We start from the raw sequence: 69,329 nt of genomic DNA on the forward strand, positions 1-69,329 counted from the left end.
AGGGATCAGGGAGGGGGGAATGAGGGACCGGGGGGGAATGAGGGACGGGGGGGAATGAGGGACGGGGGAATGAGGGACGGGGGAATGAGGGACGGGGGGAATGAGGGACGGGGGAGGGGGGGAATGAGGGATGGGGAGGGGGGAATGAGGGACGGATGAATGAGGGACGGGGGAATGAGGGACGGGGGAATGAGGGACGGGGGGAATGAGGGACGGGGGAGGGGGTGAATGAGGGATGGGGAGGGGGAAGGGTAATGAGGAACGGGGGAGGGGGAAATGAGGGATCGGGAGGGGGGAATGAGGGACGGGGGAATGAGGGATCAGGGAGGGGGAATGAGGGACGGGGGGAATGAGGGACGGGGGGAATGAGGGACGGGGGAATGAGGGACGGGGGGAATGAGGGACGGGGGGAATGAGGGACGGGGGAGGGGGGGATGAGGGATGGGGAGGGGGGGAATGAGGGACGGATGAATGAGGGACGGGGGAATGAGGGACAGGGGAATGAGGGACGGGGGAATGAGGGACGGGGAGGGGGAAGGGTAATGAGGAACGGGGGAGGGGGAAATGAGGGATCGGGGAGGGGGGAAGGAGGGACGGGGGAAGGAGGGACGGGGGAATGAATGAGGGGGGAATGAGGGATCAGGGAGGGGGGAATGAGGGATGGGGAGGGGGGAAGGAGGGACGGATGAATGAGGGACGGGGAATGAATGAGGGGGAATGAGGGATGGTAAAATGAGGGACGGGGGAATGAGGGACGGGGGAATGAGGGACGGGGGGAATGAGGGACGGGGGGAATGAGGGACGGGGGGAATGAGGGACGGGGGGAATGAGGGACGGGGGGAATGAGGGACGGGGGAGGGGGAATGAGGGATGGGGAGGGGGGGAATGAGGGACGGGGGAATGAGGGACGGGGGGAATGAGGGGACGGGGGGGAATGAGGGACGGGGAATGAGGGACGGGGGGAATGAGGGACGGGGGGAATGAGGGACGGGGGAATGAGGGACGGGGGAATGAGGGACGGGGGGAATGAGGGACGGGGGGAATGAGGGACGGGGGGAATGAGGACGGGGGAATGAGGGACGGGGGAATGAGGGACGGGGGAATGAGGGACGGGGGAATGAGGGACGGGGGAATGAGGGACGGGGGGAATGAGGGACGGGGGGAATGAGGGACGGGGGAGGGGGGAATGAGGGACGGGGAGGGGGGGAATGAGGGACGGATGAATGAGGGACGGGGGAATGAGGGACGGGGGGAATGAGGGACGGGGGGAAATGAGGGACGGGGGGAATGAGGGACGGGGGAATGAGGGACGGGGGGAATGAGGGACGGGGGGAATGAGGGACGGGGGAATGAGGGACGGGGGGAATGAGGGACGGGGGGAATGAGGGACGGGGGGAATGAGGGACGGGGGAATGAGGGATGGACGGGGAATGAGGGACGGGGGGATGAGGGATGGACGGGGAATGAGGGACGGGGAATGAGGGACGGGGGAATGAGGGACGGGGGAATGAGGGATCAGGGAGGGGGAAGGAGGGACGGGGGAATGAGGGACGGGGGGAATGAGGGACGGGGGGAATGAGGGACGGGGGGAATGAGGGACGGGGGAATGAGGGACGGGGGAATGAGGGACGGGGGGAATGAGGGACTGGGGGAATGAGGGACGGGGAGGGGGGAATGAGGGATCAGGGAGGGGGGAATGAGGGGACGGATGAATGAGGGACGGGGGGAATGAGGGACGGGGAATGAGGGACGGGGGAATGAGGGACGGGGGGAATGAGGGACGGGGGGAATGAGGGACGGGGGAAATGAGGGACGGGGGGAATGAGGGATCAGGGAGGGGGGAATGAGGGATCAGGGAGGGGGGAATGAGGGATGGGGAGGGGGGAATGAGGGACGGATGAATGAGGAGGGGAAGGGAATGAAGGAGGGGGAATGAAGGAGGGGGATGTAGAATTGGCCCCTCCCCCTCACTTCCTGTTTCTTGGGTAATCTCCCCAATGGGGACACGGACAGGGAACCAATCGGCTCCTCCTCAAATGGAAGGGGGCGGGCTCTGGATCTATTGACAGAAGCTCCTCCCATTGACACTCCTCGCATCTCCTTCTGAGGTATAGGAGGGGGAGGAGTCTTGGGAGTGGCGGAGTTTCTAAATCATCACCGTCCATGATTGGATATGTGGGCGGAGACACGGAACTCACCTCCTCCCCGCTCAACTAATCACACTTTTGGAAAAGAGCGGGACGCACGGCTGACCCCGCCCTCACCTGACGCCATCTTCTGACCGCGAAGAGAAAATGGCGGCCGGCGGACATCTTCCTCCACCCGGAGAGCGCGGGGCGGGCGCACCTCACTGACGTCATCAGCCGCCGCCGGTCTGTGATCTGCGAGGAGGAGATGATAGAAGAGGTGAGGACGGCGGGGAGCCCGGAGCTCTTCTTATAACAGGTAATACCCCGCCCCCTCCTTATTCCAAGAAATACCCCGCCCCCCTCCTTACTACAGACCCTCCCTCTTCTTATTACAAGTAATACCCCGCCCCCTCCTCACTACAGACCCTCCCTCTCCTTATTACAAGTAATACCCCGCCCCCTCCTCACTACAGACCCGCCCTCTCCTCACTACAGACCCGCCCCCTCCTTATTACAAGTAATACCCCGCCCCCTCCTCACTACAGACCCGCCCCCTCCTCATCACAGGTAATACCCCACCCCCTCCTCAATACAGACCCGCCCCCTCCTCATCACAGGTAATACCCCGCCCCCTCCTCACTACAGACCCGCCCCCTCCTCACTACAGCCCGCCCCCTCCTCATCACAGGTAAAACCCCGCCCCCTCCTTACTACAGGTAATTCTCTGCCCCTCCTCACTACAGACCCGCCCCCTCCTTATCACAGGTAATACCCGTCCCCTCCTCACTACAGACCCGCCCCCTCCTCACTACAGACCCGCCCCCCTCCTTATCACAGGTAATATCCCGCCCCCTCCTCACTACAGACCCCCCCTCCTCACTACAGACCCGCCCCCTCCTCATCACAGGTAATATCCCGCCCCCCTCCTCACTACAGACCCTCCCCTCCTCACTACAGACCCGCCCCTCCTTATCACAGGTAATACCCGCCCCCTCCTCACTACAGACCCGCCCCCTCCTCACTACAGACCCGCCCCCTCCTTATCACAGGTAATACCCGCCCCCTCCTCACTACAAACCCGCCCCCTCCTCATCACAGGTAATATCCCGCCCCCTCCTCACTACAGACCCGCCCCCTCCTCATCACAGGTAATACCCCCGCCCCCTCACTACAGACCCCCCTCCTCACTACAGACCCGCCCCCTCCTTATCACAGGTAATACCCCGCCCCCTCCTCACTACAGACCCCCCTCCTCACTACAGACCCTCCCCTCCTTATCACAGGTAATATCCCGCCCCCTCCTCACTACAGACCCGCCCTCTCCTCACTACAGACCCTCCCCTCCTCATCACAGGTAATATCCCGCCCCCTTCTCACTACAGACCCCCCCTCCTCACTACAGACCCTCCCCTCCTCATCACAGGTAATATCCCGCCCCCTTCTCACTACAGACCCCCCCTCCTCACTACAGACCCTCCCCTCCTCACTACAGACCCGCCCCCTCCTTATCACAGGTAATACCCGCCCCCTTCTCACTACAGACCCCCCCTCCTCACTACAGACCCGCCCCCTCCTTATTACAGGTAATACCCGCCCCCTTCTCACTACAGACCCCCCCTCCTCACTACAGACCCGCCCCTCCTTATCACAGGTAATACCCGCCCCCTTCTCACTACAGACCCCCCCTCCTCACTACAGACCCTCCCCTCCTCATCACAGGTAATATCCCGCCCCCTTCTCACTACAGACCCTCCCCCTCCTTATCACAGGTAATATCCCGCCCCCTTCTCACTACAGACCCCCCCTCCTCACTACAGACCCGCCCCCTCCTCATCACAGGTAATACCCCGCCCCCTCCTCACTACAGACCCTCCCCTCCTCATCACAGGTAATACCCCGCCCCCTCCTCACTACAGACCCTCCCCTCCTTATCACAGGTAATATCCCGCCCCCTTCTCACTACAGACCCCCCCTCCTCATCACAGGTAATATCCCGCCCCCTCCTCACTACAGACCCGCCCCCTCCTCATCACAGGTAATACCCCGCCCCCTCACTACAGACCCCCCCTCCTCACTACAGACCCGCCCCCTCCTTATCACAGGTAATACCCGCCCCTCCTCACTACAGACCCCCCCCTCCTCACTACAGACCCTCCCCTCCTTATCACAGGTAATATCCCGCCCCCTTCTCACTACAGACCCTCCCCTCCTCATCACAGGTAATATCCCGCCCCCTCCTCACTACAGACCCCGCCCCCTCCTCATCACAGGTAATACCCCGCCCCCTCACTACAGACCCCCCTCCTCACTACAGACCCGCCCCCTCCTTATCACAGGTAATACCCGCCCCCTCCTCACTACAGACCCCCCCTCCTCACTACAGACCCGCCCCCTCCTTATCACAGGTAATATCCCGCCCCCTTCTCACTACAGACCCTCCCCTCCTTATCACAGGTAATATCCCGCCCCCCTTCTCACTACAGACCCTCCCCTCCTTATCACAGGTAATATCCCGCCCCCTTCTCACTACAGACCCCCCCCTCCTCACTACAGACCCTCCCCTCCTCATCACAGGTAATATCCCGCCCCCTCCTCACTACAGACCCGCCCCTCCTTATCACAGGTAATATCCCGCCCCCTCCTCACTACAGACCCCCCCTCCTCACTACAGACCCGCCCCCTCCTTATCACAGGTAATATCCCGCCCCCTTCTCACTACAGACCCCCCCCTCCTCACTACAGACCCGCCCCCTCCTTATCACAGGTAATATCCCGCCCCCTCCTCACTACAGACCCTCCCCTCCTCATCACAGGTAATATCCCGCCCCCTCCTCACTACAGACCCCCCCTCCTCACTACAGACCCGCCCCCTCCTTATCACAGGTAATATCCCGCCCCCTCCTCACTACAGACCCCCCTCCTCACTACAGACCCTCCCCTCCTTATCACAGGTAATATCCCGCCCCCTCCTCACTACAGACCCCCCCTCCTCACTACAGACCCGCCCCCTCCTCATCACAGGTAATACCCGCCCCCTCCTCACTACAGACCCTCCCCTCCTCACTACAGACCCGCCCCCTCCTCACTACAGACCCCCCCTCCTCACTACAGACCCGCCCCCTCCTTATCACAGGTAATATCCCGCCCCCTCCTCACTACAGACCCCCCCTCCTCACTACAGACCCGCCCCCTCCTTATCACAGGTAATATCCCGCCCCCTCCTCACTACAGACCCCCCCTCCTCACTACAGACCCGCCCCCTCCTCATCACAGGTAATATCCCGCCCCCTCCTCACTACAGACCCTCCCCTCCTCACTACAGACCCGCCCCCTCCTTATCACAGGTAATACCCGCCCCCTCCTCACTACAGACCCGCCCCCTCCTCACTACAGACCCGCCCCCTCCTTATCACAGGTAATACCCGCCCCCCTCCTCACTACAAACCCGCCCCCTCCTCATCACAGGTAATATCCCGCCCCCTCCTCACTACAGACCGCCCCCTCCTCATCACAGGTAATACCCCGCCCCCTCACTACAGACCCCCCTCCTCACTACAGACCCGCCCCCTCCTTATCACAGGTAATACCCGCCCCCTCCTCACTACAGACCCCCCTCCTCACTACAGACCCTCCCCTCCTTATCACAGGTAATATCCCGCCCCCTCCTCACTACAGACCCCCCCTCCTCACTACAGACCCTCCCCTCCTCATCACAGGTAATATCCCGCCCCCTTCTCACTACAGACCCCCCCTCCTCACTACAGACCCGCCCCTCCTTATCACAGGTAATATCCCGCCCCCTCCTCACTACAGACCCCCCCCTCCTCACTACAGACCCGCCCCCTCCTTATCACAGGTAATATCCCGCCCCCTTCTCCACTACAGACCCCCCCTCCTCACTACAGACCCTCCCCTCCTCATCACAGGTAATATCCCGCCCCCTTCTCACTACAGACCCCCCCCTCCTCACTACAGACCCGCCCCTCCTTATCACAGGTAATATCCCGCCCCCTCCTCACTACAGACCCCCCTCCTCACTACAGACCCGCCCCCTCCTTATCACAGGTAATATCCCGCCCCCTTCTCACTACAGACCCCCCCTCCTCACTACAGACCCGCCCCCTCCTTATCACAGGTAATATCCCGCCCCCTCCTCACTACAGACCCCCCCTCCTCACTACAGACCCGCCCCCTCCTTATCACAGGTAATATCCCGCCCCCTCCTCACTACAGACCCTCCCCTCCTCATCACAGGTAATATCCCGCCCCCTCCTCACTACAGACCCCCCCTCCTCACTACAGACCCTCCCCTCCTTATCACAGGTAATATCCCGCCCCCTCCTCACTACAGACCCCCCCTCCTCACTACAGACCCGCCCCCTCCTCATCACAGGTAATACCCGCCCCCTCCTCACTACAGACCCTCCCCTCCTCACTACAGACCCCGCCCCCTCCTCATCACAGGTAATATCCCGCCCCCTTCCTCACTACAGACCCTCCCCTCCTCATCACAGGTAATATCCCGCCCCCTCCTCACTACAGACCCCCCCTCCTCACTACAGACCCTCCCCCTCCTCACTACAGACCCGCCCCCTCCTTATCACAGGTAATACCCGCCCCCTCCTCACTACAGACCCTCCCCTCCTCACTACAGACCCGCCCCCTCCTCATCACAGGTAATATCCCGCCCCCTCCTCACTACAGACCCCCCCTCCTCACTACAGACCCTCCCCTCCTCACTACAGACCCGCCCCCTCCTTATCACAGGTAATACCCGCCCCCTCCTCACTACAGACCCTCCCCTCCTCACTACAGACCCTCCCCTCCTCACTACAGACCCGCCCCCTCCTTATCACAGGTAATACCCGCCCCCTCCTCACTACAGACCCCCCCTCCTCACTACAGACCCGCCCCTCCTTATCACAGGTAATATCCCGCCCCCTCCTCACTACAGACCCCCCCTCCTCACTACAGACCCGCCCCCTCCTCATCACAGGTAATATCCCGCCCCCTCCTCACTACAGACCCTCCCCTCCTCACTACAGACCCTCCCCTCCTCACTACAGACCCGCCCCCTCCTTATCACAGGTAATACCCGCCCCCTCCTCACTACAGACCCTCCCCTCCTCACTACAGACCCGCCCCCTCCTTATCACAGGTAATACCCGCCCCCTCCTCACTACAGACCCGCCCCCTCCTTATCACAGGTAATACCCGCCCCTCCTCACTACAGACCCGCCCCCTCCTCATCACAGGTAATACCCCGCCCCCTCCTCTCTACAGACCCGTCCCCTCCTCACTACAGACCCTCCCCTCCTCACTACAGACCCTCCCCTCCTCACTACAGACCCGCCCCCTCCTTATCACAGGTAATACCCGCCCCCTCCTCACTACAGACCCTCCCCTCCTTACTACAGACCCGCCCCCTCCTTATCACAGGTAATACCCGCCCCTCCTCACTACAGACCCGTACCCTCCTCACTACAGACCCGCCCCCTCCTTATCACAGGTAATACCCGCCCCCTCCTCACTACAGACCCGCCCCCCTCCTTATCACAGGTAATATCCCCGCCCCCTCCTCACTACAGACCCCCCTCCTCACTACAGACCGCCCCCTCCTTATCACAGGTAATACCCGCCCCCTCCTCACTACAGACCCTCCCCTCCTCACTACAGACCCGCCCCCTCCTTATCACAGGTAATACCCGCCCCCTCCTCACTACAGACCCTCCCCTCCCTCACTACAGACCCGCCCCCTCCTTATCACAGGTAATACCCGCCCCCTCCTCACTACAGACCCTCCCCTCCTCACTACAGACCCGCCCCCTCCTTATCATAGGTAATATCCCGCCCCCTTCTCACTACACACCCCCCCTCCTCACTACAGACCCGCCCCCTCCTTATTACAGGTAATACCCCGCCCTCCTCACTACAGACCCGCCCCCTCCTCACTACAGACCCGCCCCCTCCTTATTACAGGTAATGCCCTGCCCCCTCCTTATTACAGGAAATACCCCGCCCACCTCCTTATTACAAGTAATACCCCGCCCCCCTCCTCACTACATACCCGCCCCCCTCCTCACTACATACCCGCCCCTCCGCACTACATACCCGCCCCCTCCTCACTACATACCCGCCCCCTCCGCACTACAGACCCGCCCCCTCCCTCATCACAGGTAATACCCCACCCCCTCCTCATCACATACCCGCCCCTCCTTATTACAGACCCGCCCCCTCCTCACTACAGACCCTGACCTGTCTGGTGTGTTCCTTGGCCTTCATGATGCTGTTTGTTCACTAAAGTTCTCTAACAAACCTCTAAGGGCTTCACAGAACAGTTGTATTTATACTGAGAATACATGACACACAGGGGGACTCTATTTACTAATTAGGTGACTTCTGAAGGCAATTGGTTGCTCTAGATTGTAGTTGGGGGCATCGGAGTAAAGGGGGCGCCATACAAATGCCCCTCCCCCCCACACTTTTCACATATTTATTTGTATCATTTTCCTTTCCTCTTCACAATTATGTGACACTTTGTGTTGGTCCATCACATAAAATCCCAATAAGATACATGTGGGAATATCGGGGGGTATGAATACTTTATCAAGGCTCTATATACCGCATTATACCGAGCCTTTTTCCTGTATCTGGGCGGAGACTATATTCCCACCTATACCGCACGCAGGTTACCCGGGACTGTCATTAAAGGGGAACTCCGCTCTGTCCCCGGGAGCTCTGGGCAATCGTTGGTATTCGATAGGAAGGAGATCAGATTCTCACTTCCTTCCTGGTTTCCCTTCATCCCAGGAGTCTTCAATAGGAGGAGGAGGAGGAGGGGGTTTTCTACAAGCATGCCTGAGCTAAGCGCAGGTGGATTCCAGGAAGCAAATGCTACATGAATCATCTGCCCTTACTCAAGATGGCTACAGCCAGAAATGCTAGGGAGGGAGGGGGGGGGAGGGGTGATTCAAAGTGACTTCTCAATAAAATAAAAGCCTGGAATTGGGCGTGGGGGGGGGGAGGGGGGTGGATGGATGGGGGAGTTTGCGCTGAATAGTAAAAATTAGTTAAATGTCTTTTTTTTTTTTTGGGTTTGTGGTGCTCAGGTGCCGATCCGCCTTAAGTGCGCTGACTTTCCTTAGGGGCCCCAATGATAGCCGGCAGAAGAACATCTCAAAGGACTGCCCACTCCCGTAATAATTGCCCCTGCCCCCTCTGCTACCACCCCCCTTTTCTAGTGCAGTCAGTCTAGGACCAGCATGGCCGCCATCAGTGTCCCTACTGGTAATCCCCATGTATGCCGGCTTCACCCTCATGGTTATCACTCCTTGCCTGCCCACCTACCTACCAACCAGCCAGGGTGACCCTACATGACCCTCCTGTACCCCCTGCTTCTGCCATCTACGGATTATGACTTCCTGTGATATTGTATGTCCCTACACTGAGGACCATCCTAACCAGCGCCCCCTATGGGAGAGGAGCTGCATTACAACTTATGGACCTACCAGAGGACCAGACTGGACTGTCCAATCAATATATATATAGATATATATGTATATGTGTATATGTATGTGTGTGTGTGTGTATATGTATATGTATATATATATATATATATATATATATATATATATATACATATACATATACATATATATATATATAATATATATATATATATATATATATGTATATGTGTGTGTGTGTGTGTGTGTGATGTAGCGATGATTGTACAATCAGATTGTAAGATTTATATTGACATTTCTCATCTCATCCAATCAGAGCAGAGTGTTTTGTTTGTAATAAAGATGCAGAGGATGCCACACTTCCCCCCCCCCTCCCCCACTAAACCCCACCTACCCCTCTCTCCCCAGACTCCGCCTTCCTCAGCGGCCGAAAACTGCTCCACAGCCTGATTGTATCCTCAGTACAGAGGTCAGTGTACCAGACCGACCAATCAGGAATGAGGGGGGACGGGTTGGTTGTTCTAGGAAATGATGAGGGATGGGTGGGATGTTGTAAAGGAGGATGAGGGATGGGTGGGGTGTTGCTGGGGAGGATGAGGGATGGACGGGGTGTTGCTGGGGAGGATGAGGGATGGGCGGGGTGTTGCAGGGGAGGATGAGGGATGGGTGGGGTGTTGCAGGGGAGGATGAGGGATGGGCGGGGTGTTGCAGGGAGGATGAGGGATGGGCGGGTGTTGCAGGGGAGGATGAGGGATGGGCGGGGTGTTGCAGGGGAGGATGAGGGATGGGTGGGGTGTTGCAGGGAGGATGAGGGATGGGTGGGGTGTTGCAGGGGAGGATGAGGGATGGGCGGGGTGTTGCAGGGGAGGATGAGGGATGGGCGGGGTGTTGCTGGGGAGGATGAGGGATGGGCGGGGTGTTGCTGGGGAGGATGAGGGATGGGCGGGGTGTTGCAGGGGAGGATGAGGGATGGGCGGGGTGTTGCAGGGGAGGATGAGGGATGGGCGGGGTGTTGCAGGGGAGGATGAGGGATGGGCGGGGTGTTGCAGGGGAGGATGAGGGATGGGCGGGGTGTTGCAGGGGAGGATGAGGGATGGGTGGGGTGTTGCAGGGGAGGATGAGGGATGGGCGGGTGTTGCTGGGGAGGATGAGGGATGGGCGGGGTGTTGCTGGGGAGGATGAGGGATGGGCGGGGTGTTGCAGGGGAGGATGAGGGATGGGCGGGGTGTTGCAGGGGAGGATGAGGGATGGGCGGGGTGTTGCAGGGGAGGATGAGGGATGGGCGGGGTGTTGCAGGGGAGGATGAGGGATGGGCGGGGTGTTGCAGGGGGAGGATGAGGGATGGGCGGGTGTTGCAGGGGAGGATGAGGGATGGGTGGGGTGTTGCAGGGGAGGATGAGGGATGGGCCGGTGTTGCAGGGGAGGATGAGGGATGGGCGGGGTGTTGCTGGGGAGGATGAGGGATGGGCGGGTGTTGCTGGGGAGTGATGAGGGATGGGCGGGGTGTTGCAGGGGAGGATGAGGGATGGGCGGGGTGTTGCAGGGGAGGATGAGGGATGGGCGGGGTGTTGCAGGGGAGGATGAGGGATGGGCGGGTGTTGCAGGGGAGGATGAGGGATGGGCGGGGTGTTGCAGGGGAGGATGAGGGATGGGCGGGGTGTTGCAGGGGAGGATGAGGGATGGGCGGGTGTTGCAGGGGAGGATGAGGGATGGGCGGGGTGTTGCAGGGGGAGGATGAGGGGATGGGCGGGGTGTTGCAGGGGAGGATGAGGGATGGGCGGGGTGTTGCAGGGGAGGATGAGGGATGGGCGGGGGTGTTGCAGGGGAGGATGAGGGATGGGCGGGGTGTTGCAGAGGAGGATGAGGGATGGGCGGGTGTTGCTGGGGAGGATGAGGGATGGGCGGGTGTTGCAGGGGAGGATGAGGGATGGGCGGGGTGTTGCAGAGGAGGATGAGGGATGGGCGGGGTGTTGCAGGGGAGGATGAGGGATGGGCGGATGTTGCAGGGGAGGATGAGGGATGGGCGGGGTGTTGCAGGGGAGGATGAGGGATGGGCGGGATGTTGCAGGGGAGGATGAGGGATGGGCGGGGTGTTGCTGGGGAGGATGAGGGATGGGCGGGGTGTTGCAGGGGAGGATGAGGGATGGGCGGGGTGTTGCAGGGGAGGATGAGGGATGGGCGGGGTGTTGCAGGGGAGGATGAGGGATGGGCGGGGTGTTGCAGGGAGGATGAGGGATGGGCGGGGTGTTGCAGGGGAGGATGAGGGATGGGCGGGGTGTTGCAGGGGGAGGATGAGGGATGGGCGGGGTGTTGCTGGGGAGGATGAGGGATGGGCGGGGTGTTGCTGGGGAGGATGAGGGATGGGCGGGGTGCTGCTGGGGAGGATGAGGGATGGGCGGGGTGTTGCAGGGGAGGATGGGTGGGGTGTTGTAGAGGAGGATGACAGATTATTGGGGTAGGTGAGTGATCAGTCATTGTGGGTCTCTCTTCCAGAGGAGAAAACGTTCATATCTTCAGCTTTGAGTTTCCTGCAGAGGAATTTCTGGTCGGAGTTCCGGAGGGCGTTGTATCCAGGTGAGTGGAGTATATGAAGTACACTGTGTAGATCCCGGAGAGTCGGGGAACATCCTGGGAAACCTTGGGAGAGATCTGATGGATATTCAGACGTTGTGTAGATCCCGGAGAGTCGGGAGAAATCTGATGGATATTCAGACGTTGTGTAGATTCCGGAGAGTTGGGGGACGTCCTGGGAATCTTTGGGGGAGCTCTGATGGATATTTAGACGTGTAAATCCCGGGGAGTTGGGGGAACATTCTGGGAATCCTTGGGGGAGATCTGATGGATATTCAGACGTTGTGTAGATCTCAGACAGTTGGGGAACGTCCTGGGAAACCTTGGGAGAGATCGGATGGATATTTAGACGTTGTGTAGATCCCGGAAAGTTGGGGGACGTCCTGTGAATTCTCGGGGAGATATGATGGATATTCAGCCGTTGTGTAGATTCTGCAGAGTTGGGGACGTCCTGGGAAACCTTGGGAGAGATCGGATGGATATTTAGACGTTGTGTAGATCCCGGAAAGTTGGGGGATGTCCTGTGAATTCTCGGGGAGATATGATGGATAGTCAGATGTTGTGTAGATCCCGGAGAGTTGGGGAACATCCTGGGAAACCTTGGGAGAGAACGGATGGATATTTAGACGTTGTGTAGATCCCGGAGAGTTGGGGGACGTCATGTCAATTCTCGGGGAGATATGATGGATATTCAGACATTGTGCACATCCCGGAAAGTTGGGGGACGTCCTGTGAATTCTCGGGGAGATATGATGGATATTTAGACGTTGTGTAGATCCCGGAAAGTTGGGGGACGTCCTGTAAATTCTCGGAGAGATATGATGGATATTCAGACGTGTAGATCCCGGAGAGTTGGGGATGTCCTGGGAAACCTTGGGAGAGAACGGATGGATATTTAGACGTTGTGTAGATCCCGGAGAGTTGGGGGACGTCATGTCAATTCTCGGGGAGATATGATGAATAGTCAGACGTTGTGTAGATCCGGAAAGTTGGGGGACGTCCTGTGAATTCTCGGGGAGATATGATGGATATTCAGCCGTTGTGTAGATCCCGGAGAGTTGGGGGACGTCATGTCAATTCTCGGGGAGATATGATGGATATTCAGACTTGTGCACATCCCGGAAAGTTGGGGGACGTCCTGTGAACTCTCGGGGAGATATGATGGATATTTAGACGTTGTGTAGATCCCGGAAAGTTGGGGGACGTCCTGTAAATTCTCGGGGAGATATGATGGATATTCAGACGTGTAGATCCCGGAGAGTTGGGGAACATCCTGGGAAACCTTGGGAGAGATCGGATGGATAGTCAGACGTTGTGTAGATCCCGGAGAGTCGGGGGAGATCTGTAGAAGTGTGGGATTGTAGATGTAGTTTGTGTGGTATTAGAGATACAATATTTCCAGTGATCAGTCCATAGACATGTTCCTCTAATAAGCATGGGAAAGGACGGAGCCAGCTTCTAGGCCGGGAGTGACACCAAGATATGAATAAAGTTCCTCCATCCATGTAGACCTAGATTGTCACCTTCCTGAACCTCCGAGAAAGTCCGAGTCATTCCATCTACAAGAACCAGCAGGGGGCAGAGAGGAGTCCCGGAATGTCTCCCAGCTTGGATTGATATCCCCACATCCGAGGAATGGAGTTTTATCTCTCATTAAAGGTAAAATCTGACTTCCAGAGAGACTGAAATAATTCCTTTCTTGTGGGACACGTTGGGCGAGGAAATCCGTATTTGGAATCCCGGAAAAAAGCACAACAATGTTCTGTGGCGCCTGATTGCAGCAGCTGAACAGTGATTGGTTTGTCCGCAGACCAAACTTTTGGGTGGTGGCAGGGTAGCTATCGTTGTGTGTGGACAGTGGGAAGAGCGATCGCATCGGGGGGTTCTAGCTTGTAGGTTAGCTGGAGGGACCCCAGAAGCGACTGCTCCCCAACCTTTACAGAGCACCAGATTGTATGTAGGATTCGTATCTGCCTGTGTGTGGGCAGCCAGCTGGATTGGAGTGGACTACGACATCCCACCCATCCCCCATCCTCCTCTACAACTCCCTCTAGTGGTGGCTAGAGGTAGTGCAGGCTGAGGAATTGTGTTACGGCCAGTCTTACTTGCTCAGATTAGGCTTCCCTCATACCCAAGTCACGGGACCACATCCTGGCTAGTTAGCTGCGGTAGGCGTGCATTGCCGTGACAGATTTCCCACTGCTTCCACCAGTCTCTCAAGAAACGTCAGGGCCAGTCAGATCTAGAGCAAAGCTATTGGAATTGCCTCCGCTCTGCTCGCCGTCACAGCCCCGCTTCCTCCTGACCCAGTGCCTGTGATAGACAGAATGCGGGTCCAATGCTGGGATGTGTGCTGCCTATCACAGGCACGGGGTCAGGAGGAGGCGGGGCTGTGTGTCACGGCGAGCAGAGCAGAGGCAAGTTCATGTAAGATGTAACGGCATGCTATTCCCGCTCTGTGATCCCTGGCTCTCCTCTTCCTGCAGTCATGATCCGGCCGCCCTCTCTCTTCCTCCGCCCTGTTGGGCACAGTGAGTCTGCAGGGGGGGGGGGCACAGTGAGTCTGCAGGGGGGGGGGGCACAGTGAGTCTGCAGAGGGGGGGCACAGTGAGTCTGCAGGGGGGGGGGGCACGGTGAGTCTGCAAGGGGGGGGGCACGGTGAGTCTGCAAGGGGGGGGCACGGTGAGTCTGCAAGGGGGGGGGACGGTGAGTCTGCAGGGGGGGGGGCACGGTGAGCCTGCAATGCTGGGCACGGTGAGTCTGCAATGTTGGGCACAGTGAGTCTGCAAGGAGGGGGCACGGTGAGTCTGCAGGGGGGGGCATGATGAGTCTGCAATGTTGGGCATTGTGAGTCTGCAGGGGGGGGGGCACGGTGAGTCTGCAATGTTGGGCACGGTGAGTCTGCAGGGGGGGCACGGTGAGTCTGCAGGGGGGCACGGTGAGTCTGCAGGGGGGGGCACGATGAGTCTGCAATGTTGGGCACGGTGAGTCTGCAGGGGGGGGGCACGGTGAGTCTGCAGGGGGGCACGGTGAGTCTGCAGGGGGGGGCACGATGAGTCTGCAATGTTGGGCACGGTGAGTCTGCAGGGGGGGGGCACGGTGAGTCTGCAAAGTTGGGCACGGTGAGTCTGCAGGGGGGGGGCACGGTGAGTCTGCAATGTTGGGCACGGTGAGTCTGCAGGGGGGGCACGGTGAGTCTGCAGGGGGGGCACGGTGAGTCTGCAGGGGGGGCACGGTGAGTCTGCAGGGGGGGCACGGTGAGTCTGCAATGTTGGGCACGGTGAGTCTGCAATGTTGGGCACGGTGAGTCTGCAATGTTGGGCTCGGTGGGTCTGCAATGTTGGGCACGGTGAGGAATTATTCTTTAATTCTTGAGAGTAGGTGCAAAAATTGGGACAGGCTTGTAGGAGCCCCAGCACATTACTTTGCCCAGGGGCCCGTGATGCTGGCTCTTGTATGTAGACAGAATGAGGAGGGCGTTTCTTTTGCTGTTGAGGAAGGTGACAGATCTGTCTACAAGCATGAGATCATTTTATTGGCATCTCGGTGTCACTCCCGGCCTAGAGGCTTGCTCTGCCCTAGAAGAACATGTGACTGATTACGGGAATATTGTATCTTTGATACCACAGAAGATTCATCTACAGTCACATCACTTCTCCGATATCCGCACAACTATCTGAGGCCTACATTTATGTCACAGTCCTTGTAGTAGACTGTTAGACCGTCTACAATAGATCCTCACATGGGTTCTTGAGGCTGATTGATGGCCTAAAGGACCAATCATAAGGGGTTGGGTTGGTGGAAGCGCCCAGCTGGCTGATCAAATATAGGCAGAGATGGTGAAGCCTCCTGTGGTGCAGCTTCAGCCATTTGCAGAGGCCTCTGGAGGTCCTTGTGACATGTTTGGAGGCGTCTCTGGGACTCTCCCACTCGTATATATTTGGACTCCGGCAGGAAAACATCCATAATCCACAGTTCCCAGTGTAAAGGGTTAGCTCTTGGGGTTAGAGGCAGCCACATCTTCATTAAATGATGCCAATGTGTGATGTGGAAGGTCCACTGTGACATGACCAGGGAGGAGGGTAGAAGCTGGGAGAAGGTTCTGGGTTCCTGGAGACATTGACAGTTCAGGGCTGTAGGTGATGGAGCACACCCAGGAATAGTTCTGCTCCTCCGATCTCCAGAGGCGGTCCTTCTGCTCCTCCGATCCCCAGAGGCGGTCCTTTTGCTCCTCCGATCCCCAGAGGCGGTCCTTTTGCTCCTCCGATCCCCAGAGGCGGTCCTTTTGCTCCTCCGATCCCCAGAGGCGGTCCTTTTGCTCCTCCGATCCCCAGAGGCGGTCCTTTTGCTCCTCCGATCCCCAGAGGCGGTCCTTTTGCTCCTCCGATCCCCAGAGGCGGTCCTTTTGCTCCTCCGATCCCCAGAGGCGGTCCTTTTGCTCCTCCGATCCCCAGAGGCGGTCCTTTTGCTCCTCCGATCCCCAGAGGCGGTCCTTCTGCTCCTCCGATCCCCAGAGGCGGCCCTTCTGCTCCTCCGATCCCCAGAGGCGGCCCTTCTGCTCCTCCGATCCCCAGAGGCGGCCCTTCTGCTCCTCCGATCCCCAGAGGCGGTCCTTTTGCTCCTCCGATCCCCCAGAGGCGGTCCTTTTGCTCCTCCGATCCCCCAGAGGCGGTCCTTCTGCTCCTCCGATCCCCAGAGGCGGCCCTTCTGCTCCTCCGATCCCCAGAGGCGGCCCTTCTGCTCCTCCGATCCCCAGAGGTGGCCCTTCTGCTCCTCCGATCCCCAGAGGCGGCCCTTCTGCTCCTCCGATCCCCCAGAGGCGGTCCTTTTGCTCCTCCGATCCCCCAGAGGCGGTCCTTTTGCTCCTCCGATCCCCCAGAGGCGGCCCTTCTGCTCCTCCGATCCCCAGAGGCGGCCCTTCTGCTCCTCCGCTCTCCAGCGACGGTCCTCCTGCTCCTCCGCTCTCCAGCGACGGTCCTCCTGCTCCTCCGCTCTCCAGCGACGGTCCTCCTGCTCCTCCGCTCTCCAGCGACGGTCCTCCTGCTCCTCCGCTCTCCAGCGACGGTCCTCCTGCTCCTCCGCTCTCCAGCGACGGTCCTCCTGCTCCTCCGCTCTCCAGCGACGGTCCTCCTGCTCCTCCGCTCTCCAGCGACGGTCCTCCTGCTCCTCCGCTCTCCAGCGACGGTCCTCCTGCTCCTCCGCTCTCCAGCGACGGTCCTCCTGCTCCTCCGCTCTCCAGCGACGGTCCTCCTCCTCCGCTCTCCAGCGACGGTCCTCCTCCTCCGCTCTCCAGCGACGGTCCTTCTGCTCCTCCGCTCTCCAGCGACGGTCCTCCTGCTCCTCCGCTCTCCAGCGACGGCCCTCCTGCTCCTCTGCTCTCCAGCGACGGTCCTCCTGCTCCTCCGCTCTCCAGCGACGGTCCTCCTGCTCCTCCGCTCTCCAGCGACGGTCCTCCTGCTCCTCCGCTCTCCAGCGACGGTCCTCCTGCTCCTCCGCTCTCCAGCGACGGTCCTCCTGCTCCTCCGCTCTCCAGCGACGGTCCTCCTGCTCCTCCGCTCTCCAGCGACGGTCCTCCTGCTCCTCCGCTCTGCAGCGACGGTCCTCCTGCTCCTCCGCCCTCCTGCTCCTCCGCTCTCCAGCGACGGTCCTCCTGCTCCTCCGCTCTCCAGCGACGGTCCTCCTGCTCCTCCGCTCTCCAGCGACGGTCCTCCTGCTCCTCCGCTCTCCAGCGACGGTCCTCCTGCTCCTCCGATCTCCAGCGACGGTCCTCCTGCTCCTCCGCTCTCCAGCGACGGTCCTCCTGCTCCTCCGCTCTCCAGCGACGGTCCTCCTGCTCCTCCGCTCTCCAGCGACGGTCCTCCTGCTCCTCCGCTCTCCAGCGACGGTCCTCCTGCCCCTCCGCTCTCCAGCGACGGTCCTCCTGCTCCTCCGCTCTCCAGCGACGGTCCTCCTGCTCCTCCGCTCTCCAGCGACGGTCCTCCTGCTCCTCCGCTCTCCAGCGACGGTCCTCCTGCTCCTCCGCTCTCCAGCGACGGTCCTCCTGCTCCTCCGCTCTCCAGCGACGGTCCTCCTGCTCCTCCGCTCTCCAGCGACGGTCCTCCTGCTCCTCCGCTCTCCAGCGACGGTCCTCCTGCTCCTCCGCTCTCCAGCGACGGTCCTCCTGCTCCTCCGCTCTCCAGCGACGGTCCTCCTGCTCCTCCGCTCTCCAGCGACGCTCCTTCTGCTCCTCCGCTCTCCAGCGACGCTCCTTCTGCTCCTCCGCTCTCCAGCGACGCTCCTTCTGCTCCTCCGCTCTCCAGCGACGCTCCTTCTGCTCCTCCGCTCTCCAGCGACGGTCCTCCTGCTCCTCCGCTCTCCAGCGACGGTCCTTCTGCTCCTCCGCTCTCCAGCGACGGTCCTTCTGCTCCTCCGCTCTCCAGCGACGGTCCTTCTGCTCCTCCGCTCTCCAGCGACGGTCCTCCTGCTCCTCCGCTCTCCAGCGACGGTCCTCCTGCTCCTCCGCTCTCCAGCGACGCTCCTTCTGCTCCTCCGCTCTCCAGCGACGGTCCTTCTGCTAGGACCTCTGATTCCCAGTAAATGTCTTGGCACAGGAGATGTGCTCATGGATTCCGGTACCAGGGAGGAGGATAGAAGCTCAGAGAAGGTTCTGGGTTTCTGGAGATGGAGACAGAACCAGTCTCGGGGGGGGGGGCTCCAGTTGAAGTTGGGGGTTATAATGCAGGACTGTACATGAGGGGCCTCAATGGCAGAGCTCACCCAAAATCCCGTGCAGGAGTATAAAGGCCACTCGCCCTCTACTGTCTCCCCTATATAATGTGTCATAGGGGTGTGGCTCTCCGAATAGAGGAGGACTACAAGTCCCAGCAGGTTAACCAGTAACCCATAACCCTCTGTATATTTTTCACTCTGTCTATGTTGTCATCTTCTATCAGGATCACCCTCCATGATGGTTTCTCGGACCCCCTGCACTGGAGCAGCGGATCGCAGTCTCTGACGCCACGTGACTTCAATGCCAAGACCATCAGAGAGCGGGTCAGCCAGACCCCCTCCCCCGTCACTATCGTCCTGGATTCCCTCAGCTGGATCCTGTCCCGATGTCCTCTCCCGTCCGTCTGTCACACCCTCCGAGAGTTATCCCGCCCACTCATCAATGGAGGTGAGGAAATATCCGACTGCCCCTCCTCCTCCATTCATAATATAACAAGTCGTCTATGAATTCCTGATTTATGGGTGGGGCTAAGCTGTTCAGTGTGTGGAAGCAGAGGTCTGACACGCCCCCCTTGAGCTCATGCTGTCTGCTGATTGGAGAGCTCTGGTAGTGATGTGTTGGAGCTCTGCAGAGAGGCTACTGCTTCCACACACGTGAGTCATGTGATCAGATGTACAGTTCATGCCTCTCTGCCGTTTCCCCCCTCAGGGTCACATGACCTGCGAATCCTGACATTGCTGCACGCCGATGTACATGATCCGGGGGCGGTGCGATCGCTGTGTGCCCTCTGCGACTCCGTCCTCCATGTGACGGGGGGAGGGGAACAGATCGGGGTCACCGTCACCCAGCGCAAGAGATCCGGGAAGGTTGTCACCAGCGTGAGTATCCACCATATATCCTACAGCTCCTCATGAAGGGGGCAGGGCGACCTCGGGTTGGGGATCATGGAGGGGGCAAGGTGACCCTAGGTTTGGGATCACGGAGGGGACGGGATGACCTCCGGTTGGGGATCACGGAGGGGGCAGGGTGACCTCGGGTTGGGGGATCACGGAGGGGGCAGGGTGACCTCGGGTTGGGGATCACGGAGGGGGCAGGGGTGACCTCGGCTTGGGGATCACAGAGGGGGCAGGGTGACCTCGGGTTGGGGATCACGGAGGGGGCAACAGAGGGGGCAGGGTGACCTCGGGTTGGGGATCACGGAGGGGGCAGGGTGACCTCGGGTTGGGGATCACGGAGGGGGCAGGGTGACCTCGGGTTGGGGATCACGGAGGGGGCAGGGTGATCTTGGGTTGGGGATCACGGAGGGGGCAGGGTGACCTCGGGTTGGGGATCACGGAGGGGGCAGGGTGACCTCGGGTTGGGGATCACGGAGGGGGCAGGGTGACCTCGGGTTGGGGATCACGGAGGGGGCAGGGTGACCTCGGGTTGGGGATCACGGAGGGGGCAGGGTGACCTCGGGTTGGGGATCACGGAGGGGGCAGGGTGACCTCGGGTTGGGGATCACGGAGGGGGCAAGGTGACCCTAGGTTTGGGATCACGGAGGGGACAGGGTGACCTCGGGGTTGGGGATCACGGAGGGGACGGGGTGACCTCGGGTTGGGGATCATGGTGAGGGCAGGGGTACCCTAGGGCTGGGGGTCATGGTGAGGGCAAGTGACCCTAGGGCTGGGGGTCATGGTGAGGGCAGGGTGACCTTGGGTTGGGGGGTCATGGTGAGGGCAGGGTAACCTTGGGTTGGGGGGTCATGGTGAGGGTAGGTGACCCTAGGGCTGGGGGTCAGGGCAGGGTGACCTTGGGTTGGAGGGGTCATGGTGAGGGCAGGGTGACCCTAGGGCTGGGGGTCAGGGCAGGGTGACCTTGGGTTGGGGATCATGGTCAGGGCAGGGTGACCTTGGGTTGGGGATCATGGTGAGGGCAGGATGACCCTAGGGGTGGGAGTCGTGGGTGGGGTCATATTCTGGGGCTGATCTGTCAGGAATCGAAGAGGAGATGAGACGTTCCTCCTCCAATACCAGAAATGACAGCGACCAAGTCCTGCCCAGATCTTCACAATTCAAGGCCTGTCCTGCAGCACCACCTGCTGGAGACACGAGGTATTACCGCACCTCCAACTGCTGGAGACTAGGGATGGGCGAAACGGTTTGCGGCAAATTTGAAAGCTGGCGGAACATGAAAAACCAAAAGTGCTTATATACAAGTTATTGTTATAAAGGGTTCGGGGACCCGGCTCCTGCCCCGGGGGAGTGTTTGGGGACCCGGCTCCTGCCCCGGGGGAGTGTTTGGGGACCCGGCTCCTGCCCCGGGGGACATACATCAATGCAAAAATTTTTGCTTAAAGTGAAACAAAAGTGTAATATTCCTTTAAATTTCCTACCTGGGGGGTGTCTATAGGAAGCCTGTGAAGGGCGCATGTTTCCCGTGCTTAGAACTGTCCGAGAGCAAAATGACATTTCTAAAGGAAAAAAAGTCATTAAAAACTGCTGGCGGCTATTAATGAATTGTCTGTCCAGCAATGAAGGATCCCCTCACAGTCCATTACCGGGCCCTTGGGGTCTGGTATGAAAACCTTCAAGGGGCGAGGGAATTTAACCCGGGATAGTTGGCAAATATTGGGCAGTTGCTTTTCGCCCCCCAACAATGACAGGACCCAGGGGGCAGCTGCCCCTTTTGCCCTACCTTAAAGACGGCCCTGATACTGTCTCCCCGATCTCTGTGTTACAGAAGGAAATCTTCCGAGTCCTGGAGGACTTCTCCATAGAGGTCAATACAGACCCCGAATCCCAACCCCCGATCAGAACCGAGGTCAGTGTACCACCTACACCCCAATCTATTCACCACCCCATCCCCCCTCTAAAATACCCCACCCCTTCTCCGTCCTCCCTCTATAATACCCCACCCATTCTCCATCCCCCTCTATAACACCCCGCCCCTTCTCCATCCCCCCTCTAATACCCCACTCCTTCTCCATCCCCCTCTATAATACCCCACCCCTTCTCCATCCTCCTCTATAATACCCCACCCCTTCTCCGTCCTCCCTCTATAATACCCCACCCATTCTCCATCCCCCTCTAAAACACCCCCCCTTCTCCATCCTCCCCCTCTAATACCCCACTCCTTCTCCATCCTCCCTCTATAATACCCCACCCCTTCTCCATCCTCCCTCTATAATACCCCACCCCTTCTCCGTCTCCCTCTATAATACCCCACCCCTTCTCCATCCTCCCTCTATAATACCCCACCCCTTCTCCATCCTCCCTCTATAATACCCCACCCCTTCTCCATCCTCCCTCTATATACCCACCCCTTCTCCATCCTCCCTCTATAATACCCCACCCCTTCTCCATCCTCCCTCTATAATACCCCACCCCTTCTCCATCCTCCCTCTATAATACCCCACCCCTTCTCCATCCTCCCTCTATAATACCCCACCCTTCTCCATCCTCCCTCTATAATACCCCACCCCTTCTCCATCCTCCCTCTATAATACCCCACCCCTTCCTCATCCTCCCTCTATAATACCCCACCCTTCTCCATCCTCCCTCTATAATACCCCGCCCCTTCTCCATCCCCCCTCTAATACCCCACTCCCTTCTCCATCCTCCCTCTATAATACCCCACCCCTTCTCCATCCTCCCTCTATAATACCCCACCCCTTCTCCATCCTCCCTCTATAATACCCCACCCCTTCTCCATCCTCCCTCTATAATACCCCACCCCTTCTCCGTCCTCCCTCTATAATACCCCACCCCTTCTCCGTCCTCCCTCTATAATACCCCAACCCCCCCTTCTCCGTCCTCCCTCTATAATACCCCACCCCTTCTCCATCCTCCCTCTATAATACCCCACCCCCTTCTCCCGTCCTCCCTCTATAATACCCCACCCCTTCTCCATCCTCCCTCTATAATACCCTTCTCCGTCCTCCCTCTATAATACCCCACCCCTTCTCCGTCCTCCCTCTATAATACCCCACCCCTTCTCCATCCTCCCTCTATAATACCCCACCCCTTCTCCATCCTCCCTCTATAATACCCCACCCCTTCTCCGTCCTCCCTCTATAATACCCCACCCCTTCCTCATCCTCCCTCTATAATGCACCACCCCTTCCCCAGTCTCCCCTATAATACCCTGTTGGTCCCTCCCTCTGGTTGGGTCGTACTATCTCTCGGGCGGGGAGGAGATTTTCTCTTGCTAATCATTTGGTCTCTTCCAGATGGATCCAGCGGTGAATCTGACGTTTAATCTTCACCTTTCTGAGAGTGATAGAGAAAGGAGAGAATCTGCGACTCTCCCATATACCTTCAGCGACACCAAGTAAGTCATTATCGGGGTGCTCTGGGGTCACTGGGTGATGCTGGATTCTCGGGGTGCTCTGGGGTCACTGGGTGATGCTGGATTCTCGGGGTGCTCTGGGGTCACTGGGTGACGCTGGATTCTCGGGGTGCTCTGGGGTCACTGGGTGATGCTGGATTCTCGGGGTGCTCTGGGGTCACTAAGTGACGCTGGATTCTCGGGGTGCTCTGGGGTCACTGGGTGACGCTGGATTCTCGGGGTGCTCTGGGGTCACTGGGTGATGCTGGATTCTCGGGGTGCTCTGGGGTCACTGGGTGATGCTGGATTCTCAGGGTGCTCTGGGGTCACTGGGTGACGCTGGATTCTCAGGGTGCTCTGGGGTCACTGGGTGATGCTGGATTCTCGGGGTGCTCTGGGGTCACTGAGTGATGCTGGATTCTCGGGGGGGGGGGTGCTCTGGGGTCACTGGGTGATGCTGGATTCTCGGGGTGCTCTGGGGTCACTGAGTGATGCTGGATTCTCGGGGGGGGGGGTGCTCTGGGGTCACTGGGTGATGCTGGATTCTCGGGGTGCTCTGGGGTCACTGGGTGATGCTGGATTCTCAGGGTGCTCTGGGGTCACTGGGTGACGCTGGATTCTCAGGGTGCTCTGGGGTCACTGGGTGATGCTGGATTCTCGGGGTGCTCTGGGGTCACTGAGTGATGCTGGATTCTCGGGGGGGGGTGCTCTGGGGTCACTGGGTGATGCTGGATTCTCGGGGTGCTCTGGGGTCACTGAGTGATGCTGGATTCTCGGGGGGGGGTGCTCTGGGGTCACTGGGTGATGCTGGATTCTCGGGGTGCTCTGGGGTCACTGGGTGATGCTGGATTCTCGGGGTTCTCTGGATGACGCTGGATTCTTGGGGTGCTCTGGGATCACTGGGTGACGCTGGATTCTCGGGGTGCTCTGGGGTCACTGGGTGATGCTGGATTCTCGGGGTGCTCTGGGGTCACTGGGTGATGCTGGATTCTCAGGGTGCTCTGGGGTCACTGGGTGACGCTGGATTCTCAGGGTGCTCTGGGGTCACTGGGTGATGCTGGATTCTCGGGGTGCTCTGGGGTCACTGAGTGATGCTGGATTCTCGGGGGGGGGTGCTCTGGGGTCACTGGGTGATGCTGGATTCTCGGGGTGCTCTGGGGTCACTGAGTGATGCTGGATTCTCGGGGGGGGGGGGGTGCTCTGGGGTCACTGGGTGATGCTGGATTCTCGGGGTGCTCTGGGGTCACTGGGTGATGCTGGATTCTCGGGGTTCTCTGGATGACGCTGGATTCTTGGGGTGCTCTGGGATCACTGGGTGACACTGGATTCTTGGGGTGCTCTGGGTGATGCTGGATTTTTGGCGTGCCCTGGGTGTCAGTGGATTCATGGGGTGCTCTGCGGTCACTGGGTGACTTTGGATTCTCGGGGTCACTGGGTGACGCTGGATTCTTGGGGTGCTCTGGATGATGCTAGATTTTTTTTTGGGGTGCCCTTGGGTCACTGGTTGACGCTGGATTCTTGGGGGGGGGGGTCACTGGGTGTCACTGGATTCTTGGGGGTGCTCTGGGGTCACTGGATTCTCGGGGGGGCTCAGGGGTCTCTGGGTGATGCTGGATTCTTGGGGTGCCCTGGGGTCACTGGGTGACGCTGGATTCTCGGGGTGCTCTGGGGTCACTGGATTCTGGGGGTGCTCTGGGGTCACTCAGTGACGCTGGATTCTTGGGGGTTCTCTGGGGTCACTGGGTGACGCTGGATTCTTGGGGTCACTGGGTGACACTGGATTCTTGGGGGTTCTCTGGGGTCACTGGGTGACACTTGGATTCTTGGGGGTTCTCTGGGGTCACTGGGTGACGCTGGATTCTGGGGGGTCACTGGGTGACGCTGGATTCTTGGGGGGTCACTTGGTGACGCTGGATTCTTGGGGGGTCACTGGGTGACGCTGGATTCTTGGGGGTTCTCTGGGGTCACTGGGTGATGCTGGATTCTTGGGGGGTCACTGGGTGACGCTGGATTCTTGGGGGGTCACTTGGTGACGCTGGATTCTTGGGGGGTCACTGGGTGACGCTGGATTCTTGGGGGTTCTCTGGGGTCAATGGGTGACGCTGGATTCTTGGGGTCACTGGGTGACGCTGGATTCTTGGGGGTTCTCTGGGGTCACTGAGTGACGCTGGATTCTTGGGGGGTCACTGGGTGACGCTGGATTCTTGGGGTCACTGGGTGACGCTGGATTCTTGGGGGTTCTCTGGGGTCACTGAGTGACGCTGGATTCTTGGGGGGTCACTCAGTGACGCTGGATTCTTGGGGGTTCTCTGGGGTCACTGGGTGACACTTGGATTCTTGGGGGTTCTCTGGGGTCACTGGGTGACGCTGGATTCTGGGGGGTTCTCTGGGGTCACTGGGTGACGCTGGATTCTTGGGGGGTCACTTGGTGACGCTGGATTCTTGGGGGGTCACTTGGTGACGCTGGATTCTTGGGGGGTCACTGGGTGATGCTGGATTCTTGGGTCACTGGGTGACGCTGGATTCTTGGGGGTTCTCTGGATGACGCTGGATTCTCGGGGTGCTCTGGGGTCACTGAGTGATGCTGGATTCTCGGGGGGGGGGGGTGCTCTGGGGTCACTGGGTGACGCTGGATTCTTGGGGTGCTCTGGGGTCACTGGGTGATGCTGGATTCTCGGGTGCTCTGGGGTCACTGAGTGATGCTGGTTTTTCGGGGGGGGGTGCTCTGGGGTCACTGGGTGATGCTGGATTCTCGGGGTGCTCTGGGGTCACTGGGTGATGCTGGATTCTCGGGGGTTCTCTGGATGACGCTGGATTCTTGGGGTGCTCTGGGTGATGCTGGATTTTTGGCGTGCCCTGGGTGTCACTGGATTCATGGGGTGCTCTGCGGTCACTGGGTGACTTTGGATTCTCGGGGTGCTCTGGGGTCACTGGGTGACGCTGGATTCTTGGGGTGCTCTGGATGATGCTAGATTTTTTTTGGGGTGCCCTTGGGTCACTGGTTGACGCTGGATTCTTGGGGGGGGGGGGGGTCACTGGGTGTCACTGGATTCTTGGGGTGCTCTGGGGTCACTGGATTCTCGGGGGGGCTCAGGGGTCTCTGGGTGATGCTGGATTCTTGGGGTGCCCTGGGGTCACTGGGTGACGCTGGATTCTCGGGGTGCTCTGGGGTCACTGGATTCTGGGGGTGCTCTGGGGTCACTCAGTGACGCTGGATTCTTGGGGGTTCTCTGGGGTCACTGGGTGACGCTGGATTCTTGGGGTCACTGGGTGACACTGGATTCTTGGGGGTTCTCTGGGGTCACTGGGTGACACTTGGATTCTTGGGGGTTCTCTGGGGTCACTGGGTGACGCTGGATTCTTGGGGGGTCACTGGGTGACGCTGGATTCTTGGGGGGTCACTGGGTGACGCTGGATTCTTGGGGGTTCTCTGGGGTCAATGGGTGACGCTGGATTCTTGGGGTCACTGGGTGACGCTGGATTCTTGGGGGTTCTCTGGGGTCACTGAGTGACGCTGGATTCTTGGGGGGTCACTGAGTGACGCTGGATTCTTGGGGTGCTCTGGGGTCACTGGATTCTGTGGGTGTTCTGGGGTCACTCAGTGACGCTGGATTCTGGGGGTCACTGGGTGACACTGGATTCTTGGGGGTTCTCTGGGGTCACTGGGTGACACTTGGATTCTTGGGGGGTCACTGGGTGACACTGGATTCTTGGGGGTTCTCTGGGGTCACTGGGTGACACTTGGATTCTTGGGGGTTCTCTGGGGTCACTGGGTGACGCTGGATTCTTGGGGGGTCACTGGGTGACGCTGGATTCTTGGGGGGTCACTGGGTGACGCTGGATTCTTGGGGGGTCACTGGGTGACGCTGGATTCTTGGGGGGTTCTCTGGGGTCAATGGGTGACGCTGGATTCTTGGGGTCACTGGGTGACGCTGGATTCTTGGGGTCACTGGGTGACGCTGGATTCTTGGGGTCACTGGGTGACGCTGGATTCTTGGGGGTTCTCTGGGGTCACTGAGTGACGCTGGATTCTTGGGGGGTCACTGAGTGACGCTGGATTCTTGGGGTGCTCTGGGGTCACTGGATTCTGGGGGTGTTCTGGGGTCACTCAGTGACGCTGGATTCTTGGGGGTTCTCTGGGGTCACTGGGTGACGCTGGATTCTTGGGGTCACTGGGTGACGCTGGATTCTTGGGGTCACTGGGTGACGCTGGATTCTTGGGGGTTCTCTGGGGTCACTGAGTGACGCTGGATTCTTGGGGGGTCACTGAGTGACGCTGGATTCTTGGGGTGCTCTGGGGTCACTGGATTCTGGGGGTATTCTGGGGTCACTCAGTGACGCTGGATTCTTGGGGGTTCTCTGGGGTCACTGGGTGACACTTGGATTCTTGGGGGTTCTCTGGGGTCACTGGGTGATGCTGGATTCTTGGGGGGTCACTGGGTGACGCTGGATTCTTGGGGGGTCACTTGGTGACGCTGGATTCTTGGGGGGTCACTGGGTGATGCTGGATTCTTGGGGGTTCTCTGGGGTCACTGGGTGACGCTGGATTCTTGGGGTCACTGGGTGACACTGGATTCTTGGGGGGTTCTCTGGGGTCACTGGGTGACACTTTGATTCTTGGGGGTTCTCTGGGGTCACTGGGTGACGCTGGATTCTTGGGGGGTCACTGGGTGACGCTGGATTCTTGGGGGGTCACTTGGTGACGCTGGATTCTTGGGGGGTCACTGGGTGACGCTGGATTCTTGGGGGTTCTCTGGGGTCAATGGGTGACGCTGGATTCTTGGGGTCACTGGGTGACGCTGGATTCTTGGGGGTTCTCTGGGGTCACTGAGTGACGCTGGATTCTTGGGGGGTCACTGGGTGACGCTGGATTCTTGGGGTCACTGGGTGACGCTGGATTCTTGGGGGTTCTCTGGGGTCACTGAGTGACGCTGGATTCTTGGGGGGTCACTCAGTGACGCTGGATTCTTGGGGGTTCTCTGGGGTCACTGGGTGACACTTGGATTCTTGGGGGTTCTCTGGGGTCACTGGGTGACGCTGGATTCTGGGGGGTTCTCTGGGGTCACTGGGTGACGCTGGATTCTTGGGGGGTCACTTGGTGACGCTGGATTCTTGGGGGGTCACTTGGTGACGCTGGATTCTTGGGGGGTCACTGGGTGATGCTGGATTCTTGGGTCACTGGGTGACGCTGGATTCTTGGGGGTTCTCTGGATGACGCTGGATTCTCGGGGTGCTCTGGGGTCACTGAGTGATGCTGGATTCTCGGGGGGGGGGGGGGGGTGCTCTGGGGTCACTGGGTGACGCTGGATTCTTGGGGTGCTCTGGGGTCACTGGGTGATGCTGGATTCTCGGGGTGCTCTGGGGTCACTGAGTGATGCTGGTTTTTCGGGGGGGGGGGGTGCTCTGGGGTCACTGGGTGATGCTGGATTCTCGGGGTGCTCTGGGGTCACTGGGTGATGCTGGATTCTCGGGGTTCTCTGGATGACGCTGGATTCTTGGGGTGCTCTGGGTGATGCTGGATTTTTGGCGTGCCCTGGGTGTCACTGGATTCATGGGGTGCTCTGCGGTCACTGGGTGACTTTGGATTTTTGGGGTGCTCTGGGGTCACTGGGTGACGCTGGATTCTTGGGGTGCTCTGGATGATGCTAGATTTTTTTTTGGGGTGCCCTTGGGTCACTGGTTGACGCTGGATTCTTGGGGGGGGGGGTCACTGGGTGTCACTGGATTCTTGGGGTGCTCTGGGGTCACTGGATTCTCGGGGGGGCTCAGGGGTCTCTGGGTGATGCTGGATTCTTGGGGTGCTCTGGGGTCACTGGATTCTGGGGGTGCTCTGGGGTCACTCAGTGACGCTGGATTCTTGGGGGTTCTCTGGGGTCACTGGGTGACGCTGGATTCTTGGGGTCACTGGGTGACACTGGATTCTTGGGGGTTCTCTGGGGTCACTGGGTGACACTTGGATTCTTGGGGGTTCTCTGGGGTCACTGGGTGACGCTGGATTCTGGGGGGTCACTGGGTGACGCTGGATTCTTGGGGGGTCACTGGGTGACGCTGGATTCTTGGGGGTTCTCTGGGGTCAATGGGTGACGCTGGATTCTTGGGGTCACTGGGTGACGCTGGATTCTTGGGGGTTCTCTGGGGTCACTGAGTGACGCTGGATTCTTGGGGGGTCACTGAGTGACGCTGGATTCTTGGGGTGCTCTGGGGTCACTGGATTCTGGGGGTGTTCTGGGGTCACTCAGTGACGCTGGATTCTGGGGGTCACTGGGTGACACTGGATTCTTGGGGGTTCTCTGGGGTCACTGGGTGACACTTGGATTCTTGGGGGGTCACTGGGTGACACTGGATTCTTGGGGGTTCTCTGGGGTCACTGGGTGACACTTGGATTCTTGGGGGTTCTCTGGGGTCACTGGGTGACGCTGGATTCTTGGGGGGTCACTGGGTGACGCTGGATTCTTGGGGGGTCACTGGGTGACGCTGGATTCTTGGGGGGTCACTGGGTGACGCTGGATTCTTGGGGGTTCTCTGGGGTCAATGGGTGACGCTGGATTCTTGGGGTCACTGGGTGACGCTGGATTCTTGGGGTCACTGGGTGACGCTGGATTCTTGGGGTCACTGGGTGACGCTGGATTCTTGGGGGTTCTCTGGGGTCACTGAGTGACGCTGGATTCTTGGGGGGTCACTGAGTGACGCTGGATTCTTGGGGTGCTCTGGGGTCACTGGATTCTGGGGTGTTCTGGGGTCACTCAGTGACGCTGGATTCTTGGGGGTTCTCTGGGGTCACTGGGTGACGCTGGATTCTTGGGGTCACTGGGTGACGCTGGATTCTTGGGGTCACTGGGTGACGCTGGATTCTTGGGGGTTCTCTGGGGTCACTGAGTGACGCTGGATTCTTGGGGGGTCACTGAGTGACGCTGGATTCTTGGGGTGCTCTGGGGTCACTGGATTCTGGGGGTATTCTGGGGTCACTCAGTGACGCTGGATTCTTGGGGGTTCTCTGGGGTCACTGGGTGACACTTGGCTTCTTGGGGGTTCTCTGGGGTCACTGGGTGATGCTGGATTCTTGGGGGGTCACTGGGTGACGCTGGATTCTTGGGGGGTCACTTGGTGACGCTGGATTCTTGGGGGGTCACTGGGTGATGCTGGATTCTTGGGGGTTCTCTGGGGTCACTGGGTGACGCTGGATTCTTGGGTCACTGGGTGACGCTGGATTCTTGGGGGTTCTCTGGGGTCACTGGGTGACGCTGGATTCTTGGGGGTTCTCTGGGGTCACTGAGTGACGCCTGGATTCTTGGGGTGCTCTGGGGTCACTGGATTCTCGGGGGGGGGGTGCTCTGGGGTCACTGTGTGACGCTGGATTCTCGGGGTGCTCTGGGGTCACTGGATTCTCGGGGTGCTCTGGGGTCACTGGGTGACACTGGATCCTTGAGGTTCTCTAGGTGTCACTGGATTCTCGGGGTGCTCTGAGGTCACTGGATTCTCGGGGTGCTCTGAGGTCACTGGATTCTCGGGGTGCTCTGGGGTCACTGGATTCTCGGGGTGCTCTGAGGTCACTGGATTCTCGGGGTGCTCTGGGGTCACTGGGTGACACTGGATTCTTGGGGACGGGAGTCTGGCAGAGAGGACACAGGTGAGTGAGCACTGTGGTGGGGGGAGGGGTCCACAGAAGTCTAGAGATGGTCTTCACTCACACCAGCCACACATCCATTCACAATTTTAAGCAATGCCAATCAGTAGAAACGACTCATGACTGGCTGGCCAGTGATCGGGAGAGCTGTCTTCTGATTGGTTGGGGTGTCAGTGGTCTGGGTGAAATTCAGCAGCGTCATCTGCCCTGTCACTGGATCCCGGAGGAGGCTCATGTAATAGAGGAAGTGCCCTAATGAAGAGGTCAACTGATATTGATCCCATCCCCCGTTCATCATCTCTTTATCTTCCATAATACACAGATAGTGTCCCCCTCCACCTTCCCTGATTGGATATGTTTCCCTTCCGTACCCCCCAATCCCCCCCCCCCCCACCTCCTGGAATGGAACGCCCTCCTTTCATGTTCTCTCTCTCTCTCTCTCTGTTACAGGAAGTCATCTCTTCTGCAAAGTTCCAGCAGCTCCGCCAAAATCTTCTACGATCCTGACCCCGGCGACGACCTGGATGAGGAGGATCCGGATGATGACCTGGATGTGTGACCCCGGCGACGACCTGGGGGTGTGTGATCCCGACCCCCGGCGGCGACCTGGGTGTGTGTGATCCCGACCCCCCGGCGGCGACCTGGGTGTGTGTGATCCCGACCCCCGGTGACGACCTGGGTGTGTGTGATCCCGACCCCCGGTGACGACCTGGGTGTGTGTGATCCCGACCCCCGGCGACGACCTGGGGGTGTGTGTGATCCCGACCCCCGGCGACGACTTGGATGCGTGTATATATTGTGTAAATAAAATGATTCCAAATTGTCAGAGGTGCTCTGGGATTTATTGGTCATTTATATAGATTTACTATTATAGTACAATTATAATCCTTCATTGGAAGGCAATATATCTGTTAGTAACGATCGAAGGAGAAGAATCCGATAGGCAGGAGGACACCTCAGATCACCTGCTGCTCCTCCGCTGACCTGAACTTCTTGATACAGAAGAATTATTCGGCATGCAAGGAAAACCCCCCACAGGTCACCTCAGGAGAAATACAGGCTGCTCTGGGAAAAAGTGTGGTTGTTTCAAGGAGCACAATACGGCAAAACTTTAACAAAAAGGTATCTCTGAGGACATCCTGAAGAGACAGTGCAGGTATCTCTGAGGACATCCTGAAGAGACAGTGCTGGTATCTCTGAGGACATCCTGAAGAGACAGTGCAGGTATCTCTGAGGACATCCTGAAGAGACAGTGCAGGTATCTCTGAGGACATCCTGAAGAGACAGTGCAGGTATCTCTGAGGACATCCTGAAGAGACAGTGCAGGTATCTCTGAGGACATCCTGAAGAGACAGTGCAGGTATCTCTGAGGACATCCTGAAGAGACAGTGCAGGTATCTCTGAGGACATCCTGAAGAGACAGTGCAGGTATCTCTGAGGACATCCTGAACAGTGCAGGTATCTCTGAGGACATCCTGAAGAGACAGTGCAGGTATCTCTGAGGACATCCTGAACAGTGCAGGTATCTCTGAGGGCATCCTGAACAGTGCCGGTATCTCTGAGGACATCCTGAACAGTGCAGGTATCTCTGAGGGCATCCTGAACAGTGCCGGTATCTCTGAGGACATCCTGAACAGTGCCGGTATCTCTGAGGACATCCTGAAGAGACAGTGCAGGTATCTCTGAGGACATCCTGAACAGTGCCGGTATCTCTGAGGACATCCTGAAGAGACAGTGCAGGTATCTCTGGGGACATCCTGAACAGTGCCGGTATCTCTGAGGACATCCTGAAGAGACAGTGCAGGTATCTCTGAGGACATCCTGAACAGTGCCGGTATCTCTGGGGACATCCTGAACAGTGCCGGTATCTCTGAGGACATCCTGAAGAGACAGTGCCGGTATCTCTGAGGACATCCTGAACAGACAGTGCAGGTATCTCTGAGGACATCCTGAACAGACAGTGCAGGTATCTCTGAGGACATCCTGAAGAGACAGTGCCGGTATCTCTGAGGACATCCTGAAGAGACAGTGCAGGTATCTCTGAGGACATCCTGAAGAGACAGTGCAGGTATCTCTGAGGACATCCTGAAGAGACAGTGCAGGTATCTCTGAGGGCATCCTGAACAGACAGTGCAGGTATCTCTGAGGGCATCCTGAACAGACAGTGCAGGTATCTCTGAGGGCATCCTGAAGAGACAGTGCAGGTATCTCTGAGGACATCCTGAAGAGACAGTGCAGGTATCTCTGAGGACATCCTGAAGAGACAGTGCAGGTATCTCTGAGGGCATCCTGAAGAGACAGTGCAGGTATCTCTGAGGACATCCTGAACAGACAGTGCCGGTATCTCTGAGGACATCCTGAGGAGACAGTGCCGGTATCTCTGAGGACATCCTGAAGGGACAGTGCAGGTGTCTCTGAGGACATCCTGAAGGGACAGTGCAGGTGTCTCTGAGGACATCCTGAAGGGACAGTGCAGGTGTCTCTGAGGACATCCTGAAGGGACAGTGCAGGTATCTCTGAGGACATCCTGAAGAGACAGTGCCGGTATCTCTGAGGACATCCTGAGGAGACAGTGCCGGTATCTCTGAGGACATCCTGAAGGGACAGTGCAGGTGTCTCTGAGGACATCCTGAAGAGACAGTGCAGGTGTCTCTGAGGACATCCTGAAGGGACAGTGCAGGTATCTCTGAGGACATCCTGAAGGGACAGTGCAGGTGTCTCTGAGGACATCCTGAAGGGACAGTGCAGGTGTCTCTGAGGACATCCTGAAGAGACAGTGCCGGTATCTCTGAGGACATCCTGAACAGACAGTGCCGGTATCTCTGAGGACATCCTGAACAGTGCAGGTATCTCTGAGGACATCCTGAAGAGACAGTGCAGGTATCTCTGAGGACATCCTGAAGAGACAGTGCAGGTATCTCTGAGGACATCCTGAAGAGACAGTGCCGGTATCTCTGAGGACATCCTGAAGAGACAGTGCAGGTATCTCTGAGGACATCCTGAAGAGACAGTGCAGGTATCTCTGAGGACATCCTGAAGAGACAGTGCAGGTATCTCTGAGGACATCCTGAAGAGACAGTGCTGGTATCTCTGAGGACATCCTGAAGAGACAGTGCTGGTATCTCTGAGGACATCCTGAAGAGACAGTGCAGGTATCTCTGAGGACATCCTGAAGAGACAGTGCAGGTATCTCTGAGGACATCCTGAAGAGACAGTGCAGGTATCTCTGAGGACATCCTGAACAGTGCAGGTATCTCTGAGGACATCCTGAAGAGACAGTGCAGGTATCTCTGAGGACATCCTGAACAGTGCAGGTATCTCTGAGGACATCCTGAAGAGACAGTGCAGGTATCTCTGAGGACATCCTGAAGAGACAGTGCAGGTATCTCTGAGGACATCCTGAAGAGACAGTGCAGGTATCTCTGAGGACATCCTGAACAGTGCAGGTATCTCTGAGGACATCCTGAAGAGACAGTGCAGGTATCTCTGAGGACATCCTGAACAGTGCAGGTATCTCTGAGGACATCCTGAAGAGACAGTGCAGGTATCTCTGAGGACATCCTGAACAGTGCAGGTATCTCTGAGGGCATCCTGAACAGTGCCGGTATCTCTGAGGACATCCTGAACAGTGCCGGTATCTCTGAGGACATCCTGAACAGTGCAGGTATCTCTGAGGACATCCTGAACAGTGCAGGTATCTCTGAGGGCATCCTGAACAGTGCAGGTATCTCTGGGGACATCCTGAACAGTGCAGGTATCTCTGAGGACATCCTGAACAGTGCAGGTATCTCTGAGGGCATCCTGAACAGTGCAGGTATCTCTGAGGACATCCTGAACAGTGCAGGTATCTCTGAGGACATCCTGAACAGTGCCGGTATCTCTGAGGACATCCTGAACAGTGCAGGTATCTCTGAGGACATCCTGAACAGTGCCGGTATCTCTGAGGACATCCTGAAGAGACAGTGCAGGTATCTCTGAGGACATCCTGAACAGTGCAGGTATCTCTGAGGACATCCTGAACAGTGCAGGTATCTCTGAGGACATCCTGAACAGTGCCGGTATCTCTGAGGACATCCTGAAGAGACAGTGCAGGTATCTCTGAGGACATCCTGAACAGTGCCGGTATCTCTGAGGACATCCTGAAGAGACAGTGCAGGTATCTCTGAGGACATCCTGAACAGTGCAGGTATCTCTGAGGACATCCTGAACAGTGCCGGTATCTCTGAGGACATCCTGAACAGACAGTGCAGGTATCTCTGAGGACATCCTGAACAGTGCAGGTATCTCTGAGGGCATCCTGAACAGTGCAGGTATCTCTGAGGGCATCCTGAACAGTGCAGGTATCTCTGAGGACATCCTGAACAGTGCAGGTATCTCTGAGGACATCCTGAACAGTGCAGGTATCTCTGAGGGCATCCTGAACAGACAGTGCAGGTATCTCTGAGGACATCCTGAACAGTGCCGGTATCTCTGAGGACATCCTGAACAGTGCAGGTATCTCTGGGGACATCCTGAACAGTGCCGGTATCTCTGGGGACATCCTGAACAGTGCCGGTATCTCTGAGGACATCCTGAAGAGACAGTGCCGGTATCTCTGAGGACATCCTGAAGAGACAGTGCAGGTATCTCTGAGGACATCCTGAAGAGACAGTGCAGGTATCTCTGAGGGCATCCTGAACAGACAGTGCAGGTATCTCTGAGGGCATCCTGAACAGACAGTGCAGGTATCTCTGAGGGCATCCTGAAGAGACAGTGCAGGTATCTCTGAGGACATCCTGAAGAGACAGTGCAGGTATCTCTGAGGACATCCTGAACAGACAGTGCAGGTATCTCTGAGGGCATCCTGAAGAGACAGTGCAGGTATCTCTGAGGACATCCTGAGGAGACAGTGCCGGTATCTCTGAGGACATCCTGAGGAGACAGTGCCGGTATCTCTGAGGACATCCTGAAGGGACAGTGCAGGTGTCTCTGAGGACATCCTGAAGAGACAGTGCAGGTGTCTCTGAGGACATCCTGAAGGGACAGTGCAGGTGTCTCTGAGGACATCCTGAAGGGACAGTGCAGGTATCTCTGAGGACATCCTGAAGGGACAGTGCAGGTGTCTCTGAGGACATCCTGAAGGGACAGTGCAGGTGTCTCTGAGGACATCCTGAAGAGACAGTGCCGGTATCTCTGAGGACATCCTGAACAGACAGTGCCGGTATCTCTGAGGACATCCTGAACAGTGCAGGTATCTCTGAGGACATCCTGAAGAGACAGTGCAGGTATCTCTGAGGACATCCTGAAGAGACAGTGCAGGTATCTCTGAGGACATCCTGAAGAGACAGTGCCGGTATCTCTGAGGACATCCTGAAGAGACAGTGCAGGTATCTCTGAGGACATCCTGAAGAGACAGTGCAGGTATCTCTGAGGACATCCTGAAGAGACAGTGCAGGTATCTCTGAGGACATCCTGAAGAGACAGTGCTGGTATCTCTGAGGACATCCTGAAGAGACAGTGCTGGTATCTCTGAGGACATCCTGAAGAGACAGTGCAGGTATCTCTGAGGACATCCTGAAGAGACAGTGCAGGTATCTCTGAGGACATCCTGAACAGTGCAGGTATCTCTGAGGACATCCTGAAGAGACAGTGCAGGTATCTCTGAGGACATCCTGAACAGTGCAGGTATCTCTGAGGACATCCTGAAGAGACAGTGCAGGTATCTCTGAGGACATCCTGAACAGTGCAGGTATCTCTGAGGGCATCCTGAACAGTGCCGGTATCTCTGAGGACATCCTGAACAGTGCCGGTATCTCTGAGGACATCCTGAAGAGACAGTGCAGGTATCTCTGAGGACATCCTGAACAGTGCCGGTATCTCTGAGGACATCCTGAAGAGACAGTGCAGGTATCTCTGGGGACATCCTGAACAGTGCCGGTATCTCTGAGGACATCCTGAAGAGACAGTGCAGGTATCTCTGAGGACATCCTGAACAGTGCCGGTATCTCTGGGGACATCCTGAACAGTGCCGGTATCTCTGAGGACATCCTGAACAGACAGTGCAGGTATCTCTGAGGACATCCTGAACAGACAGTGCAGGTATCTCTGAGGACATCCTGAAGAGACAGTGCCGGTATCTCTGAGGACATCCTGAAGAGACAGTGCAGGTATCTCTGAGGACATCCTGAAGAGACAGTGCAGGTATCTCTGAGGGCATCCTGAACAGACAGTGCAGGTATCTCTGAGGGCATCCTGAAGAGACAGTGCAGGTATCTCTGAGGACATCCTGAAGAGACAGTGCAGGTATCTCTGAGGACATCCTGAACAGACAGTGCAGGTATCTCTGAGGGCATCCTGAAGAGACAGTGCAGGTATCTCTGAGGACATCCTGAGGAGACAGTGCCGGTATCTCTGAGGACATCCTGAGGAGACAGTGCCGGTATCTCTGAGGACATCCTGAAGGGACAGTGCAGGTGTCTCTGAGGACATCCTGAAGGGACAGTGCAGGTGTCTCTGAGGACATCCTGAAGGGACAGTGCAGGTATCTCTGAGGACATCCTGAAGGGACAGTGCAGGTGTCTCTGAGGACATCCTGAAGGGACAGTGCAGGTGTCTCTGAGGACATCCTGAAGAGACAGTGCCGGTATCTCTGAGGACATCCTGAGGAGACAGTGCCGGTATCTCTGAGGACATCCTGAACAGACAGTGCCGGTATCTCTGAGGACATCCTGAACAGACAGTGCAGGTATCTCTGAGGACATCCTGAAGAGACAGTGCAGGTATCTCTGAGGACATCCTGAAGAGACAGTGCAGGTATCTCTGAGGACATCCTGAAGAGACAGTGCCGGTATCTCTGAGGACATCCTGAACAGTGCCGGTATCTCTGAGGACATCCTGAAGAGACAGTGCAGGTATCTCTGAGGACATCCTGAAGAGACAGTGCAGGTATCTCTGAGGACATCCTGAAGAGACAGTGCAGGTATCTCTGAGGACATCCTGAAGAGACAGTGCAGGTATCTCTGAGGACATCCTGAAGAGACAGTGCCGGTATCTCTGAGGACATCCTGAACAGACAGTGCAGGTATCTCTGAGGACATCCTGAAGAGACAGTGCCGGTATCTCTGAGGACATCCTGAACAGACAGTGCAGGTATCTCTGAGGACATCCTGAACAGTGCAGGTATCTCTGAGGACATCCTGAAGAGACAGTGCCGGTATCTCTGAGGACATCCTGAACAGACAGTGCAGGTATCTCTGAGGACATCCTGAACAGTGCAGGTATCTCTGAGGACATCCTGAACAGTGCAGGTATCTCTGAGGGCATCCTGAACAGTGCAGGTATCTCTGAGGACATCCTGAACAGTGCCGGTATCTCTGAGGACATCCTGAACAGTGCAGGTATCTCTGAGGGCATCCTGAACAGTGCAGGTATCTCTGGGGACATCCTGAACAGTGCAGGTATCTCTGAGGGCATCCTGAACAGTGCAGGTATCTCTGAGGGCATCCTGAACAGTGCAGGTATCTCTGAGGACATCCTGAACAGTGCAGGTATCTCTGAGGACATCCTGAACAGTGCCGGTATCTCTGAGGACATCCTGAACAGTGCAGGTATCTCTGAGGACATCCTGAACAGTGCCGGTATCTCTGAGGACATCCTGAAGAGACAGTGCAGGTATCTCTGAGGACATCCTGAACAGTGCAGGTATCTCTGAGGACATCCTGAACAGTGCAGGTATCTCTGAGGACATCCTGAACAGTGCAGGTATCTCTGAGGGCATCCTGAACAGTGCAGGTATCTCTGAGGACATCCTGAACAGTGCAGGTATCTCTGAGGACATCCTGAACAGTGCAGGTATCTCTGAGGACATCCTGAACAGTGCCGGTATCTCTGAGGACATCCTGAAGAGACAGTGCAGGTATCTCTGAGGACATCCTGAACAGTGCCGGTATCTCTGAGGACATCCTGAAGAGACAGTGCAGGTATCTCTGAGGACATCCTGAACAGTGCAGGTATCTCTGAGGACATCCTGAACAGTGCCGGTATCTCTGAGGACATCCTGAACAGACAGTGCAGGTATCTCTGAGGACATCCTGAACAGTGCCGGTATCTCTGAGGACATCCTGAACAGTGCAGGTATCTCTGAGGGCATCCTGAACAGTGCAGGTATCTCTGAGGACATCCTGAACAGTGCAGGTATCTCTGAGGGCATCCTGAACAGAGCAGGTATCTCTGAGGACATCCTGAACAGACAGTGCAGGTATCTCTGAGGACATCCTGAACAGTGCAGGTATCTCTGGGGACATCCTGAACAGTGCCGGTATCTCTGAGGACATCCTGAACAGACAGTGCCGGTATCTCTGAGGACATCCTGAACAGTGCAGGTATCTCTGGGGACATCCTGAACAGTGCCGGTATCTCTGAGGACATCCTGAAGAGACAGTGCCGGTATCTCTGAGGACATCCTGAACAGTGCCGGTATCTCTGAGGACATCCTGAAGAGACAGTGCCGGTATCTCTGAGGACATCCTGAAGAGACAGTGCAGGTATCTCTGAGGACATCCTGAAGAGACAGTGCAGGTATCTCTGAGGGCATCCTGAACAGACAGTGCAGGTATCTCTGAGGGCATCCTGAACAGACAGTGCAGGTATCTCTGAGGACATCCTGAAGAGACAGTGCAGGTATCTCTGAGGACATCCTGAAGAGACAGTGCAGGTATCTCTGAGGACATCCTGAACAGACAGTGCAGGTATCTCTGAGGGCATCCTGAAGAGACAGTGCAGGTATCTCTGAGGACATCCTGAGGAGACAGTGCCGGTATCTCTGAGGACATCCTGAGGAGACAGTGCCGGTATCTCTGAGGACATCCTGAAGGGACAGTGCAGGTGTCTCTGAGGACATCCTGAAGGGACAGTGCAGGTGTCTCTGAGGACATCCTGAAGGGACAGTGCAGGTGTCTCTGAGGACATCCTGAAGAGACAGTGCCGGTATCTCTGAGGACATCCTGAGGAGACAGTGCCGGTATCTCTGAGGACATCCTGAACAGACAGTGCCGGTATCTCTGAGGACATCCTGAACAGTGCAGGTATCTCTGAGGACATCCTGAACAGACAGTGCCGGTATTTCTGAGGACATCCTGAAGAGACAGTGCAGGTATCTCTGAGGACATCCTGAAGAGACAGTGCCGGTATCTCTGAGGACATCCTGAACAGTGCCGGTATCTCTGAGGACATCCTGAACAGACAGTGCCGGTATCTCTGAGGACATCCTGAAGAGACAGTGCAGGTATCTCTGAGGACATCCTGAAGAGACAGTGCAGGTATCTCTGAGGACATCCTGAAGAGACAGTGCAGGTATCTCTGAGGACATCCTGAAGAGACAGTGCAGGTATCTCTGAGGACATCCTGAAGAGACAGTGCCGGTATCTCTGAGGACATCCTGAAGAGACAGTGCAGGTATCTCTGAGGACATCCTGAAGAGACAGTGCAGGTATCTCTGAGGACATCCTGAAGAGACAGTGCAGGTATCTCTGAGGACATCCTGAAGAGACAGTGCAGGTATCTCTGAGGACATCCTGAAGAGACAGTGCAGGTATCTCTGAGGACATCCTGAACAGACAGTGCAGGTATCTCTGAGGACATCCTGAAGAGACAGTGCCGGTATCTCTGAGGACATCCTGAACAGACAGTGCAGGTATCTCTGAGGACATCCTGAACAGTGCAGGTATCTCTGAGGACATCCTGAACAGTGCAGGTATCTCTGAGGGCATCCTGAACAGTGCAGGTATCTCTGAGGACATCCTGAACAGTGCCGGTATCTCTGAGGACATCCTGAACACTGCAGGTATCTCTGAGGGCATCCTGAACAGTGCAGGTATCTCTGGGGACATCCTGAACAGTGCAGGTATCTCTGAGGGCATCCTGAACAGTGCAGGTATCTCTGAGGGCATCCTGAACAGTGCAGGTATCTCTGAGGACATCCTGAACAGTGCAGGTATCTCTGAGGGCATCCTGAACAGTGCAGGTATCTCTGAGGACATCCTGAACAGTGCAGGTATCTCTGAGGACATCCTGAACAGTGCCGGTATCTCTGAGGACATCCTGAACAGTGCAGGTATCTCTGAGGACATCCTGAACAGTGCCGGTATCTCTGAGGACATCCTGAAGAGACAGTGCAGGTATCTCTGAGGACATCCTGAACAGTGCAGGTATCTCTGAGGACATCCTGAACAGTGCAGGTATCTCTGAGGACATCCTGAACAGTGCAGGTATCTCTGAGGGCATCCTGAACAGTGCAGGTATCTCTGAGGACATCCTGAACAGTGCAGGTATCTCTGAGGACATCCTGAACAGTGCAGGTATCTCTGAGGACATCCTGAACAGTGCAGGTATCTCTGAGGACATCCTGAACAGACAGTGCAGGTATCTCTGAGGACATCCTGAACAGTGCAGGTATCTCTGAGGACATCCTGAACAGTGCAGGTATCTCTGAGGACATCCTGAACAGACAGTGCAGGTATCTCTGAGGACATCCTGAACAGTGCCGGTATCTCTGAGGACATCCTGAACAGTGCCGGTATCTCTGAGGACATCCTGAACAGTGCAGGTATCTCTGAGGACATCCTGAACAGTGCCGGTATCTCTGAGGACATCCTGAACAGTGCAGGTATCTCTGAGGGCATCCTGAACAGTGCAGGTATCTCTGAGGACATCCTGAACAGTGCAGGTATCTCTGAGGGCATCCTGAACAGAGCAGGTATCTCTGAGGACATCCTGAACAGTGCCGGTATCTCTGAGGACATCCTGAACAGTGCAGGTATCTCTGGGGACATCCTGAACAGTGCCGGTATCTCTGAGGACATCCTGAAGAGACAGTGCCGGTATCTCTGAGGACATCCTGAACAGTGCCGGTATCTCTGAGGACATCCTGAACAGTGCCGGTATCTCTGAGGGCATCCTGAACAGTGCCGGTATCTCTGAGGACATCCTGAACAGTGCCGGTATCTCTGAGGACATCCTGAACAGTGTAGGTATCTCTGGGGACATCCTGAACAGACAGTGCAGGTATCTCTGAGGACATCCTGAACAGTGCAGGTATCTCTGAGGACATCCTGAACAGTGCCGGTATCTCTGAGGACATCCTGAACAGTGCAGGTATCTCTGAGGACATCCTGAACAGTGCAGGTATCTCTGAGGACATCCTGAACAGTGCCGGTATCTCTGAGGACATCCTGAACAGTGCCGGTATCTCTGAGGACATCCTGAACAGTGCCGGTATCTCTGAGGACATCCTGAAGAGACAGTGCCGGTATCTCTGAGGACATCCTGAACAGACAGTGCCGGTATCTCTGAGGACATCCTGAAGAGACAGTGCCGGTATCTCTGAGGACATCCTGAACAGACAGTGCAGGTATCTCTGAGGACATCCTGAACAGTGCAGGTATCTCTGAGGACATCCTGAACAGTGCAGGTATCTGTAGGTATCTCTGAGGACACCCTGAACAGTGCAGGTATCTCTGAGGACATCCTGAACAGACAGTGCCGGTATCTCTGAGGACATCCTGAACAGACAGTGCAGGTATCTCTGAGGACATCCTGAACAGTGCAGGTATCTCTGAGGACATCCTGAACAGTGCAGGTATCTGTAGGTATCTCTGAGGACACCCTGAACAGTGCAGGTATCTCTGAGGACATCCTGAACAGACAGTGCCGGTATCTCTGAGGACATCCTGAACAGACAGTGCAGGTATCTCTGAGGACATCCTGAACAGTGCAGGTATCTCTGAGGACATCCTGAACAGTGCAGGTATCTGTAGGTATCTCTGAGGACATCCTGAACAGTGCAGGTATCTCTGAGGACATCCTGAACAGTGCAGGTATCTGTAGGTATCTCTGAGGACACCCTGAACAGTGCAGGTATCTCTGAGGGCTTCAGTAGCATCAGCTCTCTTTGGCCAGCAAGTGTCTGTCAGGGACTTTGCAGTCAGTGCTTTTCATTCAGGTAGTCCCATGCTCAGTGTGAAGTTCAGGGTATGCTCCAGGATCACTTACACAGTCATTTTCCACAGACATCAGTCTTTTTTTTTCCCATAAGGCGCACAAAACAATATTTTCTGCAGCAAACATAATTCGCTTCACTCCAGAAAAACATGAAAAGCTGCAGAGCGAATGTAATCTCCACAGGTGTAGGTTGGTAGGTACTAGTGTAAGCCCTTGTACACGCGGTCGGAGATTCAGACGGAATGTGTCCGATCGGACCGTTTTGTCGGATATTCCGACTGTGTGTGTGTGGTCTCCATCGGACTGTTTCCGTCTGAATATCCGACGGACCAAGTTTTCCAACTTTGTTGGTAACATTTTCTGACAAAATGCTCCGATCATGTGTAGAGAATTCCGATCGGACAAAGTGCCACGCATGCTCAGATCAAATTCCTACACCAAAGCTATTGGCTACTAGCCTGAACGTAGTCCCGTCGTAACGAAATAACGTCATCACGTTCTGAACGATCGGATTTTCCGTCAACTTTGTCTGACCCGTGTGTATGCAACAGTTTCGGACAAAATCCGACGGATTTGGTTGTCGGAATGTCCAACCAAGGGCTAAGAAAGGACAGGTATCTCTGGTGAAGGAGAATAGGTATCTCTATGCATGTAGGAGAGAGGTATCTCCTTAGGTCTCGGGGGACAGGATTTACCTCAGGTGTAGACAATCAGTTATCTTTCTTGATGTAGGAGGACAGGTATATCATTAGATGTAAGGGCATAGGTATCTCTTTACGTGAAGGTGTCCTCGGGTATAGGGGGACAGTTGTCTCTTCAGATCTAATGGGACATATATCTCCTCTGGATTATAGGTGAAAAGATATCTTACAGGAGGACGGGTATTTCCTCAGGTATAGAGAGGACAGATATCTCATTGAGAATATTGGGGCAGATATCTCATTGAGAATATTGGGGCAGATATCTCATTGAGAATATTGGGGCGGGTATCTCGGGTGTAAAGTAACAGGTATCTACTCTGTTATAGGCAGACAGGTATCTCCTCAGGTATAGGACGACAGGCATTGTGACGGAGCCATCCAGCACCCAGCTTTGGGTGCCTCCATCAAGATTATAGCTTCCTCCAGTCTGGGCCCAGGAACCGGGTGTTATAGCTGAGCACCCAAGACTAGGCGGCACTACCTTAGGTGCAAACGGGAACTCAATTTATTGAACAGAAATACAGGTTTTTATACACGTAGGTCAGTCACAACTTGAATAATAAAAACCAAATATTACCCAAAACATCACACAATGGTTAGATAACGAGGTAGAGTTGACACAAGACTACACCCGTCATGTAGGAACCTCCAAGCATTATCCAACAGACAGAAACAAGAGGTCACTCAATTAGCAATTGGAATTCACACCTAGACAAAGCTTTGATATATCAGTGATCCCAGACTGCCCGGCACCAGTCTACAACAGTCAACGAGACAAAACTCATACAACGTTCCAGCAGTCTGGAAAGGTGGAATTCATTTATCTTCAAAGGATTTCTTGCTGGATATTGTTGATAAATATTTCTGTCCCAAGCGAAGGAGCTTCTCCAAACCTGCATGAGGGCCACCATATTCCCTCCGACCATTCACCTGTACAGGATTAATAACCTTTCCATCCACTCCAGGAGGCAAGCATTATTGTCCAAGCCTCGCTCTCACCTATAATCACATTGTTGTCCATCATTAGAGAATGATCTTCTGCTCTCTCCATGGGCCATAATCAGTGGGTAGGAGGCTTGCCCCTAGTCCTCTCCAAAAGCCCCAGTCCTGGTTGGGTCTGTCGCAAGATATCTCCTCAGCATACTTTTGGCCCCGAACATCGCCCGTTCGTCGACCACCCAAATTTGCGGGGCGTTCGGAGGGATGTTCGCCCGCTGAGCACTGCATAGTGCATTGTAAGCCCTGATTGGCTGAAGCAATGCACCTGACCGCTGGTCAGGTGCAAGCCTTTGCCCAGTTTTGTGCAAAGTGAATAGCTGGTTAAGGAGCGGGGGCAAGAAGCCGGCCACTGCATCCTTAAAAATGGATGAGTCCAGCTTTCGATCGGCTTCCCCCGTTGATAGAGAAAGAAAAACATTGCCAGCAGTACAAAAATCCATACCAGGCCCTTATCCGAGCATGCAGTCAGACGAGCGAGGAACATCCCCCGAACCATACCAGGCCACATGTCCTCAACATGGGGGAAAAAATTCACCAAAAAAAAAATTAAAAACAGTTTGATAATTCCTTTATTAAAAATAAAACAATGTCCCACAATGTAGATCGATCATCAATCACGATGCCCACCGGACCAGAGAAAAAAAGCTTTGCCCGTGACGCAGAGACCGCCTCTGGATACCTTGTTGTAGAATCGATTACCACCAGGTGGTGTCCCTGAGCCGATTTCACCACATGGGGCCCACCAGATCTATTGCAATACCCTAAGATGGTTCCTCTCTAATAGGCACCAAGGGTTTCCTAAAGTGTGAGACTGCAGCTGTTAGCTGACAAGTGGGAAATGAACCCCAATATCTCTTCACCTCTGTGGTCTTTCATCTGGGACTCTGTTTTCTCAGCCCTCAGGTGACCTCCCAATGCATCATTGTGAGCTGAGTACCATTGGGAGCAGAGTACCATTGGGAGCAGAGTACCACTGGGAGCAGAGTACCATTGGGATCCAAATACTATTGGGATATTGGGAGCCAAGTACCATTGAGAGCCGAGTACTATTGGGAGCCAAGTACCATTGGGAGCTGAGTAATACTGAGAGCCGAGTACCATTGGAAGCTGAGTATTATTGGGAGCTGAGTACTATTGGGAGCCGAGTACCATTGGGAGCCGGGTACCATTGGGAGCACCACTAGGAGCTGAGTATTATTGCGAGCCGAGTACCATTGGGAGCCGAGTATTATTGCGAGCCGAGTACCATTGGTAGCCGAGTATTATTGTGAGCCAAGTATTATTGGCAGACAAGTACCACTGGAGCCGAGTACAGTTGGGAGCCGAATACCATTGCAAGCTGAATTATCATTCCGAGCCGACTATCAATGTGAGCCCAGTACCATTGTAAAAGGAGTACGATTGCAATCTGAGTACCATTGCGATCCAAGTATCATTGCGAGCCGGGTATTATTGTGAGCCGAGTACCAATGCGAGCTGGATATCATTGTGAGCCGAGTACCAGAGTATAGAGTAGGGAAACCTTCTTTCGTTCTCTGGCGCCTGTGATACTGGAACTTGTTCTCTGGTATTCATTGCGGGGGTCCCACGTTTGGGGTGGCACATAATGTACCCCTTGACATTTCTAGGTCAGGATACTGTCAGTTACTCACCAGAGCCGAAGTGCTGAGAGCGGCTTCCCTTGCAGCTGGGTGCACAGTACCCCTGAGGATGGAACAGTGGGTACAGGGCACGGAGGGGCACGGGTTGCCAGCAGGTGACTTGTATGCAGAAGGTCTTCTGAAGGAAGAGATGCCCGTGCAGATAGTCTTGGAACTTGTTAGAAGGGAATGCCCGGCAGGGGTTCTAACACCTGTAGTGAAGGCCGAGGGTCAAACACAGGTATCAGTCCGGGAGCCAGCAAGGCTAAGTGCAGAAGACAGAGGATATTCCAGAGGCAGGCCGAGGGTCAAACACAGGTATCAGTCCGGGAGCCAGCAAGGCTAAGAGCAGGAAGTCCGTTAAACAAGCCAGGGGTCAGGCCAGAAGATAATCAGAGTAGTCTTCAGGCAATCCGGGTCACAACAGGAAGTGGTAAACAGGAACAGGAAACAGAGGAACACAGGTGAGCTGAGGAGACAAACCAGCAAAGACACAGAGCACATTAATGCCTTTTATAGGCCTGTCAGGCCAATCAGGTAATGCCCATAGCCGTGTGCACATGCGTGTACGACGTTGTATTGTATCACGCATATGCGTGCGTCGTCGTGCTGCTCTTCCCCACAGGCGCACGGGGAAGTGCCGACGTTGAAGTCTTCTGATTCTCTGACAGTGCCCCCCCCCCAAGGGGCAGCCTCTGGATGCCCAATCTGGCTGGTAGCGCGGGGTGTCTCCGGTGAAAATCTCGTATCAGACGAGGAGCGTGGATGATACTGGAGGGTTCCCAAGAACTGTCTTCAGGGGGATACCCTTTCCATTTTACCAGGTATTGGGTCTGTCTTCCCCTTCTTCGAAGTCCGTTATGGCTTCCACCTCGAATTCTTCCTCACCTTCGACGGGTGGAGGTGGTGCCACTTGTCTTCCGGTGAAAGAGCTCGGAATCACTGGTTTTAATAGGGATGCATGGAACACCGGGTGAATTTTGTACGAACTAGGTAGCGCCAGTTCAAAAGCTACTGGGTTTACCACCCTTTTGATCTCGAAGGGGCCAATGAACTTGGAACTGAGCTTCCATGACGGGTATGGCAATCTCAGGTTGGCAGAAGATAACCAAACCTTATCCCTCGATCTTGAAACTCGGGCAACTCCTTCCTCTATTGTAGTACACCTCATAATCTCTTTGAGCCTTCTTCATGGCCTCCTGAATCTGTAGGAAATTGTCCTGAATTGACTTTACCTGTTCTTGGACTGCAGGAGCGGAGACTTCAGGGACGGAATCTGACAGGAAAGAAGGGTGATAGCCATAGTTCGCCCAAAATGGTGTTTGGTTGGTAGCGGACGGTACAGAGTTATTATAGGCGAATTCCGTGCAGGGCAGGAGAGAAGACCAATCGTCTTGGGAGCAGGAGCAAAAGCAACGGAGGTATTGCTCTAACGTTTGATTCGTTCTGTTTGCCCGTTGCTTTGCGGATGGTATGCGGAAGATAAGAGAGGTCTTGATCTCCAGTGCCTTGCAGAGATTCTTCCAAAATTTGGAGGTGAACTGAATTCCCCTATCAGATACGATATTGGAGGGGACGCCATGTAGCCTCACGACTTCCTTGATGAAAATACTTGCTGTAGCCGCAGCAGAGGGAGTGCCACACATGGGTAGGAAGTGGGCCATTTTCGAGAGGCGATCTACTACTACTAGGAGCGTGGTAAACTTGTCTGAAGATGGCAGATCCACAATAAAATCCATAGAGATCTCTCTCCAGGGACGTTGGGGAACAGGTAAGGATCTCAAAAGTCCCCATGCTTTGGTGTTAGCCCCCTTATTTCGTTGGCAGATAATACAAGACTGGACATAGTTCCTGCAATCCTTCCTCCAACCCGGCCACCAGAACGAACGATAGATCAGATCAGCAGTCTTCTGGACCCCAAAATGTCCTGCCATCTTATGATCGTGAAAGGTCTGTAAAATCCGGAGCCTTACAGAGGGAGGAATGAATATCTTGCTGTGTGTCCATAGTAAACCATGTTTCTTTTCTAAGGAGGATGCTGCAGTTTCGGAGATTTGATCAGTGGCTTGTTTAATGGCTGTTTTTAGGTCAGGCTGAATGATTTGGAGGAAGCTGTGCGGAGACAGAATAGTTGCAGGTTCAGATGGTTCTTCGGCTTCTGGAAACATTCGGAAGAGTGCGTCTGCTTTTCAATTTTTGGAACCGGGGCGGTGGGTGATGTGGAAATTGAACCTGGAGAAAAAGAGGGCCCGGCGTGCTTGTCGAGGTCTGAGGCGTTTGACAGCTCTGAGGTACTCCAGGTTCCTGTGGTCTGTGAAGATCATGATGGGTTGAGACGCACCCTCCCATAGATACCTCCACTCCTCCAGGGCGAATTTTTTATTTTTTTTTTGCGAGAAGTTCTCGGTCCCCAACATCGTAATTCCTCTCTGGAGGACTGAGTTTCCTGGGAGGCGAAGGCGACTGGGTGAAGGAGATCCTTCGGGCCACTCCTTTGAGAAAGGATCGCCCCTGCTGCGGATTTGGAGGCGTCTACCTCCAATACATAAGAAAGACTTGGGTCGGGATGCCGGAGGATAGGAGCTGATGTGAAAAGTCTCTTTAGTTCATCAAAAGCTTCCTGGGCTTGCTGAGACCATTGGAATTTAACTTGCCGACGGGTTAGTTGAGTAATAGGGGAAATGATCGTGGAGAATCCCTGAATAAACCTGCGATAAAAGTTGGCGAAGCCAACAAAACGCTGAACGGATCTCTTATCTGTGGGTGCTGGCCATTCTTGGATAGCTTTGACCTTTTGTGTGTCCATTGAGATTCCCCCCTGTGGTGATGATGAACCCGAGGAATTGGATAGTGTCTCTTTCAAACTCACATTTCTCTCCTTTTAGGTAGAGCCCGTGCTCTCAGAGGATGAGGAGGACCTTCCTGACGTGTGTTCGGTGTGTTTCTAGTGAGCTGGAGAAAATCAAAATATCGTCAAGATACACAATTACAAAGTTGTCTAGATACTCACGGAATATATCGTTGACGAGGTTGTTGGAATGTGGTCGGGGCATTGCAGAGCCCGAAGGGCATCAATAGGTATTCAAAGTGTCTGAATCTAGACCTGAAAGCCGTTTTCCACTCATCTCCATCGCGGATTCGGACTAAATTATATGCTCCCCACAGGTCTAGCTTAGTGAATACCTTAGCAGTTCTTAGACGTTGGAAGAGTTCAGGGATGAGGGGAAGCGGGTACCAGTTCTTAATAGTAATTTTATTAAAGTTCCCTGTAGTCCACATAGGGCCTGAGTGAACCATTCTTTTTCTCAACGAAAAAGATGCCTGCGCCAGCTGGAGAAGAGGATGGTCGGATAAATCCTTTTTCTAGGTTTTCATCTATGTAAGAGAGCAGAGCTTCCAATTCGGTTTCCGATAATGGGAAGATCCGCCCGAATGGTATTTCGGAACCGGGTAGCAGATCAATCGGACAGTCATAGGGCCGATGGGGCGGCAGAGTATCAGCTTTTTTTTTTTGTCAAAAATGTCCAAAAAGTTATGATAAGCTGAAGGGACAATGCGGGAGATTATCAGGACTAGTCTGTATTGTCAAGCAAGAGGTGGACTTGTGGGAGGTTGGCAGGAGACAGTGCTGTGAACAGTAGGGAGAAGAAAAGCGTACTTCCTTCTTGTTCCAGTTAATCAATGGGTCGTAGGCTGGTAACCAAGGAAACCCGAGGATGATCGGAAACATCGGAGAATGGATAATGTCAAAGCGAAGAAATTTGCGATGGCCAGAATCAATGGATGTCAAGATCGGTTTAGTTTCTTGGGTCACCAGAGCAGGGTAGGGAGCCGTCAGCCAGGTGGGATTTGAAGATGTTGTTTCTTAGTGCAGAGAGGGATGTGCAGTTTCCGAGCTAAAGTTAAGTCCATGAAACAACTGCAGGCTCCAGAGTCAATGATGGCTCCCAGCCGAACCCCCTCTTCCGCCAACCTATAATGAAATCGGGAGGACAAGGTGAGACTGGGTGAAACCCGAAATTTGAGAATTCACAGCAGCATGAGGTCGGCACTTACTGGGCCTTACAGGGCAGCTGCGCAGGAAATGACCCGATTCACCACAGTACAGACAAAGGTTGGCTTGACGCCAGAGTCTTTCGTCAGGGGTGAGCGGAGCCCCAACTAGGCCCGGCTGCATGGGTTCGCTGTCAGCAGAGTAGGAAGGGAGTGGAGCAGGTGTAGGCAAGGGGGGTACCCAGGGTAGAATCCACGTAGGTTTAGATGACTGAAAAAGCTTAGAGCGACGCTCCCGTAGACGTCGGTCAAGCTTGGTAGCCAACTGGACCAGGTCTTCTAAAGATGCAGGGGTATCTACCCGGGCCAGTTCATCTTTTAGGGTCTCAGAGAGGCCCAGGCAAAATTGGTATTTAAGGGCAGCTTTGTTCCAGTGTCCCCAGACCATTTCCGGAACTCTACAATATATTCCTCTACTGGTCTTTTTCCCTGGGTTAGGGAGTGCAGGATGGCTTCGGCCGTAGCGGTGCGTTGAGGGTCATCGTACAGTTGTGACATGGCTTCAAAAAAGGTCTCCACGGAATCGAGACGGGAGCTCTTCTGTTCCAGGAGGTTATGGGCCCAGGACTGCGGTTCATCGGAAAGCAGAGAGATGATGAACCCCACCTTCACTGATTCAGAGTGAAAAGTCCTGGGCTGCAGGGCCAGGTACAGGAGGCATGCGTTTTTTTTGAACGCCCTAAACTTCTTTCGGTTGCCCGCAAAAATGCTCTGGAGTAGGGACCCTGGGTTCTGGAAGAGTCATGACTACTGCAGGTGTAGCACCGCCTTGAGCTTGCGAAGCGGAAGAGCTGCTGGCTGTAGAAGGCGAAGGATCCGATGGATTGGGAGAGATCGCCAGGTGCTGAAGATGGCGTTCAATCTGAAAAGTAGCCATCCTGGAGTCGCTGCACTGCCTAAGTGAGGGCTGCAACCTGCTGGCAGAGAGCCTCAAGAGGTGAGCCAGCTCTGTCGGCTTCTGACATGGCTGGTTTGTACTCACCAGAGCCGAAGTGCTGAGAGCGGCTTCCCTTGCAGCTGGGTGCACAGTACCCCTGAGGATGGAACAGTGGGTACAGGGCACGGAGGGGCACGGGTTGCCAGCAGGTGACTTGTATGCAGAAGGTCTTCTGAAGGAAGAGATGCCCATGCAGATGGTCTTGGAACTTGTTAGAAGGGAATGCCCGGCAGGGGTTCTAACACCTGGAGTGAAGGCCAAGGGTCAAACACGGGTATCAGTCCGGGAGCCAGCAAGGCTAAGTGCAGAAGACAGAGGATATTCCAGAGGTAGGCCGAGGGTCAAACACAGGTATCAGTCCAGGAAGTCCATTAAGCAAGCCAGGGGTCAGGTCAGGAGAGAATCAGAGTAGTCTTCAGGCAATCCGGGTCACAACAGGAAGTGGTAAACAGGAAGAGGAACACAGGTGAGCCGAGGAGACAAACCAGCAAAGACACAGACCACATTGATGCCTTTTATAGGCCTGTCAGGCCAATCAGGTAATGCCCATAGCAGTGTGCACATGCGCGTACGGCGTTGTATTGTATCCCGCATGTGCGTGCGTAGTTGCGCCGCTGTTCTCCGCAGGCGCACGGGGAAGTGCCGACGTTGAAGTCTGGTGATTCTCCGACAGATATGCTGGACTAGAGGAACCCTCTCCTCATCCATAACCTATACTGGGGAAGTTTCCTCTACATCCCCCCCAGCCGTGACCTGCACAGGAGGGGGTTCCTTCTCCCCTCAGGGGTCTCATTGGTTTGCAGACTGCCCACCTCAGGTGAAATATTACCAGCATTTTCTGAAGCTGGCCTGGTTGAAAGGCTGGTTCACCCAGATATGGCATCCGAGTCGCCTATCAGGCAGGTCCAGGTGGGCAGCACAGACCCTCTGGGTGTAGCAGAACGGCCTCTGTATAGCTCCACTATTCATGGACTCCGGGGACACTATGCCAGGATGTGGCCCCAGGAGTGACACCACCACCTTCTTATTCCTTCGTGGTGGAGCAGAACTCCGGGACACTGTGCATGCTCATTTCCTGGCTCTACTTCCCAGGTTTGTGGGTGGCGATTCCTCCTTACTTATGGGTCCTCAGGGCTTGGCAGGTCCCAGCAGATCCTCCACTATGACGTATAGCGCTAGTCGGTCTATCGCCTGGGGTCCCGTGTGGCTCACCCAACGCTGCAGCTTATTAGTAAGCACCTGTAGGTAGTGGTCCATGATGGCTCATTCCACCATCTGTGGTCCGGTTAGCTTCTCTTGCTGTAACCACTTTGTGGCCAGCTGCAGAAGGTCTTACATTTGGAAACGCAGTGGTTGGCTGGCACGACACCTCCAACAATTCATTTGGTGTGTCAGACAATTGCTCCAAGGCAAGTAAAGGGTTCCCCTGTCAGCTTCATATCATCCATGGTGTCATCTGCTGGCAGGTCACTTAGGGACTGAACAGAAACCGGGTAATGAGGCCATATGTCCCCCTCGGGTCTCCTCAGGTGGAGGGGATGGTGTTGGGTGAGGTCAGGTCTCTTCAGGTGGAGGGGACGGTGTTGGGAGGAGGTGGGGTCTCCTCAGGTGGAGGGGATGGTGTTGGGTGAGGTGGGGTCTCCTCAGGTGGAGGGGATGGTGTTGGGAGGAGGTGGGGTCTCCTCAGGTGGAGGGGATGGTGTTGGGTGAGGTGGGGTCTCCTCAGGTGGAGGGGATGGTGTTGGGAGGGGGTGGGGTCTCCTCAGGTGGAGGGGTTGGTGTTGGGAGGGGGTGGGGTCTCCTCAGGTGGAGGGGATGGTGTTGGGTGAGGTGGGGTCTCCTCAGGTGGAGGGGATGGTGTTGGGTGAGGTGGGGTTTCCTCAGGTGCAGGGGATGGTGTTGGGTGGAGGTGGGGTTGCCTCAGGTGGAGGGGACAGTATTAGGTGAGGTAGGGTCTCCAGGTGGGGGGATAGTGTTGGGTGAGGGGAGTTCTCCGCAGGTGGAGGAGATGGTGTTGGGAGTGGGTGGGGTCTCCTCAGGTGGTGGGGGGGGGCGGTGTTAGGTGAGGTGGGGTCTCTTCAGGTGGAGGGGACGGTGTTGGGAGGGGGTGGGGTCTCCTCAGGTGGGGGGGATGGTGTTGGGAGGGGGTGAGGTCTCCTCAGGTGGAGGGGACGGTGTTGGGTGAGGTGGGGTCTCCTCAGGTGGAAGGGACGGTGTTGGGTGAGGTGGGGTCTCTTCAGGTGGAGGGGATGGTGTTGGGAGGGGGTGGGGTCTCCTCAGGTGGAGGGGATGGTGTTGGGTGGGGGTGGGGTCTCCTCGGGTGGAGGGGATTGTGATGGGAGGGGGTGTGGTCTCCTCAGGTGGAGGGGACGGTGTTGGGAGGGGGTGGGGTCTCCTCAGGTGGAGGGGATGGTGTTGGGTGGGGTCTCCTCAGGTGGAGGGGACGGTGTTGGGTGAGGTGGGGTCTCCTCAGGTGGAGGGGATGGTGTTGGGTGAGGTGAGGTTTCCTCAGGTGGAGGGGATAGTTTTGGGTGGGGTCTCCTCAGGTGGAGGGGACGGTGTTGGGTGAGGTGGGGTCTCCACAGGTGGAGGGGATGGTGTTGGGTGAGGTGGGGTCTCCTCAGGTGGAGGGGATGGTGTTGGGTGAGGTGAGGTCTCCTTAGGTGGAGGGGACGGTGTTGGGTGAGGTGGGGTCTCCTCAGGTGGAGAGGACGGTGTTGGGAGGGGGGTGGGGTCTCCTCAGGTGGAGGGGTTGGTGTTGGGAGGGGGTGGGGTCTCCTCAGGTGGAGGGGATGGTGTTGGGTGAGGTGGGGTCTCCTCAGGTGGAGGGGACGGTGTTGGGAGGAGGTGAGGTCTCCTCAGGTGGAGGGGAAGGTGTTGGGTGAGGTGAGGTCTCCTCAGGTGGAGGGGATGGTGTTGGGAGGGGGTGGGGTCTCCTCAGGTGGAGGGGACGGTGTTGGGTGAGGTGAGGTCTCCTCAGGTGGAGGGGATGGTGTTGGGAGGGGGTGGGGTCTCCTCAGGTGGAGGGGACGGTGTTGGGAGGAGGTGGGGTCTCCTCAGGTGGAGGGGATGGTGTTGGGTGAGGTGGGGTCTCCTCAGGTGGAGGGGATGGTGTTGGGAGGGGGTGGGGTCTCCTCAGGTGGAGGGGATGGTGTTGGGAGGAGGTGGGGTCTCCTCAGGTGGAGGGGATGGTGTTGGGAGGGGGTGGGGTCTCCTCAGGTGGAGGGGATGGTGTTGGGAGGAGGTGGGGTATCCTCAGGTGGAGGGGACGGTGTTGGGAGGGGGTGGGGTCTCCTCAGGTGGAGGGGATGGTGTTGGGAGGAGGTGGGGTCTCCTCAGGTGGAGGGGATGGTGTTGGGTGAGGTGAGGTCTCCTCAGGTGGAGGGGATGGTGTTGGGAGGGGGCGGGGTCTCCTCAGGTGGAGGGGACGGTGTTGGGTGAGGTGGGGTCTCCTCAGGTGGAGGGGATGGTGTTGGGTGAGGTGGGGTCTCCTCAGGTGGAGGGGACGGTGTTGGGAGGAGGTGAGGTCTCCTCAGGTGGAGGGGACGGTGTCGGGTGAGGTCTCCTCAGGTGGAGGGGATAGTGTTGGGAGGAGGTGGGGTCTCCTCAGGTGGAGGGGATGGTGTTGGGTGAGGTGAGGTCTCCTCAGGTGGAGGGGATGGTGTTGGGAGGGGGTGGGGTCTCCTCAGGTGGAGGGGATGGTGTTGGGAGGAGGTGGGGTCTCCTCAGGTGGAGGGGATGGTGTTGGGTGAGGTGAGGTCTCCTCAGGTGGAGGGGACGGTGTTGGGAGGGGGTGGGGTCTCCTCAGGTGGAGGGGATGGTGTTGGGAGGAGGTGGGGTCTCCTCAGGTGGAGGGGATGGTGTTGGGTGAGGTGAGGTCTCCTCAGGTGGAGGGGATGGTGTTGGGAGGGGGCGGGGTCTCCTCAGGTGGAGGGGACGGTGTTGGGAGGGGGCGGGGTCTCCTCAGGTGGAGGGGGGGGGCGGTGTTAGGTGAGGTGGGGTCTCTTCAGGTGGAGGGGACGGTGTTGGGAGGGGGCGAGGTCTCCTCAGGTGGAGGGGACGGTGTTGGGAGGGGGCGGGGTCTCCTCTGGAGGGGACGGTGTTGGGAGGGGGTGGGGTCTCCTCAGGTGGAGGGGACGGTGTTGGGAGGGGGTGAGGTCTCCTCAGGTGGAGGGGACGGTGTGGGAGGGGGTGGGGTCTCCTCAGGTGGAGGGGACGGTGTTGGAGGGGGTGGGGTCTCCTCAGGTGGAGGGGACGGTGTTGGGAGGGGGCGGGGTCTCCTCAGGTGGAGGGGGACGGTGTTGGGAGGGGGTGGGGTCCTCTCAGGTGGAGGGGGCGGTGTCGGGAGGGGGTGGGGTCTCCTCAGGTGGAGGGGATGGTGTTGGGTGAGGTGGGGTCTCCTCAGGTGGAGGGGACGGTGTTGGGAGGGGGTGGGGTCTCCTCAGGTGGAGGGGACGGTGTTGGGAGGGGGTGGGGTCTCCTCAGGTGGAGGGGACGGTGTTGGGAGGGGGTGGGGTCTCCTCAGGTGGAGGGGACGGTGTTGGGAGGGGGTGGGGTCTCCTCAGGTGGAGGGGACGGTGTTGGGAGGTGGTGGGGTCTCCTCAGGTGGAGGGGACGGTGTTGGGAGGGGTGGGGTCTCCTCAGTGGAGGGGACGGTGTTGGGAGGGGTGGGGTCTCCTCAGGTGGAGGGGACGGTGTTGGGAGGGGGTGGGGTCTCCTCAGGTGGAGGGGATGGTGTTGGAGAAGGCGGGGTCTCCTCAGGTGGAGGGGACGGTGTTGGGAGGGGGGGGTCTCCTCAGGTGGAGGGGACGGTGTTGGGAGGGGGGGGGTCTCCTCAGGTGGAGAGGATGGTGTTGGGTGAAGTGGGGTCTCCTCAGGTGGAGGGGATGGTGTTGGGTGAGGTGGGGTCTCCTCAGGTGGAGGGGATGGTGTTGGGAGGGGGTGGGGTCCTCCTCAGGTGGGAGGGGACGGTGTTGGGAGGGGGCGGGGTCTCCTCAGGTGGAGGGGACGGTGTTGGGAGGGGGCGGGGTCTCCTCAGGTGGAGGGGACGGTGTTGGGAGGGGGCGGGGGTCTCCTCAGGTGGAGGGGACGGTGTTGGGAGGGGGCGGGGTCTCCTCAGGTGGAGGGGGACGGTGTTGGGAGGGGGTGGGGGTCTCCTCAGGTGGAGGGACGGTGTTGGGAGGGGGTGGGGGTCTCCACAGGTGGAGGGGACGGTGTTGGGAGGGGGTGAGGTCTCCTCAGGTGGAGGGGACGGTGTTGGGAGGGGGTGGGGTCTCCTCAGGTGGAGGGGACGGTGTTGGGAGGGGGTGGGGTCTCCTCAGGTGGAGGGGACGGTGTTGGGAGGGGCGGGGTCTCCTCAGGTGGAGGGGACGGTGTTGGGAGGGGGCGGGGTCTCCTCAGGTGGAGGGGACGGTGTTGGGAGGGGTGGGGTCTCCTCAGGTGGAGGGGGCGGTGTTGGGAGGGGGGTGGGGGTTCTCCTCAGGTGGAGGGGATGGTGTTGGGTGAGGTGGGGTCTCCTCAGGGTGGAGGGGACGGTGTTGGGAGGGGTGAGGTCTCCTCAGGTGGAGGGGACGGTGTTGGGAGGGGGTGGGGTCTCCTCAGGTGGAGGGGACGGTGTTGGGAGGGGGTGGGGTCTCCTCAGGTGGAGGGGACGGTGTTGGGAGGGGGTGGGGTCTCCTCAGGTGGAGGGGACGGTGTTGGGAGGTGGTGGGGTCTCCTCAGGTGGAGGGGACGGTGTTGGAGGGGGTGGGGTCTCCTCAGGTGGAGGGGACGGTGTTGGGAGGGGGTGGGGTCTCCTCAGGTGGAGGGGACGGTGTTGGGAGGGGGTGGGGTCTCCTCAGGTGGAGGGGACGGTGTTGGGAGGGGGTGGGGTCTCCTCAGGTGGAGGGGATGGTGTTGGGAGGGGGTGGGGTCTCCTCAGGTGGAGGGGACAGTGTTGGGAGGGGGCGGGGTCTCCTCAGTGGAGGGACGGTGTTGGGGAGGAGGCGGGGTCTCCTCAGGTGGAGGGGACGGTGTTGGGAGGAGGCGGGTCTCCTCAGGTGGAGGGGATGGTGTTGGGAGGGGTGGGGTCTCCTCAGGTGGAGGGGATGGTGTTGGGAGAAGGCGGGGTCTCCTCAGGTGAGGGGACGGTGTTGGGAGAAGGCGGGGTCTCCTCAGGTGGAGGGGACGGTGTTGGGAGGGGGTGGGGTCTCCTCAGGTGGAGGGGACGGTGTTGGGGAGGGGGTGGGGTTCTCCTCAGGTGGAGAGGATGGTGTTGGGTGAAGTGGGGTCTCCTCAGGTGGAGGGGATGGTGTTGGGTGAGGTGGGGTCTCCTCAGGTGGAGGGGATGGTGTTTGGGAGGGGGTGGGGTCTCCTCAGGTGGAGGGGACGGGGTTGGGAGGGGGGTGGGGTCTCCTCAGGTGGAGCGGATGGTGTTGGGAGGGGGTGGGGTCTCCTCAGGTGGAGGGGACGGTGTTGGGAGGGGGTGGGGTCTCCTCAGGTGGAGGGGACGGTGTTGGGAGGGGTCTCCTCAGGTGGAGGGGATGGTGTTAGGTGGGGTCTCCTCAGGTGGAGGGGATGGTGTTGGGAGGGGGTGGGGTCTCCTCAGGTGGAGGGGATGGTGTTGGGAGGGGGTGGGTCTCCTCAGGTGGAGGGGATGGTGTTGGGAGGGGGTGGGGTCTCCTCAGGTGGAGGGGATGGTGTTGGGAGGGGGTGGGGGTCTCCTCAGGTGGAGAGGATGGTGTGGTGTGAAGTGGGGTCTCCTCAGGTGGAGGGGATGGTGTTGGGTGAGGTGGGGTCTCCTCAGGTGGAGGGGATGGTGTTGGGAGGGGGTGGGGTCTCCTTAGGTGGAGGGGACGGTGTTGGGAGGGGGTGGGGTCTCCTCGGGTGGAGGGGATGGTGTTGGGTGAAGTGGGGTCTCCTCAGGTGGAGGGGATGGTGTTGGGTGAGGTGGGGTCTCCTCAGTGGAGGGGATGGTGTTGGGAGGGGGTGGGGTCTCCTCAGGTGGAGGGGACGGTGTTGGGAGGGGGTGGGGTCTCCTCAGGTGGAGGGGACGGTGTGTGGGAAGGGGGTGGGGTCTCCTCAGGTGGAGGGGACGGTGTTGGGAGGGGTAGGGGTCTCCCTCAGGTGGAGGGGACGGTCTCCTCAGGTGGAGGGATGGTGTTGGGAGGGGGTGGAGTCTCCTCAGGTGGAGGGGGATGGTGTTGGGTGAAGTGGGGTCTCCTCAGGTGGAGGGGATGGTGTTGGGTGAGGTGGGGTCTCCTCAGGGTGGAGGGGATGGTGTTTGGGAGGGGGTGGGGTCTCCTCAGGTGGAGGGGACGGTGTTGGGAGGGGGTGGGGTCTCCTCAGGTGGAGGGGATGGTGTTGGGAGGGGGTGGGGTCCTCCTCAGGTGGAGGGGACGGTGTTGGGAGGGGGTGGGGTCTCCTCAGGTGGAGCGGATGGTGTTGGGAGGGGGTGGGGTCTCCTCAGGTGGAGGGGACGGTGTTGGGAGGGGGTGGGGTCTCCTCAGGTGGAGGGGACGGTGTTGGGGAGGGGTCTCCTCAGGTGGAGGGGATGGTGTTAGGTGGGGTCTCCTCAGGTGGAGGGGACGGTGTTGGGAGGGGGGGGGGTTTCCTCAGGTGGAGGGGACGGTGTTGGGAGGGGGTGGGTCTCCTCAGGTGGAGGGGACGGTGTGGGAGGGGGTGGGGTCTCCTCAGGTGGAGGGGATGGTGTTGGGAGGGGGTGAGGTCTCCTCAGGTGGAGGGGACGGTGTTGGGAGGGGTGGGGTCTCCTCAGGTGGAGGGGGACGGTGTTGGGGAGGGGGTGGGGTCTCCTCAGGTGGAGGGGACGGTGTTGGGAGGGGGGGGGTCTCCTCAGGTGGAGGGGACGGTGTTGGGAGGGGGCGGGGTCTCCTCAGGTGGAGGGGACGGTGTTGGGAGGAGGCGGGGTCTCCTCAGGTGGAGGGGACGGTGTTGGGAGGAGGCGGGGTCTCCTCAGGTGGAGGGGATGGTGTTGGGAGGGGTGGGGTCTCCTCAGGTGGAGGGGATAGTGTTGGGAGGGGTGGGGTCTCCTCAGGGTGGAGGGATGGGGTTGGGAGGAGGTGGGGTCTCCTCAGGTGGAGCGGATGGTGTTGGGAGGGGGTGGGGTCTCCTCAGGTGGAGGGGACGGTGTTGGGAGGGGGTGGGGTCTCCTCAGGTGGAGGGGACGGTGTTGGGAGGGTCTCCTCAGGTGGAGGGGATGGTGTTAGGTGGGTCTCCTCAGGTGGAGGGGATGGTGTTGGGAGGGGGTGGAGTCTCCTCAGGTGGAGGGGATGGTGTTGGGAGGGGGTGGGTCTCCTCAGGTGGAGGGGATGGTGTTGGGAGGGGTGGGGTCTCCTCAGGTGGAGGGGATGGTGTTGGGAGGGGGTGGGGTCTCCTCAGGTGGAGAGGATGGTGTTGGGTGAAGTGGGGTCTCCTCAGGTGGAGGGGATGGTGTTGGGTGAGGTGGGGTCTCCTCAGGTGAGGGGATGGTGTTGGGAGGGGGTGGGGTCTCCTCAGGTGGAGGGGACGGTGTTTGGGAGGGGGTGGGGTCTCCTCAGGTGGAGGGGATGGTGTTGGGTGATGTTGGGGTCTCCTCAGGTGGAAGGGGATGGTGTTGGGTGAGGTGGGGTCTCCTCAGGTGGAGGGGATGGTGTTGGGAGGGGGTGGGGTCTCCTCAGGTGGAGGGGACGGTGTTGGGAGGGGGGGGGTCTCCTCAGGTGGAGCGGATGGTGTTGGGAGGGGGTGGGGTCTCCTCAGGTGGAGGGGACGGTGTTGGGAGGGGGTGGGGTCTCCTCAGGTGGAGGGGACGGTGTTGGGAGGGGTCTCCTCAGGTGGAGGGGATGGTGTTGGGAGGGGGTGGGGTCTCCTCAGGTGGAGGGGATGGTGTTGGGTGAAGTGGGGTCTCCTCAGGTGGAGGGATGGTGTTGGGAGGGGGTGAGGTCTCCTCAGGTGGAGGGGATGGTGTTGGGAGGGGGTGGGGTCTCCTCAGGTGGAGGGGATGGTGTTTGGAGGGGGTGGGGTCTCCTCAGGTGGAGGGGACGGTGTTGGGAGGGGTGGGGTCTCCTCAGGTGGAGGGGACGGTGTTGGGAGGGGGTGGGGTCTCCCTCAGGTGGAGGGGACGGTGTTGGGAGGGGGTGGGGTCTCCTCAGGTGGAGGGGACGGTGTTGGGAGGGGGGTGGGGTCTCCTCAGGTGGAGCGGATGGTGTTGGGAGGGGGTGGGGTCTCCTCAGGTGGAGGGGACGGTGTTGGGAGGGGGTGGGGTCTCCTCAGGTGGAGGGGACGGTGTTGGGAGGGGGTGAGGTCTTCCTCAGGTGGAGGGGATGGTGTTGGGAGGGGGTGGGGTCTCCTCAGGTGGAGGGGATGGTGTTGGGAGGGGGTGGAGTCTCCTCAGGTGGAGGGGATGGTGTTGGGTGAGGTGAGGTCTCCTCAGGTGGAGGGGACGGTGTTGTTGGGAGGGGGTGAGGTCTCCTCAGGTGGAGGGGACGGTGTTGGGAGGGGGTGGGGTCTCCTCAGGTGGAGGGGACGGTGTTGGGAGGGGGTGGGTCTCCTCAGGTGGAGGGGATGGTGTTAGGTGGGGTCTCCTCAGGTGGAGGGGACGGTGTTGGGAGGGGGTGGGGTCTCCTCAGGTGGAGGGATGGTGTTGGGTGGGGGTGGGGTCTCCTCAGGTGGAGGGGACGGTGTTGGGGAGGGGGTGGGGTCTTCCTCAGGTGGAGGGGATGGTGTTGGGTGAGGTGGGGTCTCCTCAGGTGGAGGATGGTGTTGGGTGAGGTGAGGTCTCCTCAGGTGGAGGGGACGGTGTTGGGAGGGGGCGGGGTCTCCTCAGGTGGAGGGGATGGTGTTAGGTGGGTCTCCTCAGGTGGAGGGGATGGTGTTGGGTGAGGTGAGGTCTCCTCAGGTGGAGGGGACGGTGTTGGGAGGGGGCGGGGTCTCCTCAGGTGGAGGGGATGGTGTTGGGAGGGGGTGGGGTCTCCTCAGGTGGAGGGGATGGTGTTAGGTGGGGTCTCCTCAGGTGGAGGGGATGGTGTTGGAGGGGGTGGGGTCTCCTCAGGTGGAGGGGATGGTGTTGGGAGGGGGTGGGGTCTCCTCAGGTGGAGGGGACGGTGTTGGGAGGGGGTGGGGTCTCCTCAGGTGGAGGGGATGGTGTTGGGTGGAGGTGGGGTGTCTCAGGTGGAGGGGACGGTGTTTGGAGGGGGTGGGGGTCTCCTCAGGTGGAGGGGATGGTGTTGGGTGGAGGTGAGGTCTCCTCAGGTGGAGGGGACGGTGTTGGGAGGGGGTGGGGTCTCCAGGTGGAGAGGATGGTGTTGGGAGGGGGTGGGGTCTCCTCAGGTGGAGGGGACGGTGTTGGGAGGGGGTGGGGTCTCCTCAGGTGGAGGGGACGGTGTTGGGTGGAGGTGGGGTGTCCTCAGGTGGAGGGGTTTGGTGTTGGGAGGAGGTGGGGTCTCCTCAGGTGGAGGGGATGGTGTTGGGAGGGGGTGGGGTCTCCTCAGGTGAGGGGATGGTGTTGGGAGGGGGTGGGGTCTCCTCAGGTGGAGGGGATGGTGTTGGGAGGGGGTGGGGTCTCCTCAGGTGGAGGGATGGTGTTGGAGGAGGTGGGGTGTCCTCAGGTGGAGGGGTTGGTGTTGGGAGGGGGTGGGTCTCCTCAGGTGGAGGGGATGGTGTTGGGAGGGGGTGGGGTCTCCTCAGGTGGAGGGGATGGTGTTGGGAGGGGGTGGGGTCTCCTCAGGTGGAGGGGATGGTGTTGGGAGGGGGTGGGGTCTCCTCAGGTGGAGCGGACGGTGTTGGGAGGGGGTGGGGTCTCCTCAGGTGGAGGGGATGGTGTTGGGTAAGGTGGGGTCTCCTCAGGTGGAGGGGACGGTGTTGGGAGGGGTCTCCTCAGGTGGAGGGGATGGTGTTGGGAGGGGTCTCCTCAGGTGGAGGGGATGGTGTTGGGTGAGGTGGGGTCTCCTCAGGTGGAGGGGACGGTGTTGGGAGGGGGTGGGGTCTCCTCAGGTGGAGGGGACGGTGTTGGGTGGAGGTGGGGTGTCCTCAGGTGGAGGGGTTGGTGTTGGGTGGAGGTGGGGTGTCCTCAGGTGGAGGGGTTGGTGTTGGGAGGGGGTGGGGTCTCCTCAGGTGGAGGGGGACGGTGTTGGGTGGAGGTGAGGTCTCCTCAGGTGGAGGGGATGGTGTTGGGTGGAGGTGGGGTGTCCTCAGGTGGAGGGGTTGGTGTTGGGAGGGGGTGGGGTCTCCTCAGGTGGAGGGGACGGTGTTGGGTGGAGGTGAGGTCTCCTCAGGTGGGAGGGGATGGTGTTGGGTGGAGGTGGGGTGTCCTCAGGTGGAGGGGTTGGTGTTGGGAGGGGGTGGGGTCTCCTCAGGTGGAGGGGATGGTGTTGGGAGGGGGTGGGGTCTCCTCAGGTGGAGGGGACAGTGTTGGGAGGGGGTGGGTCTCCTCAGGTGGAGGGGATGGTGTTGGGAGGGGGTGGGGTCTCCTCAGGTGGAGGGGATGGTGTTGGGTGGAGGTGGGGTGTCCTCAGGTGGAGGGGTTGGTGTTGGGAGGGGTGGGGTCTCCTCAGGTGGAGGGGATGGTGTTGGGAGGGGATGGGGTCTCCTCAGGTGGAGGGGATGGTGTTTGGGAGGGGGTGGGGTCTCCTCAGGTGGAGGGGATGGTGTTGGGAGGAGGTGGGGTGTCCTCAGGTGGAGGGGTTGGTGTTGGGAGGGGGGTGGGGTCTCCTCAGGTGGAGGGGATGGTGTTGGGAGGGGGTGGGGTCTCCTCAGGTGAGGGGATGGTGTTGGGAGGGGGTGGGGTCTCCTCAGGTGGAGGGGACGGTGTTGGAGGGGGTGGGGTCTCCTCAGGTGGAGGGGAGGTGTTGGGTGAGGTGGGGTCTCCTCAGGTGGAGGGGGATGGTGTTGGGTAAGGTGGGGTCTCCTCAGGTGGAGGGGATGGTGTTGGGTGAGGTAGGGTCTCCTCAGGTGGAGGGGACGGTGTTGTGTGGAGGTGGGGTGTCCTCAGGTGGAGGGGATGGTGTTGGGAGGGGGTGGGGTCTCCTCAGGTGGAGGGGATGGTGTTGGGAGGGGGTGGGGTCTCCTCAGGTGGAGGGGACGGTGTTGGGAGGGGGTGGGGTCTCCTCAGGTGGAGAGGATGGTGTTGGGAGGGGGTGGGGTCTCCTCAGGTGGAGGGGATGGTGTTGGGAGGGGTGGGGTCTCCTCAGGTGGAGGGGATGGTGTTGGGAGGGGGTGGGGTCTCCTCAGGTGGAGGGGATGGTGTTGGGAGGGGGTGGGGTCTCCTCAGGTGGAGGGGACGGTGTTGGGAGGGGTGGGTCTCCTCAGGTGGAGGGATGGTGTTGGGTGGAGGTGGGGTGTCCTCAGGTGGAGGGGACGGTGTTGGGAGGGGGTGGGGTCTCCTCAGGTGGAGGGGATGGTGTTGGGTGGAGGTGAGGTCTCCTCAGGTGGAGGGGACGGTGTTGGGAGGGGTGGGGTCTCCTCAGGTGGAGAGGATGGTGTTGGGAGGGGGTGGGGTCTCCTCAGGTGGAGGGGACGGTGTTGGGAGGGGGTGGGGTCTCCTCAGGTGGAGGGGACGGTGTTGGGTGGAGGGGGGGTGTCCTCAGGTGGAGGGGTTGGTGTTGGGAGGAGGTGGGGTCTCCTCAGGTGGAGGGGATGGTGTTGGGAGGGGGTGGGGTCTCCTCAGGTGGAGGGGATGGTGTTGGGAGGGGGTGGGGTCTCCTCAGGTGGAGGGGATGGTGTTGGGAGGGGGTGGGGTCTCCTCAGGTGGAGGGGATGGTGTTGGGAGGAGGTGGGGTGTCCTCAGGTGGAGGGGTTGGTGTTGGGAGGGGGTGGGGTCTCCTCAGGTGGAGGGGATGGTGTTGGGAGGGGGTGGGGTCTCCTCAGGTGGAGGGGATGGTGTTGGGAGGGGGTGGGGTCTCTCAGGTGGAGGGGATGGTGTTGGGAGGGGGTGGGGTCTCTCAGGTGGAGCGGACGGTGTTGGGAGGGGGTGGGGTCTCCTCAGGTGGAGGGGATGGTGTGGGTAAGGTGGGGTCTCCTCAGGTGGAGGGGACGGTGTGGGAGGGGTCTCCTCAGGTGGAGGGGATGGTGTTGGGAGGGGTCTCCTCAGGTGGAGGGGATGGTGTTGGGTGAGGTGGGGTCTCCTCAGGTGGAGGGGACGGTGTTGGGAGGGGGTGGGGTCTCCTCAGGTGGAGGGGACGGTGTTGGGTGGAGGTGGGGTGTCCTCAGGTGGAGGGGTTGGTGTTGGGTGGAGGTGGGGTGTCCTCAGGTGGAGGGGTTGGTGTTGGGAGGGGTGGGGTCTCCTCAGGTGGAGGGGACGGTGGTTGGGTGGAGGTGAGGTCTCCTCAGGTGGAGGGGATGGTGTTGGGTGGAGGTGGGGTGTCCTCAGGTGGAGGGGACGGTGTTGGGAGGGGGTGGGGTCTCCTCAGTGGAGGGGACGGTGTTGGGTGGAGGTGAGGTCTCCTCAGGTGGAGGGGATGGTGTTGGGTGGAGGTGGGGTGTCCTCAGGTGGAGGGGTTGGTGTTGGGAGGGGGTGGGGTCTCCTCAGGTGGGAGGGGATGGTGTTGGGAGGGGGTGGGGTCTCCTCAGGTGGAGGGGACAGTGTTGGGAGGGGGTGGGGTCTCCTCAGGTGGAGGGGATGGTGTTGGGAGGGGGTGGGGTCTCCTCAGGTGGAGGGGATGGTGTTGGGTGGAGGTGGGGTGTCCTCAGGTGGAGGGTTGTGTTGGGAGGGGGTGGGGTCTCCTCAGGTGGAGGGATGGTGTTGGGAGGGGATGGGGTCTCCTCAGGTGGAGGGGATGGTGTTGGGAGGGGGTGGGTTCTCCTCAGGTGGAGGGATGGTGTTGGGAGGAGGTGGGGTGTCCTCAGGTGGAGGGGTTGGTGTTGGGAGGGGGTGGGGGTCTCCTCAGGTGGAGGGGATGGTGTTGGGAGGGGGTGGGGTCTCCTCAGTGGAGGGGATGGTGTTGGGAGGGGGTGGGGTCTCCTCAGGTGGAGGGGACGGTGTTGGGAGGGGGTGGGGTCTCCTCAGGTGGAGGGGATGGTGTTGGGTGAGGTGGGGTCTCCTCAGGTGGAGGGGATGGTGTTGGGTAAGGTGGGGTCTCCTCAGGTGGAGGGGATGGTGTTGGGTGAGGTAGGGTCTCCTCAGGTGGAGGGGACGGTGTTGGGTGGAGGTGGGGTGTCCTCAGGTGGAGGGATGGTGTTGGGAGGGGGTGGGGTCTCCTCAGGTGGAGGGGATGGTGTTGGGAGGGGGTGGGGTCTCCTCAGGTGGAGGGGACGGTGTTGGGAGGGGGTGGGGTCTCCTCAGGTGGAGAGGATGGTGTTGGGAGGGGGTGGGGTCTCCTCAGGTGGAGGGGATGGTGTTGGGAGGGGTGGGGTCTCCTCAGTGGAGGGGATGGTGTTGGGAGGGGGTGGGGTCTCCTCAGGTGGAGGGGATGGTGTTGGGAGGGGGTGGGGTCTCCTCAGGTGGAGGGGACGGTGTTGGGGAGGGGGTGGGGGTCTCCTCAGGTGGAGGGGATGGTGTTGGGTGGAGGTGGGGTGTCCTCAGGTGGAGGGGACGGTGTTGGAGGGGGTGGGGTCTCCTCAGGTGGAGGGGATGGTGTTGGGTGGAGGTGAGGTCTCCTCAGGTGGAGGGGACGGTGTTGGGAGGGGGTGGGGTCTCCTCAGGTGGAGAGGATGGTGTTGGGAGGGGGTGGGGTCTCCTCAGGTGGAGGGGACGGTGTTGGGAGGGGGTGGGTCTCCTCAGGTGGAGGGGACGGTGTTGGGTGGAGGTGGGGTGTCCTCAGGTGGAGGGGTTGGTGTTGGGAGGAGGTGGGGTCTCCTCAGGTGGAGGGGATGGTGTTGGGAGGGGGTGGGGTCTCCTCAGGTGGAGGGGATGGTGTTGGGAGGGGGTGGGGTCTCCCTCAGGTGGAGGGGATGGTGTTGGGAGGGGGTGGGGTCTCCTCAGGTGGAGGGGATGGTGTTGGGGAGGAGGTGGGGTGTCCTCAGGTGGAGGGGTTGGTGTTGGGAGGGGGTGGGGTCTCCTCAGGTGGAGGGGATGGTGTTGGAGGGGGTGGGGTCTCCTCAGGTGGAGGGGATGGTGTTGGGAGGGGGTGGGGTCTCCTCAGGTGGAGGGGATGGTGTTGGGAGGGGGTGGGGTCTCCTCAGGTGGAGCGGACGGTGTTGGGAGGGGTGGGGTCTCCACAGGTGGAGGGGATGGTGTTGGGTAAGGTGGGGTCTCCTCAGGTGGAGGGGACGGTGTTGGGAGGGGTCTCCTCAGGTGGAGGGGATGGTGTTGGGAGGGGTCTCCTCAGGTGGAGGGGATGGTGTTGGGTGAGGTGGGGTCTCCTCAGGTGGAGGGGACGGTGTTGGGAGGGGGTGGGGTCTCCTCAGGTGGAGGGGACGGTGTTGGGTGGAGGTGGGGTGTCCTCAGGTGGAGGGGTTGGTGTTGGGTGGAGGGTGGGGTGTCCTCAGGTGGAGGGGTTGGTGTTGGGAGGGGGTGGGTCTCCTCAGGTGGAGGGGACGGTGTTGGGTGGAGGTGAGGTCTCCTCAGGTGGAGGGGATGGTGTTGGGTGGAGGTGGGGTGTCCTCAGGTGGAGGGGACGGTGTTGGGAGGGGGTGGGGTCTCCTCAGGTGGAGGGGACGGTGTTGGGTGGAGGTGAGGTCTCCTCAGGTGGAGGGGATGGGGTTGGGTGGAGGTGGGGTGTCCTCAGGTGGAGGGGTTGGTGTTGGGAGGGGGTGGGGTCTCCTCAGGTGGAGGGGATGGTGTTGGAGGGGGTGGGGTCTCCTCAGGTGGAGGGGGACAGTGTTGGGAGGGGGTGGGGTCTCCTCAGGTGGAGGGGATGGTGTTGGGAGGGGGTGGGGTCTCCTCAGGTGGAGGGGATGGTGTTGGGTGGAGGTGGGGTGTCCTCAGGTGGAGGGGTTGGTGTTGGGAGGGGGTGGGGTCTCCTCAGGTGGAGGGGATGGTGTTGGGAGGGGATGGGTCTCCTCAGGTGGAGGGGATGGTGTTGGGAGGGGGTGGGGTCTCCTCAGGTGGAGGGGATGGTTGTTGGGAGGAGTGGGGTGTCCTCAGGTGGAGGGGTGGGTTGGGAGGGGGTGGGGTCTCCTCAGGTGGAGGGGATGGTGTTGGGAGGGGGTGGGGTCTCCTCAGGTGGAGGGGATGGTGTTGGGAGGGGGTGGGGTCTCCTCCAGGTGGAGGGGACGGTGTTGGGAGGGGGTGGGGTCTCCTCAGGTGGAGGGGATGGTGTTGGGTGAGGTGGGGTCTCCTCAGGTGGAGGGGATGGTGTTGGGTAAGGTGGGGTCTCCTCAGGTGGAGGGGATGGTGTTGGGTGAGGTGGGGTCTCCTCAGGTGGAGGGGATGGTGTTGGGTGAGGTGGGGTCTCCTCAGGTGGAGGGACGGTGTTGGGAGGGGGTGGGGTCTCTCAGGTGGAGGGGACGGTGTTGGGTGGAGGTGGGGTGTCCTCAGGTGGAGGGGATGGTGTTGGGAGGGGGTGGGGTCTCCTCAGGTGGAGGGGATGGTGTTGGGAGGGGTGGGGTCTCCTCAGGTGGAGGGGACGGTGTTGGGGAGGGGGTGGGGTCTCCTCAGGTGGAGAGGATGGTGTTGGGAGGGGGTGGGGTCTCCTCAGGTGGAGGGGATGGTGTTGGGAGGGGTGGGGTCTCCTCAGGTGGAGGGGATGGTGTTGGGAGGGGGTTGGGGTCTCCTCAGGTGGAGGGGATGGTGTTGGGAGAAGGCGGGGTCTCCTCAGGTGGAGGGGACGGTGTTGGGAGGGGGTGGGGTCTCCTCAGGTGGAGGGATGGTGTTGGGAGGGGTGGGGTCTCCTCAGGTGGAGGGGATGGTGTTGGGTGAGGTGAGGTCTCCTCAGGTGGAGGGGATGGTGTTGGGAGGGGGTGGGGTCTCCTCAGGTGGAGGGGATGGTGTTGGGTGAGGTGAGGTCTCCTCAGGTGAGGGATGGTGTTGGGAGGGGGTGGGGTCTCCTCAGGTGGAGGGGATGGTGTTGGGAGGGGGTGGGGTCTCCCTCAGGTGGAGGGGATGGTGTTGGGAGGGGGGTGGGGTCTTCCTCAGGTGGAGGGGATGGTGTGGGGAGGGGGTGGGGTCTCCTCAGGTGGAGGGGATGGTGTTGGGAGGAGGTGGGGTCTCCTCAGGTGGAGGGGACGGTGTTGGAGGGGGTGGGGTCTCTCAGGTGGAGGGGATGGTGTTGGGTGGAGGTGGGGTCTCCTCAGGTGGAGGGGATGGTGTTGGGAGGGGTGGGGTCTCCTCAGGTGGAGGGGATGGTGTTGGGAGGGGGTGGGGTCTCCTCAGGTGGAGGGGACGGTGTTGGGTGGAGGTGGGGTGTCCTCAGGTGGACGGGATGGTTTGGGAGGGGGCGGGGTCTCCTTAGGGGAGGGGGATAGGTCTCCTCAGGCAATAGGGAGGAGTATTATCTGCGGTGGGAGGAGTCTCTCAGGTAAGGAGGAGGAGTATTATTATCTCCCGTCATGCTTTGCTCCGACTCTCAGAGAAGATTGTGGCGGGAAGAGGTTACGCACGCACACTGTACACGCCCTCTCCGGTCACGTGTCCGTCCTGTGTAGAGCGGGTACACGACGCAGGCGCAGTCGTTCTCTACGTCCGACGCAAGGCGCAGGCCCTGTAGCCGTCGTCTGCGCATGCGCGGTGCCGGTTCCGGGCCGGTCAGTGCGCAGGCGCAGTAGGTGACACCCGGTATGAGCGGAAGTGACGCGGGCGCCCAGCCATGGCGGCTGTTCAGAGGTCTGCTCGGCGGCTGTGTGTCCGGGGATGTGAGAGAAGGAGGAGCCAGACGTCACCCGCCCGACTCCAAAACCCCGCCCACCCCCGGGATGATGCGGACACCGGGACTGCTCGGCCTCAGAGGGTTCGTGGCCTTCGCCGCCAAACTCTGGAGCTTCTTCCTGTACATGCTGAGGAGGCAGGTCCGCACTGTGAGTACTTACCCACCGAGCCACCTACTACTACCCACCTACCTAACACCCTACCCACCGAGCCACTACTACTACCCACCTACCACCCTACCCACTGAGCCACCCCCCCACCAACTCTGGAGCTTCTTCCTGTACATGCTGAGGAGGCAGGTCCGCACTGTGAGTACTTACCCACCGAGCCACCTAACTACTACCCACCTACCTAACACCCTACCCACCGAGCCACCTACTACTACCCACCTACCACCCTACCCACTGAGCCACCCCCCCACCAACTCTGGAGCTTCTTCCTGTACATGCTGAGGAGGCAAGGTTCCGCACTGTGAGTACTTACCCACCGAGCCACCTACTAAC

General features: G+C 58.4%; 1 protein-coding gene across 1 annotated transcript; it reads left to right on the forward strand.

Moving 5' to 3' along the window:
• The first annotated feature begins 2,262 nt into the window (after window positions 1–2,262).
• LOC143981400 (elongator complex protein 5-like) lies at window positions 2,263–31,633 on the forward strand. The gene is given in 9 exon segments (XM_077479229.1): window positions 2,263–2,419; window positions 2,422–2,445; window positions 10,004–10,064; window positions 12,089–12,169; window positions 19,099–19,322; window positions 19,584–19,753; window positions 21,597–21,677; window positions 23,086–23,186; window positions 31,258–31,633. Coding segments are annotated over 9 exon segments (876 nt in total). The 5' UTR covers window positions 2,263–2,394; the 3' UTR covers window positions 31,367–31,633.
• The last annotated feature ends 37,696 nt before the right edge of the window (window positions 31,634–69,329 follow it).

Source organism: Lithobates pipiens, unplaced genomic scaffold (genome assembly GCF_037356315.1).
Source record: "Lithobates pipiens isolate NorthernLeopardFrog02 unplaced genomic scaffold, aLitPip1_a1.2 Scaffold_148, whole genome shotgun sequence".
In the NCBI taxonomy this organism is placed as follows: domain Eukaryota; kingdom Metazoa; phylum Chordata; class Amphibia; order Anura; family Ranidae; genus Lithobates; species Lithobates pipiens.